The sequence below is a fragment of the Rhipicephalus microplus genome, chromosome X, assembly GCF_043290135.1.
Source record: "Rhipicephalus microplus isolate Deutch F79 chromosome X, USDA_Rmic, whole genome shotgun sequence".
NCBI classification, from domain to species: domain Eukaryota; kingdom Metazoa; phylum Arthropoda; class Arachnida; order Ixodida; family Ixodidae; genus Rhipicephalus; species Rhipicephalus microplus.
The window spans coordinates 408,142,705-408,214,793 of NC_134710.1; the positions used below are offsets into that span (position 1 = coordinate 408,142,705).

At 44.9% G+C, this 72,089-nt stretch overlaps 1 protein-coding gene and 1 long non-coding RNA gene across 4 annotated transcripts; both read right to left on the reverse strand.

The window, feature by feature from the left end:
• Positions 1-10,449: 10,449 nt before the first annotated feature.
• LOC119160968 (uncharacterized) lies at positions 10,450-41,832 on the reverse strand. Of its 3 annotated transcripts, none has more exons than XM_037413258.2 (5): positions 41,737-41,832; positions 41,239-41,300; positions 37,854-38,056; positions 23,975-24,191; positions 10,450-10,787 (listed from the first exon to the last, which is right to left on the reverse strand). In XM_037413258.2, exons 2-5 carry the CDS (start codon positions 41,276-41,278, stop codon positions 10,516-10,518), a joined length of 732 nt encoding a protein of 243 aa, XP_037269155.2. In that variant the 5' UTR covers positions 41,279-41,300; positions 41,737-41,832; the 3' UTR covers positions 10,450-10,515. The 3 variants fall into 3 exon arrangements, with proteins under 3 accessions (XP_037269155.2, XP_037269158.2, XP_037269156.2); XM_037413261.2 differs by having other exon boundaries at positions 41,733-41,823; XM_037413259.2 differs by having other exon boundaries at positions 41,655-41,795.
• Positions 41,833-66,745: 24,913 nt separating this feature from the next.
• On the reverse strand, positions 66,746-71,994 carry LOC142777395 (uncharacterized). Its single transcript, XR_012888071.1, has 2 exons — positions 71,822-71,994; positions 66,746-68,012 (listed from the first exon to the last, which is right to left on the reverse strand). It is a non-coding gene; the product is annotated as an uncharacterized LOC142777395 (long non-coding RNA).
• Positions 71,995-72,089: the final 95 nt, after the last annotated feature.

Sequence of the window (72,089 nt, forward strand, 5' to 3'; positions counted from 1 at the left end):
GTTATTGTGTTTGTCATGTTATTGTGTGTTTGTCGTCTTATTGCATTTGTCATGAAGTGTATGCTAATATTGTGTGCGCATGTTTTAGGTTGTTGATGGCGATTGATGTAACGATTGGGCAGACAATATCATAGTTTAAATTAGTTAAATAAACGTATGTATGTTATTTGGTTTGTACCGACCGTGTCTACTGTGTCCTTTCACTCCAAGAGCGCAGCGTGGCGCTCACTCGCCACATCGAGACACCACATTGTATTCAAGTTGAGCGTGAAATACTACTGCTTTTACCTAAGTTTTTGAGTTGCTTCCGTTTCTGTTGCCATGCTTATGCTTAACTGTGGCGCATACATACTGTCGTTGTTTTTGTTGAGCGGACCTCGTCAGGCGTGAACGCCTTCAGTCCTCTCTTTCCGAAGTAATTTTTTCCACTTGAATAAAAATTACAAATACAAAGTGGCTTAAAAATAATGACATACCAGGTCGTGGGATCGAATCCTTGCTGCGGCGGCTTCATTTTCGATGGAGGCAAAAATGTTGTAGGCCCGTGTGCTCAGATTTGGGTTCACGCTAAATAACACCAGGTGGTCAAAATTTACGGAGTCCTCCGCTACGGCGTCTCTCCTAATCAAATGGTGGTTTTAGGACGTTAAGCCCCACATATCAATCAATCTTGTGCGTCCTGACATTCACCCAAACTGTGAAAAGACATTTTTTTACTTCATCGTTTACCTTGCTCTTCTCGACAAGCAAAATGAGGTACTCGGCAGCATCGACACTCTCACCTTCGACAACGCAACATTTTGACATTTCAATCTAGAAAATGCAATACTTCGAACAGCAATAGTCTGTATATCCTCAAGAGAAACATTTTGCTCTGTATAGGTTATTGAGAACAGTCATCTCTGCCACTGTTAGCTTTCGCAGCACCCTGTGGATTTAAGGTCTTTGCGATATGTACTTAATTAACAACTGTACACTAACTGACTTGTCAAACACTTTCTGTTTAATATTTTACAGCGAAACCTGTTAAGAGATCAAAACTCGAGTCGTGTGTGGCGTCGTAGTTGTCCACCACCACCGATTTCCATAACCACTATTGCGGAATAAGAAAAAATAAAGCTTGTACCAAGGGCACAGTGGGCCTCGAACCTGGATCGAACCTACGTGCCAGTCTAGCATTTTAGCAATGAGCAACGTTGGTGCTTAGGACTAGTTTGCAAACTTGCCTTAGGCAGGCTTGATGTCGGGAAGGAATCGTAGTAAAATTAGTAATGAAGAGTTTTAGGAGAGCAAGAGAACAACGAAGTGTCACACAATGCGATTAGCATAACGAGTGGGTGGTCCAATGCTCCAGCTCATTACAAAAGCTTGTTTTCGATCACCCATTAACTGTGGCACATACCCACTTAAGGCATAATTCCTCATCGTCGTCAGCCACCACATGAACAATTGGCACAAAATACCTTGCAAGTGTTTAGCGGTTGCAACGCTTCTTAGAAGAATAACGAAAAATAGCATAGTGAGTTAATGCTGGTCTACTTGTAAAATCTAGACTTCTTTCGTAGAAAACCGGCTTCAAAGGACTAATACGCCTAGAGTTGAAGAGCAGAGCGTCTCGACGTCCGTTTATTGCGGCGCAGATCCCAGAACCACCTCACGTGCCACGCGCTTCCCTCGTCTTTTTGTTCCTTTCCTCCACCCAATGTCCATTGTTTTCAACACTCCCGGTCCACGAATTGCTGCGTGCGCATTTCTAGGAAACACAAATGTTGATTAGGCCGCGTTGCAATTTTTCCGTCTGCTAGCTTTAGGCGACATGCACGAACAATGCCGTCGTGTCCCGTGATGTTCTTCAGAACGCGTGCGAATTTCCAGCACAACTTGGGCAGAACATCGTCACGCACTATCACTATATTGCCTTCCGCCATACTAGTAATGTCCACCAGTGGCCTATTGTGAGCGCTTCTAAGGAGTGTTAAATATTCCTTAAACCAGCGATTACAGAAATCTTTCTGCAGCTTTTGTCACTGTTTCAAAGTTTTAAGATGCTCCATATGGGAGCTGGGCACCACGTCTGCAGTTTGCAAGTCGGGGAGCGCCGTCAATCGTTTGCCATGTTAGAAATGGGCAGGTGATGATACTTTGCAGAATACAAGTACGTCAGCGGTCTGCTATTTATGATCGCTTTAATTTCTGCTAGAACCGTGCTCATTTGCACATAATCTAGAAGAGATCTTCCTAGAGCTTTTCTTAAGTTGTCTTTCACTGACCTTACTGTACGCTCGCAAAATCCACACCACCATGGAGCATAGTCAGCAGATAATTTCCACGTAATGCTATGAGCAGACAGATAATCACCGGCTTAATTTCACCTAGTAGTGTCATACACAGCGTGAAGTGCATTAGAAGCACGTTTAAAGCACAAAGCATTGTCAGAGTAAATCACTGAAGGGAATCCACGACGTGCAGTGAAACACCGAAAGGCTTCCAAGAAGCTGTCTGCTGTGGAGCGTAAAACAAGCTCTAGATGAACAGCGCGTATTACCGCGCAAGTGAATACCACAATGTATAATTTCTATGTTGGCTCACTTTTCAATTACACTGGTACAACAAAATCTACACCAGTAACGTCAAACGGTCTGGACACATTCCCTCGGTCAGCAGGCAGCGCTTTCAAAGGAGCTGTCACAGTTTCACCCGTAATCGCGCGCACCAGGTACACCACCCGATTACTCTTTTCCCATACTGCTTCGCCTTTGTCACGCGGAAGCGCTCTCGGAGTTCAGCGATGGTTGTTGCAACTCCTGCGTCAGAAGCCCCAGATGTAAGCCGGTGGTGATATGGTCACCGGGAAGCAGAATTGGGTGTTTGATGCCCTCGTGGTACACAACATTCCGAAGCCTTCTTTGGATTCTCCACAATCCATCTTCCACAAGAAAGGGGTGCGAATCCCGAATCATCGACGCCTTGGGTAGATTTCGCCCAGTCTGGAGGGCTGCTAATTCAGAGCCGAATCATTTCTTTTGAATAATGGACAGCCAATATCTCTCAGAGGCGACAGGCTCCTCCGTCGTTAGGAGTCCTTCAGGGGTTGGCCGGTCAAAGCAGGCTGCGAAAAACCTCAGTATCCAAGCCGTGACGCGTAGCACCAGCAACCAGGAACTATACTTTGATGGGTCCGAAACAGCGTTCACCGATGTCGAGGACAAATAGGGCGTAATGATGTCTACTTTGGACTTCGCTTTTAGATCATCTTGAAGAACATTCAGATAAGTGTTCGTGTGCTTAGACCCTTCTTCGCTTTTGACCAACCAAACTCGTCGTCTCCACCAAATCTCCTTGTCAATTAGATTTTTCACCGATGTGCCCCGGGAAACTAGGTCCGCTCGGTTTTCTTTTCCAGAACAATGGTTTAATTTGGAGGAGTCGGAGAAGTCTTGGATTTCTGTGGCTCTGTTTTTTACAAACTGCTGCCGCCTTGAAGTGATGCGTCAGATCCAACCCAAAGCCACTGTTGAATCGGTCCAAAAATAGCATTTAGAAGAAGTGATTTCCATTGCGTCAGTTATGAACATTGCTAGTTGGCCACCCAATAAAGCTCCTAGAAGTTCGAGCCGTGGAAGTAAAGACTGCTTTATGGGAGCAACTCGGTCCCTTGCCATGAGTATCTGACCTGGTGCACCATCATGGTTGTGCCGCAGATAAGCAACAACCCCGTAAGCAGCCTTGCTTGCGTCAGTGCATGCAGCTCACAGTCCAAATCACTGATCGACAAGCAAAGCCTGACCACTGAAAGTCTTGATGTGATGATCTTCTCTGCACCACATATCCCATTCTTGGGCAAGTTGAGTTGGAATTTCACAATCCCAATCAAATTGTATTTGCCAAATGCGCTGAAAAATTATTTTGGCACGTATTAGAAATGGTGCTGCAGGGCCGAAAGAGTCGAACAAGCCAGCGGAAGTCTGTAAAATTAACCGTTTCGTTGGCTTATTTCTTGTAGACATTCAAAAATAGCATCGACGTTCAAGCTTAGCCTATCTAACCTGCTGTTACACAGTGGTCCCAGTATTTTTGCATAGGACGGTTGTTCTACGCAGTATTCTAGGTAAGTGCCATTAGTTGCCCACTTCTGTAACTTCATTCCAGCTTTCGCGAAGATTTCTGTAGCTTGGTCGTATAGCTCACAGGCGTCCGATGCGGTGGGAACACTGGTTACCATATCATCCACGTAAAAGCAACGCATCAACTTCTCAGCTGTCCTGCGATACTTTCCGGATACGCTCAGCAGATGATACTGCAATGTCAAAATCAGTAAGAAAGGGCTTGCCGTAGTGCCCATATGGCTCGCGAGTCATCCGGTATTCACAAACGCGGTTCATGTCCTGCACTTCTGTGGGCGTTCCTTCAAACCACAGGAATCTCATAGCGTCCCTGTCACTCGGCTTGATTCAAATCAGCAGAAATGTTTTCTCGACATCAGCCGCGACGCCGAACTGATGCTGACGAAAACGGAGCAACATCTTTAACATGTCGTTGCTCATGTTCGGGCCTCTTTTCAAGTGGTCAATCAATCAAGTCACACCTGAGGCATGGGACGAGGCATCGAAGACACTTCGCAGTTTCGTTGTGGTGGATGTTTCTTTAATTACTTCCCGAAGGGGCATGTATTATTTAGTGCTGGTCGCATCCTCGATGACAGGAACTGGCTCAGCATGACCATCAGTAGGGTACTGCCTGACTGCTGCATCGTAGTGAAGCAGTACTTCTTTGCTCTGAGACAACTGGTGAAGTAAGCAGCGAAGTCGCTTGATTGCTACCGCACGATTATCGTGCAGGTCTAATTGCCTGTCTTTCCAAGGCCCACAGACTTCGTACCTTTCGTCTCGCAGCTCAATAGTTTCATTGAAAGATTTTAGCACGTGCTTATCGTGGGAGGATGGTTCATCCACATATGTGATTCCAAAGCTTTCGAGCTGCCTGAAATTTTGTAGTTCTGAGCCTATGCGTTCCTGCATCAGGGCGTCGCTCATGCAAAAACTTGTCCGTAATACACAAACGTTTGCGTTTGTGAGTGGAAGAATAGTTGCATCATTTATGGGTCCTTGTACGGTCCAGCCCAGTGCAGTCTGAATGGAAGGAAGACTTTTGCGATCTTTATGCCAAGTGACTTTGCTCCCAAGAATCTTTCCCAATTGGTCTGAGCCGAATAATAAGCTAATGCCGTCTTCCTGGGTGATACGTGAAAAGCAAAGTGCATCAGCTAATTGTTGATGACGATTTCGCAACTCTTTGATGAATTCGTGGTCTTCGGGTACTTCAGCAACCACTTCACAGATGTGCTCGATTTCTATTGCTTCCATGACATGCTCAATATTATCGTATTGACATTGTAGAGTTACTTTGACTAGTCTCCGACGTGCACAGCGACCATGTTTGTTTCCACACACGTTGACGGTAATGTCAATTTTTCCTAACAGCTACAGGTTCGATTTCCTTTATTAATGAAAGTGTGCTGGCTACCATTATCCATGATGCCTCTTATATAGCAGCTGCCCTTTGCGCCTTTAATCCTTCCCCTGAAGGTTTGCAATAGTACTGCATCAAGGCTCCTAATGCTGTCTCATACAGCGTGCATGGAGGTACTGCTCGTAGCGTGTTGTGGTGGCGGCATTATTCCAACAGCTGTACTAGCCTGTCTAGAGCACACCGAAGAATCGGATCTTCCATGACAATGTGAGCAGCTCACTTTTCGTCGACAGTCTCTTGCTCGATGTCCTTTTGTGGTACATCTAAAGCAGCAGTCAGTCGTCGACAAAGGACGCGTTTTCCCCGAGTCAGGAAGCGATGCATCGCAGTCGAACGTTGGGTGTGATTTCTGGCAAAAAAGCACGCCTCCTTTGTAACAGCACTGTTGAGAACTGCCGCTGATGCCATAGGCTGATTCTTGCGGCTGCCGGAGGTCTGCAGTTCATTGCTGTGCGACATCAGTCGTTGGTACGTGGTCTGCTCCCGGCACTCGACCTCGATGCGGAGGTACTTGAGCAATTGTCGAAGTTCTTCTTCCGAGCTCGACGGGTCGTTCGCACATCACGCTTCAAGTCACCGTCGTCGGTGATATTCCATCATCATTATGTCTTGTGGAATCGCTTTCATTAGTACCTCGCACAACATGGCAGTGTAGCAGGATTCCGAGACGCCGCGGCCTTTGAGCCCTCTTATGTTGACTCCAACGAAGTCGGAAAGGCTTCTTAGTGCAGTAGCATTCGCCGACGTAGTTACGGAACGTGGAGTGTGAAGATTTTCGAGATGCCTCTGCTCAATCATGCGCACGTCTCCAAACCACTTCTTAAACATAGAAACAGCGTCCTCATAACGGTTGTCGGTTGTGAGTATGCTTACAATAACCTTTGCTGTAGGGCCGCCGAGAAGAGATCGGAGGTAATGAAACCGATCGAAGTTATTGAGACGCGGGTTCTAGTGTACGGTGTGTCGCAACCGGTACCAAACTGGTAGCCATTATGTGGGGGACCCATCGAATCTTATTAGGTCTAGCTTAGGAAGCCTTGCGTCTGTGCCGGCGGAAATATCTGACGAGGCTGCTTGACGCGGCAGAGAAGAGCCGGTTGGCAACTCACCGTTGTACCTGACTGACCCTGATGTTCGGACAGCCAGCTCCTGGATGCGATGTTTAAGAAGGCCAGCGCTCCCTGCAGTCCGGTCCTTGTACTCTAGCACGGAGTCCATGTTCGCCAGCACCTCGTCATCTGTCATGTGGGCGTGCAGTGCTTCGTTAGCCTTGGCAAGCTCATCGGTGCTCTTATCCAGGCGCTGAAGAATGCTGCGAAGCCCCACCAAGTCAATTTTATCGGAGGCTAGAAGCTCATCAACGGCATTGATGATCTTGGTGCTGTGTCGCCGTCTAGCTTCTCTCGTGTTTCGCAGGCGTTCCATGGTCCTCCTTGAAACCGGGTCGGGTTACAGCACCAATGTAAAATCCGAAGACTTCTTTCGTAGAAAACCGGCTTCAAAGGACAAATACACAAGAAGATGAAGAGCAGAGTGTCTCGACGTCCGTTTATTGCGGTGCAATGATGATGATGATGATGATCCTTGACACTCTGGCGCACACAAATGCCAGAGCCACCTCACGTGCCACGCACATCTCTCGTCTTTCTCTTTCTCTCCTACAGCCTATGTCACTGTTTTTAACAGCACTACGCAGAAATTATTATTATTATGGCTGTAGTGGGTACCCAGCAATAGTGCTTGCAGCAGTTCCAAATTAGTGTTCTAAAAAGACTCTGAAAGGTTGCTCTTCAGCTTTTGCGGTGACCGTGCTGTACCTTCACCGCAGGCCTGGCGTTCTTTTGTAGGTTTAGTACAATCTAAAGTAAAAATTCGTCTCTTTGCGATGCATTTTGGTTATTTTATGAACATGACGTCACTTCCACGTGTTAGAGGAGCCAGTTTTGTGTTGAATCGTCTCGTGCACCATGCGGCACAAGAGACGCTGCCTTTCATCAACGCCAGCCAGATGCGCCCGATTCAACATAGAAAAATAGACAAGGTGATTGTCTGAGGCAAGACAAAGCATAAATGGCCGCTTGGCCGGCAGAAGACTCATCTTTCAACGACTTTACACGGCATTTTTAACAGTGACGCTGTTCTTGCTTCTTGAAGAACATCATGATCCGACAACAATTATCATGAACTCGCATGCACCCTCAGCGTCCTCTTCGTCTTCGGCTTCGTTTCCGGAACATGTGCGTCGGTTAGTCCATCGGACAGCCAGGGGGAAGCACAAGGCGAAGAAGATTTGTCAGAGGTAGGAGAAGGGCAAATAGAGAACGCTAGCTACGTGATGAAAATGTGGCGAAAAAAAAATTAACGATGAAGAGGCGGTATTACAACTTGTCTATACATGATGAAAAGGTTAGCGTCTCAACCCTCCAGCTATCCAGCCACGCTGACAGACCATCGGTGGCATAGTGTATTGTCGCAAAAAGATGCTATAAAAAAATCAGAATGACGCTCAGAGATCTGAAAGAGAGAAGAAGGCCAGAGATAAAGCATATCATATAAAAATGAGAAAAACAGAAAGAGAAAGACGGAAAGCTAGAGAAAGACAAAAAGAGTTAGAAAAAGGGAGACGGAAACATAGAGAGAGCGAGAGAACAAAATATAAGAAGAAAGAGATGAAGAGAAGAAAATGAAGGAAATAGAAACACACAGAACCTGAAAAAAAAGAGACAGGAGAAAAAAGAAAATCAAAAAGAAACAACAAAGCTAGCTAAGCTGTTATGAAGAACCATGCAGAAAAAAAGAATTAGGTCGCCTAGCGAGTGGTGAGGGGCCCGTGCTTCGCTCTATGAAGCTCCTCGAGACTTAGGGCAAACTTCCCGCATTTTTCTTTTGTTTCGACTTAGGACGCCAGCAATGATATAGGTAAAGTCTTCCAAAAAGGTTGCGCAATATTGCGTAAGGACTGATTTATGCAAAATGAATTGGTTGCATGAAGTGTCGCACTCGTTAAAACCACGTGACTGCTGCAACTGCTGTGAAGGCGAGTGCATCGATACGGCAACTGTGCTATATTCTCCCTCATTTGAAAAACACTCAACAGCCCCTTCACAACTTTTTTTCCCAATAGTCGTTGAATATTTGCCTCTTAGAAGTTTCTTGCTGCGACTTTCGGAAGAGACACGAAGTTGCCTCGTGATATAAAAGTGCGACCCGCCACAGTGCTCAAGTGGCTAAGACACTTGGCTGCTGACTCGCAGGTCACGGAATCTGATCCCAGCCGCGGTACCCGCGTTTTTGATGGAGGCGAAAATGTTCAGATGGGGGTGCTTAGAAATAGATGCATGGTAATGAACTCCAGTTGGTTGAAATTTCCGGAGCCCTCCACTACAGCGCCTTTCATGATTATATGCCTGGTGGTTTTGGGATATCAAACCCCGACAATATATATAATTATTATATGGATGTGTGATGGTTGCAATAACAATGACATACGTTGTTCTCGTTGGCTTGCTTCAGTGTATTTTCGAGTACTTTATTCGTGGATTTTCCAAATGAACATTGTAGTCTTGTTTGTTTGTTACAAGTGGGCATTTGTTTGCGTATGGTGGGCACTATGAGCGTTTACACTGGCGTATTTATCGATTTTGCCACTTACGCCTGCATACTCTCCTACAAACTCCCCTGCTTAACTTGGGGTAGGCCTAATTTAGTATGCAATGGTAAGAAACTTTGATGTTGATGACTGTCTGACCAAGACATGAATAATGTACAACGTTCATTCTTTTCTTCTAGACACACGTGGCACACACCGGTGCATCCACGTGGTATGTGGGTATGCGCCACAGTTGTTTTACAGTTCGTATATACCAAGAACCATGAGAACGTTGAAGAAAAGAACTGTAAACTTAAGAGTTTGTTATATTTGTTTGACAAACCACAAATGACAACTAACACACAATGATGCCAAAAAAATAGAGAGCATTTTATTAGTAGTCATTTTAATGTAAGTGTGAAGAAAGAAAAGTGGGCGAAAAGTTAACTTGCCACCGGCACGACCCAAACCTGCGACCTTCGAATAATACGTTCGACGCTCTACCACTGATCTACGGTGGCAGTCATTTTGTCGTTTACTTTTATAGGGTATAATAAGCATACGTCAGCAAAACGTCTGAAGCTCATTTAGGCTCACTTATGAAATATATTTAGCGCTCAGGGTGCACGTGGACTCAGGCTCACAAGAAGACGTTTCACTCGAAAGATAATTTTGTTCCAAAATCTTTCTGAGCCGAACTCAGACTCAAAGACACGAACGTTTTTTTTTTAACCGGACTTACTCAGAGCCGAAATCACCAAAATATTACTGACGAGGACTCACTGAGACTTGAACTCACGTCGTGACCTGAGTCTGAGGGAGTCTGAGTGAGTCGACTGTTAAGTGCGTTTGCCGACCTACTATAGACTGTAAATATGTTCATTAAACGTGGGAGCGTCAGCACCACTTGTTCCCATTGCGGTGAGTGTGGAGCATTGTTTTTGCTTGTAGGTGTCACCTAGCACGTGATCCCATTGCGAGCTGGCAGCTGACCAGTACAAGTTTATTTTTCGTATCTTTTTTTCGACATATACAATACAATTACTAATAACATACCCTATACTTTTCTAGGTATCAGTTTCTGTTCGTTTTAATTAAGAACAGACATTGGTAATTTAAATGCCTTGTTTCTTTCAAACTCCTTTTGAATTAGGCAATATTCCTAAGTTAAGTATTCATTTCACGTGAACCAGCCGAAATTTCACTCGAGACGCTGCTTTCACTTTATACGATGCAGCCATCATTTATGTAGGGCCACACTCTCATATAAAGTACTGCTCAATCGAAGAGCATTGACAAGAAAACAGCCTTTCAGGGGTCCTGAATCGGGCTTTGTTTACAGAAGTGTGGTTTATTTTGGCTCATGTTCTACCAAGACATGTGTTTTTTTAGATGTTTTAGCCGCGAAAGATGTTTTTCTTCAGGGCTCCAACCTTCGTCATTCTTTTCGGTATTTCCGAGCGATAAGTCGCCTTCAAGGTGTTGACAATGATGGGCAATATATCAGTGTACATTTTCACATTAAAATCTGTCCAGACTTTTTCCGCCAAAGTTGGGTTTTTCGCAAAGTTCTGAAACTTTGGGTTTGATTTGAAGTCACTGAACTTTGGAGACGCAGTCGTATTGAGCTCGAATGCTGTGATGTAAACCTCGTAGTAGCTAAGCGGACCTGCAAAACAAAAACAACACCAAATTTCAGTCTCAATGTAATACCACGTTGCACGAATATGCTACATCTATTTTTAAAAAAAAGTCTAGTCGATACTGCCACATGCCACGTTCTTTTCCTCAAGTTTTGTTACCACCGCATTACAATATGTACGTTCAGTGCAAACCGTGCCTACGATGTTAGAGAAGCTTCGAGGCTTTAGTAGATCGTTTTGTTAAGATTACGCACACTCCGGCAACGTCACAGATTATTCGGTAACCTACGTCGCCGCTAGCGATGCCAAGTCACGACTACGTGACATCTGGTGGAGGTGCTGCTTCTTTCATGAACCAGACGCCCCCGTCAAGCCATGAACCAAGCCCAAGCGGCAAAGAAGACGCCAACGCCGAACAGCGAGCGAGTCGCAGGCAGAGGAGACTGCAGCCAGAGTACGGGCCCCTTCTCGAAAACACCAGGCAGCCCGGGATCACGCCTACGACAGTAGCAACAATGACAAATCCCACACAGCCTACACCAATCGTTGTCCGACAGCTCGAGGAGCCACCAATAGCCAATCGACGACCCGGAAAACTGGCTCAAAGCATTCGATCGAGTCGCTCCTTTCAACATCTGGACCGGCGAAGATAAGCTTCGTCCTGTTTACTTCGCTTCACAAGACGCAGCTCGTACATGGTTCGAGAACCAGGAGCAAACCATGCGAACCTGAGAAACATTCCGCATCAGGATCCTGGCTACATTCACGAGCGTCGTTCGAAAAGAGAGGGCCGAAGCGCTGCTCGAAACCCGTTCACAGCTTCAAAACAGAACGTCACCCTCTTCGCCCAAGAGATGACCAAGCTGCTTTGCCACGCTGACCCCGAAATGCCTGAACATAAGAAAGTTCGTTTCCTAATGCGAGGAGCAAAACAGGAGTAAACGAAGTGGTTCGCTGGTCTGATGCGGAACCAACCAAGCACCATCCAAGAACTCATCTCTGAAGCAACGATGATTGAAAACACGCTGGAGATGCGCACCCGACCATATAATCGCCGCTCGACGCCAGAGTACGCAGAAGTTCAACCACTCTACTCCGACGACCACCGCGACATCATCTGAGCGGTCGTGCGGGAAGAACTGTGCAAGTTATACCCTTCCACGCAGCCTCAAGTGGATTCGATTGCTGATATTGAGCGAGAAGTAGTTCGGCAATTGCTTCGAATTCCCCAAGCCTCGCGGCCCAAGCCGGAAGCTATGAGCTTCGCCGCTGCAGCGCGCCGCAACGCTCCTCCCCGCCCACGTCCGGACGCAACCCCACCACACTTCCGCCGTCAGACACCACCGCCACCGCTATCATCGACGTCCTATCGGCCTCCCATAGGCCAGCGCTACCCGCCAAGAAAAACAAACGTTTGGCGCACCCCTAACAATCCCCAGATCTTCTATCACTGCCGGGAGGCCAGCCACACCTACCCCCGTTGACAGTATGGACAGATGGGTCTACGGGGTTGCGACGTCAACGCGACGTGTCCACATCAGAGTGAACGCCCACACGATATCGTCGACTACATTGCAGGAGCAGAGCGGGCACCCCGGCGCCCTTATCGTTCGCCATCACCTGGCCGGTACGCCTCACCATGTCGAAGAAATGCTTGCCCTGGTCGGGGCAGATCTCCAAGCCCTTACTAGGAAAACTGAGGGCAGCAACCGATGGTGGTGTGGTTGCTGTACGACGATCTACCGCAGATCCGCCGCCGCCGCTGACGAAGACGCAAAGACGTCTCAAGAACCCACCGCAACCTCAACGTAGTGCTGTCGTCGAAACTTCGTGGCCAAAAAAAGACCTGATTACGCAACGTCAAAACAGTGGTGCAAACCGTCGTATTCGTGATAGGACGCCTCGACCCGACCGCAACGCCAGGCGACAAACTAGCGACCTTGGCATTCTAATCGACAGCCACAGCGTCACAGCTCTCATCGACACCGGAGCCGACTATTCCGTCATTAGTGGGACATTCGCCACGAAGTTAAAGAAAGTTAGGAAAACTTGGGAAGGCCCCGAAATCCGTACAGTGGGAGGCCACCTAGTTACGCAAGCAAAAACCTGCACAGCCAGAGTCACCATTACGTATAAGGTCTATTATGCAAGCTTCGTCGTACTGCAGCATTGCTCGAGAGATATTATCCTTGGTATGGACTTTTTAAGCCTCAATAGTGCCGATATCGACCTGAAAACAATGTCCACAACACTATCCACAGAAAAAGCACTGCCACCACACACGTCGTCAGGAAGACACACCCTGAACGTACTGGAAGACCAAGTCATTATTCCTCCTCGCTCCAGTGTCAGCATTTCCATCGGCACTCAAGAATCTACAGACATGCAAGGCGTTGGGGAAGGCTACCAATACCTCTTGAGCAACCGCGAAATTTTCGCCGCAAGGGGAATAGCCGAGCTGCGATGAGGAACGCAAGAGTGATGCTCAGGAACTTCAGCAACGAGTACAAGCACGTGAGCAAGGCATGGCAGTTACCTACATCGAAGAGATACTGGAAGCCAGCAAGGCTTTTGCCCACACCGATTCCGCCAAATCTACTCCAACAACTGAAACCCTTGAACCAGCATTCGACCTTAATCCTAGCCTTCCGACGCATAAACAAGAGCAGCTCAAAAACCTGCTCCTGAAATACAAGAACTGCTTTTTGTCGTAATCAAGAATTCGACAGACTCCTGTCGTGAAACATTGGATCGTAATAGAAGAAAATACCAGGTGACTCCGTCAGAGTACGTAGGGAGTTTTGACGCGAAAACACGAGGCCATAAAGAAACAAGTCGATGAAATGCTTTGCGACTACGTTATCCAGCCTTCAAAGAGTCCATGGGCGTCACCGGTGGTGTTAATGAAGAAAAAGAATTGAACACTACGTTTCTGTGTTGACTATCGCCGACTCAACAAGATAACGAAGAAGGGCGTATACCCTCTCCTCTGACTACACAACATCCTTGTTCGACTCCACAACACCAAATACTTTTCATCGATGGACCTCAAAACAGGCTATATGCAGATCGAAGTAGATGGTAGAGACCAAGAAAAGATTGCATTTATAACCGCAGACGACCTTTTGGAGTTCAAGGTCATGATCTTCAGTCTTTGCTCAGCACCTGCGACTTTTCAAGGTGCTATGGACACAGTGCTAGCAGGATTGAAGTGGCAGACTTGTCTACTTGGATGAAGTCGTCGTGTTTTCCTCAAGCTTCAACGAGCATATTCGGCACCTTGAAGCTGTACTTCAAGCCATGAAGACTTCCGGACTCACCCTGAAGCCAAAAAAGTGCCGCTTCGCGTACGAGGAACTTTAGTTTTTAGACCACGTGATAGGCAAGTCTGGAGTTGCACCTGACCCGCAAAAGACAGCTGACATCGCTGCATTTCCACCGCCCACCGAGAAGAAGGCCATGCGTGGATTTTTCGGCCTGTGTGCCTATTACAGGCGCTTCGGCAGAAACTTTGCCAGCATCGCCGAGCCACTCACTAGCCTTACGAGAACTGACGTGGAGTTCAAGTGAAAAACCGTACAGGAGGAAGCATTTGGGGAACTAAAACACTTGCAGATGCCTTCTATACTCGTGCATTTCGAAGAAAACACCGAAACAGAAGTGCACACTGAAGCAAGCAGCGTAGGACTCGGTGACGCCCTTGTGCAGCGAACTGACGGACTCGAAAAGGTTATCAGTTACTCTAGCCCGTCACTATCTAAGGAAGGAAGAAGATATTTTGCTTATAATGTAAATGCAAGGTTCAAAGCGGTAGCTTCGTCGGTACAGAAGCAGCAAGAGTTGGCAGGGTATACGGGCAGTGTCGCAGCAGCAACCAGGCAGCCTTAGCTCGCGCCTCGCGCCCACGTGTCGATGTCGCTGCAGTAGTGGGCCTTCCTCTTTACTACATTTCGTCCCCCATTGGAAAAGGAGCCATCCTGGCGACTCATGGAGAACAGAGTACGAGCGGATCGTAATAATGTTTCAACCACTGTACGTGAACGCTTTCACGACCCTGAAAGCGCTGGTCTGTAGCTGGCGTAACGGGTACAACGATGTAGTTAACAGGTGAAGTCTGCGAGACAACGTGGTAGGGTCCCTGGTATTTTGAAACAAGCTTCGAGGAAAGGCCTGTAGGGACAGTGGGAGCCCAAAGCCACACAAGAGTGTCCAGAACAAAGTTAGGGTACGGCTAGTTATCATCTCGTCGAGATTTTTGTCTCCAATGGCCAATGGTTGTAAATGACTGGGAGAGCTTACGGCATTCCTCGGCACGGCGGGCAGCTTCAGAGATAGGCGTAGACTCGGAGGAATTGGAGTGGTACGGTAGAATGGTATCCAGTGTGGCGGAAGGGTCTCGGCCATATAACAAGAAAAATGGCGAAAAGCCCGTAGTTGCCTGTAGAGCAGTGTTACATGCGTACGTCACAATAGGCAGAATGAGGTCCCTATCAGAGTGGTTGGAGGCAAAATACTTAAATATCATGTCCTCTAGTGTACAGTTGAATCTTTTTGTCAATCCATTCGTTTGCAGATGGTAGGCGGTGGTAGTCCGGTAAATGATACGGCATTCGGCAAGCAGTGTGTTGACGACGTCAGAGAGAAATACACGTCCTCTGTCACTGGGAAGTTCACGCGGTGCACCGTGATGGAGAATGAAGTTCCGTGGGAGAAACGATGACACGTCTCGTGCTGTGGCAGCAGGCAAAGAGGCTGTTTCTTTGTCGACAGCGCCAACGATCCAACGGTTTCCGGAAGCCAAGACGGGAAGAGGCCCATAAAGATTGATTCCAACGTGGTCGAAAGGCCTGGCTGGGCAAGGGATTGGCTGGATCGGACCAGAGGTGTGATCAGGGAGAGCTTTGCGTCGTTGGCACTGTGAGCATGACTGAATGTATTTGCGCACAAAGGTCTACATGCCTCGCCAATAAAACCGGGAGGAAATCCAAGCGTATGTTTTGAAGACGCCCGCATGTGCGCACTGTGGGTCAGCGTGGAAAGCTGAACATATTGCAGCACGAAGATGGCGAGGTATGACGAGTAACCACTTTCGCCCGTCGGACTTGTAATTCCTGCGATAAATAAGGCCATCGTGGACTTCAAAGTGAGCCGCTTGATGGCGCAACGTTCGAGAAGATGGAGAAGTCAATGCGTCTGAAAGGAATCGCAGAAGAGCACTGATTTGGTCATCCTTACGTTGCTCAGACGCCATGTCGAAGTTTTTTGGGAACGCAACCATTTTTTCCACGGCAGATAGACATGCTGAGCTCTCGGAAGACACAGGTGAACGTGATAGGGCGTCGGCATCAGTGTGACATTGGCCAGACCTGTGGACAACACGCATGTTGAACTCTTGCAACCGCAAAGCCCAGCGAGCTGAATGGCCGGAGGGGTCTTTCAATGTGGATAACCAACAAAGCGCATGGTGATCGGTAACTACGTCGAAGTGGTGACCATATAGGTACGGTATAGATTTACCTAGAGCCCATAAAATTACCAGACACTCCTTCTCTGTCACAGAATAGTTATTCTCTGCTTTGGCAAGGGTACGGCATGCGTATGCGACTACGTACTCCTGGAATCCTGATTAGCACTGCGCGAGCACGGCGCCGAGTCCAACACCGCTGGCATCAGTGTGAACCTCAGTCAGAGCAGTCGGGTCAAAGTGACCCAAGATTAGCGGCGAGGTTAACAGGTGGCGCAACTTTTCGAAAGCATCGTCACAGGGGGGTGACCAAGCGTAACTTTTCGAGTCACTGCGTAGAAGTTCAGTATAGTGGGCGTGGATCATCGCAAAATTCCGAACAAAGCGGCGGAAATACGAGCAGAGGCCAAGAAAGCTGCGCAGATCCTTCCGAGACGCAGGTTTGGGAAACTTTGTAACTGCCGAAAGCTTGGCGGGGTCAGGAAGAATACCCTCTTTAGATACAACTTGGCCGAGGATGGTGAGCTGACTTGCGCCGAAGCGGCATTTCTTCAGGTTGAGCTGAAGGTCGGCGTCAGTTAGGCACTGCAGTACTTCATCTAGCCTGCAGAGATGCGTTGGAAAATCTGGTGAAAATATAACCACGTCATCGAAGTAGCACAGGCATGTTTTTCACTTCAGGCCACGCGAAAAATTGTCCATCATCCGCTTGAATGTGGCGGGCGCGTTGCAAAGACCGAAAGGCCTGACACAGAATTCGTAAAGGCCATCAGGTGTGACAAAGGTCGTCTCAGACTGATCTTCAGGTGCCAGAGGGACTTGCCAGTAGCCACTCCGTAAGTCAATAAACGAGAACTCCGCACCTTGGAGGCAGTCAAGGGCATCGTCGAGTCACGGTAAGAGGTGAACGTCCTTTCGAGTTATTTTGTTAGGACGACGTTAGTCAACACAGAAGCGAATTTAGCCGCCCTTCGTCTTAACGAGAACGATTGGAGATGCCCAGGGGCTATTCAAAGACTGGATGACGCCACGCTTGAGCATGCCAGCTACTTGGTCATCGATAACCTGGCGCGCGGCTGCGGACACGTGATAGGGTCTTTCACGCAAGGGCGCACTGGTGCCCGTGTCGATGCGGTGACACACGGCTGACGAGCAGCGTATGGGAGTACGCTGACAGTCAAAGGAAGAACGGAACTTGTCCAGCAGTCGTAGAAGTTGAGCACGTTGCGAAATGGCTCACTTCAGACCACGCAAAAGATTGTCCATCATCCGCTCGAATGTTTTGGGCGCGTTGCAAAGACCAAAAGGCGTGACACAGAATTTGTAAAGGCCATCAGGTGTGACAAAGGTAGTCTTAGGCTGATTCTCAGGTGCCAGAAGGACTTGCCAGTAGCCACTCCGTAAGTCAATAAACGAGAACTCCGCACATTAGAGGCAGTCAAGGGCATCGTCGAGTCACGGTAAGAGGTGAACGTCCTTTCGAGTTATTTTGTTAGGACGACGTTAGTCAACACAGAAGCGAATTTACCCGTCCTTTTTCTTAACGAGAACAATTTGAGATGCCCAGGGGCTATTCGAAGGCTGGATGACGCCACGCTTGAGCCTGTCAGCTACTTGGTCATCGATAACCTGGCACTCGGCTGCGGACACACGATAGGGTCTTTGACGCAATGGCACATTGGTGCCCGTGTCAATGCGGTGACACACAGCTGACGAGCAGCCGATGGGAGTACGCTGACAGTCAAAGGAAGAACGGAACTTGTCCAGCAGTCGTAGAAGTTTTTAGCACGTTTCTAAATGGCTAACGTGTTGGCGATGCATCTACTCAGTACGTCAGGCCTAGTAGTCTGCGGCAAAAGAGGCACAGGTAACTCCGGCGACTTCGTGTTCAGCGGAAGGACCAGTCGGCATGTCGATAATTGCAGGATTGAGACTGTAAACACGCCCGACGCACTCACCCCGAAGTACTGTTACAGGAAATCACAAGAGGTTCGAGATGAGTAGTCTGCTGACGCCGTCATGAAGTTCTAAAAGGGCATAAGGTAGCGGCGAACACTTGCGACGAACGAAAAGGGCAGATGGCATGAAAAGGGCACTCGAATCGGCGAGCGAGTTGCAAGACATCATGGTAAGGGAAAAGAGTGCGGCGGTAGGATGACGTCTTCAGCAACAAATAGTTTGTCCTGGTTTCAAGAGCATCATATAACGAAGCATCGCGAAACACTTCAAATTCCACCTCAGCGCGAGAGCAGTCGATGACGGCTTATTAGCGGAGGGAAAGTCCCAACACAAAATGAGGTCATGTGAGCAGGAATCCAACACTAGCAATTCGACAACATAGATGAGGCCATCAATCACGATGCGAGCAGTACAGGCAGCTGCCGGCGTGTCGAGCTCTGCGCTTGCTGTACGAAGTGATATACCTGCTCGTGGCGTCATAACTTTTTGAGCAAGTGGCTGAGTGCAGCGACGCCGTCCACATATACATCCAGAGCATTCGTTGGTGAAGTGAGAGGCTTTAGTCTTATAGCGGGCGACGCAGTCTTGCCTCTAGAACTGCGGCAACTAGTTTTCCCGCTCCGGTGATGAAGGACGACGATGCATCGGCGATGGCGAGAGGCGTCGAGACGATGGCGAGCGGTGGTTAGCAGGAGGGTGGTGGTCGGCACACGATGACATCTGGTCTGGGGGCTGACAGCCTGTAAATGAAGGACGTGGTGGCACATAAGGGGCAGGTTCGAAGCTCTGGTGGTAGTTCTGGTGGTAGACAGAGACGCGCCGACGGCAGTATCGCGCTATGTGGCCAGGTAGCCCGCAAGCAAAGCATATTGGGCAATTGTCGAGTGTACGCCATCGTCCCCTACTCTGCATGGACCTTGGCTGAGTGAACCGAGGAGTGGGTTGCCGCGGCACGGTTGATGCTAGTGACGTAAAAGTTTGTAGAGGTGGTCGAGCGGCCACTCCAGCATAGCTTAGAGGTGCATTTATCTCGGCACAGGCAACACGGCTCGGCAACGGTGAAGTGTCATGGGCAGATGGCAGAGCCGCACAAACTTGCTCCTGGATGACCTGCGAATGTTTGCCTGCATAGGTGACGGTGGTTAGCCAGCTGCTGATAGCAGCGATAGCTCACGAGCGACCTAAGCGCGAACAAACTCCTTGATCTGAGATAGCAGTGACTGAAGGTCATAGGTGGTAGTCAGGCTTGAGAGGGTGTCTTCCGGGACGTTAGGGCGTCGCGTGAGAAGACGCTGTCGTCGGAGCTCATCGAAACTCTGACACAACTCGATGAGCTCAGCGACAGTCACAGGGTTCTTCGAGAGCAGCATTTGAAAGGCGTCGTCGGAAATGCCTTTCGTGATATGTCGTACGTTGTCAGTCTCCGCCATCGTCGGGTCGACACGCCGGCAGAGGTCGAGGATATCCTCGATATAGCTGGTGAATGTCTTACCACTTTGTTGGGACTGGCTTCGCAGGCGTTGTTCTGTGCGAAGTTTGCGCACACCAGGGCGTCCAAAAACATCTTCAATGCAGGTTTTGTAGGTCGTCCAAGTGGGGATATCCGCCTAAAGGTTTCTGTACCACACCTTGGCAACATCCGTTAAATAAAACATCACGGTACCAAGCTTCGTGAGATCTTCCCATTTGTTAGTAGCGCTGGCGCGTTCATAAGATTCCAGTCAATCCTCAACGTCTTTCTCGTCGGTGCCGCTGAAGATTTCAGGTTCACGCAAGATCTGGGCACCGAGACAGCCCATGCGTGGAGAAGCCGGTGTGTGTGTGAAGAGAGCGTAGTCAGGCATGACGGACGGCCGCCTTCGGCTACGAAGTTCCGCGACTGGGGAAAACCGCAGCAATCTCCACCAAAAATACACTGAAAATTCAAGGTCAAATGCGGTAGCAGCGTCGGTAGAGAAGCAGCAAGAGTTGGCCGGGTATACGGGCATCGTCGCAGCAGCAACCAGGCAGCCTTAGCTCGTGCCTCGCGCCCACGTGTCAATGTCGCTGCAGTAGTGGGCATTCCTCTTCACTACACACCACAGAAAAAGAGTGCCTTGCCATCATCTGGGCGGCTTCAATGTTTCGTCCTTACCTTTACGGCAGACCCTTCAAAGTTGTGAGTGATCACCACGCCTTGTGTTGGCTAGCTAAGTTAAAGAACCTTTTAGGTCGCCTTGCCCGATAGAGCATGACACTTCAGGAATACGACGTTACCGTCATTTACAAGTCCGGCAGAAAACACTCCAACGCCGACTGCCTGTCGCGAGTTGCCATTGACCCACCACCGCCCGACAACCTGAATATTGACTGCTTTCTAGAAGCGATAACTGCCGACGACTTCGCTGAACGCAAGCGGGCTGATCCTGTAATTAGGAGCCTAATCGAATACCTCTAGGGCAGGACCTCCATTGTTCTGAAAGTATTCAAACAGGCACTTACGTCGTTTTCGCTGCGAAACGGCCTTCTCCAAAAAAAACGTCTTGCTGCTTCGAGCCAGGTACCCTCTTGTGGTGCCTTCACACCAGAACTCCTCTGGTGTGAAGGCACCACACCAGAGGAGTTCTGCCTTCACCAGAACTCCTCTAGGTCCTGCACGATGATCCCACGGCAGGACACCTTGGTTTTTTTTCCGCACGCTCGCGAGGATACATAAACGGTACTACTGGCCGCGCCTTACCGCTGATGTCGCTCGTTACGTGAGGACATGCCAGGACTGTCAGTGACGCAAGACACATCCGACAAAGCCAGCAGGCTTTCTTCAGCCGATCTAACCACCTCGCAGACCGTTCCAACAAATTGGGATGGAGCTACTAGGGTCGTTCCTGGCGTCAAAGTCGGGAAACAAATGAATCGTCGAAATTACTGACTACGTCACCCGTTACGCCGAAACAAAGGCCCTATCCAAAGGTAGCGCTGAAGAGGTAGCCAAGTTTTTCGTTGAGAACATCATCCTTCGTCATGGCACCCTGACGTTGTCATCACCAATAGAGGTACGGCCTTTACTGCTGACTTGACTCGAGCGATTTTGAGACATAGCCAGACCAGCCACCACCGCGCTACCGCCTACCACCCACAGACAAACGAAATCCTTCCGTACGTGACCTTCGCGTACAATACGGCCGTCCAAGAAATGACGCACATAACACCATACAAGTTGGTCTATGGAAGGAGCCCGGCAACGACGCTCGATGCTATGCTTCCAAACGTCGCTGGCGAAAAGAACCTCGACGTCACCGCCTACCTTCAGCACGTGGAAGAAGCTCGTCAACTCGCGCGCTTGCGCATCAAGAATCAGCAGGCGACTGACAGCCGCCGTTATAATCTTCGACGAAGCTTCGTTGAGTACCAGCCCGGGGACCACACCTGCATGGGTATGATCGCCGATACGCCGACGTGGGCTCCGTGGCAAACTTTTGCGATGGTACATCTGACCGTACAGAGTTGTTCGACGTCTCGGCCCACTCGACTACGAGTTTCTTCCCGATGGCATTACGAACTTTCAATGGCGCCGTGCTCGACCTGAAGTCGTCCATGTCGTGCGGCTTAAGCCATTCCATGCGCGAACCTGTGGACTGTATTTTGTTGTTGTTGCAGTACTTACTGTTTACTGTCTTTATTATTTGTAACTTCGTCTTGTTACAGCATCGGGACCATGTCTTTTTCAGAGGGGGGCCACGCCACGCTCCTTTCTTCAAGTTGTGTTATCACCCCGTTGCACTACGTTCAGCGCAAACCATGCCTACGATGTTCGAGAAGCATCGAACCTTTAGTAGATCATTTTGTTAAGACTACGCCCACTCCGGGAACGTCTCAAAATATTCAGGAGCCTAGATCACCACTAGCGAAAATGCTAGAACATACGATGTGAAGGTCATGAATGCCGACACGCTTCGCCGCGTGTTAGTTGATCGTCGGCCGACGCTCTACCCGCCGCTATCAGTGCCAGTGCTTCGCTGTAATCTTACTTTTCATCGGTTGGCCACAAGTTTGGCCCGAATAAGCAGTTTCATCTTCGATCTGTAATCGACTCCTTTCGGCCACGTTGCGACTCCGTGACAATACTTTCATAGCGTTTGCATTACTTTTATAGGAGCGATATCAACCTTTATCGTCTTTTCTCTTTTTGGCTTGTCACAGTTCTTGTGACAAGCCCGTAGTCAGGATTTTTGGTAGAATAAGATGCAGTGGCCTAGGATGAGCAATTTTGCTGAAGCGCGAGGAACAGTAACGACACACGGCACACAGCTGGTGCTCCGACAGCCTGGAAGCTCCTGAAGTGACGTGTCACTAGTGGGCTGGCAATTGACTCGCGTGAGATCGATCGATTGCTAGCCATTCTTTCGTCTGTCCGTCCATTTGTGGTCGTCTGACCCGTCAATCCACCCGTCATTCGTCCGTCTGGGTACCCATTCATTGTTATCAATCTGTGGTGCGTTCACTCATCCATTCGTCTATGGCTCACTCGTTGGTCTGTCCGTCAGTGGTTAATTCATTTATCTCTCCATCCACGGTTCGCCCATCTATCACTTCATACGTGGTCGTCTGATTATGGTTCGTTCGTCCGTCCGACCATCCATGGTGCTTCTGTCCGTCTGTGGTCGTCCGTTCGTGTTTCGTTCATTCGTTCGTCCATGAGGTGATACGTCCCTGGTTAGTTCATCTGTTTATCCGTCCATCCGTGGTCGTTCATTCATGGCCTGTTCGTCTACCCTTTTGTCCAGGGTTCGTTCATTCGTCCTTCCATTCATCGTCGTCCGTCTGTGGTTCGTTAGTTCATCCATTCATCCGTGGTTTGTTCGTTCCACCGCCCACCCGAGGTCGCTCGTTTATAATTCATTTGTCCATCTGACCATCCGGCTAAGCACCCACGCGTAGCCTTCTCCCTATGGCTATTGGTCTAACTTGTGAAATCCTGTCTACTAAAATAATAGGCTCTTTTTGAATGCCAAGTAGTTGAAGGCACCACCTTGCCATTGTCTCACGTCTCGTGTTGACGTCACACAGGGACCGCGTACGATACACGTAAACCGTGCATGCTGCACGTTTGGAACGCGAGTGGTTGCTTTGATCCCGTAAATGCAAACGTCATTGAAGTTTTCATTTGTCCCTACGATTTGGCAAAATGCTAGTGTCGGAAGTTAGACGCACTGCTCTTACAGCAGCAGACGAACTACAAGCTGTACGAACTGTAAAAAAAGAGATCACAGAACAGAAGATAGATAATCGTCAAAGAAACCAGTTACTACTAAAGAAAATACAGTGGAAAGTCACACTTAATCACGAAAAGTACAATAAACATCCGAAAAAAGCAAAAGAAAACAACACAAACATATGGGAAACAAAGGCTTATCTTCCTAGTGTGTGGAGCCTTCACTTGGGCTGGAACGCGCTTTGACTTTTTTCTTTCTTTTCATAATGTTTCTTCCAGGTTCGCCCTTTTTTTCTGCGTTGCAGGTATGCGCTTTTACTTCACTCGGTTTCTTACTTTGTCGTGCGGACAAATATGTATTAACTATCCCGGGTCAAGGTAAAGCAACAGTTAGTACACGAAATTTTCTTTGCCGTAAGCTCTAATTGCAGATGCTGCACTAATCAAAGTGGGAAGAATAAGAATTTTCAGTCACTCTAACTCACGCCCAACATCGTCAGATCTGTCATTCCTTCATGTGGGCTGCAAAGCGAAAGCAAGCCAGAGGAGCACATGCACACATTTTCAGAAGCCACATAAAGTGACGAAGAGCTACATACACCTATCAGACTTGCACATTCTGTCTCCCGTGTACACGGACAGTAAAGGAGGGTTGACTCCAGAGTGTTTGACGATGAAAGTCTTGATGGTGAAGTTCTGCACAACGCTTGCACCATAAGACAGCGCTCCATCATACGTGGCCATCATGCCCTCCAGGTCGAAGTCACATTTCATTCGCAGATTGTTCAAGTACCGGTCCACGCGCACGTTGCAGAACTGCACCACAGGCACAAAAAAGACGAGTTTTTCTAACAACGATTTTTTATTGTGCACACGTGCATTGCGTGAATTAGTGTGTGAATATATAGTCCTAGAGACCAACTCGATTGTGCTTATTTATTTATTTAGTTAGTTATATTTTGTAATAAATATTGCAGTCTAACTTGAACCATGTTAGATTGGTACATAAACGTGAAAAAAAAACGTGTAAAGCAGTAAAGCAGTAAAGCAGTAAAGAACCACAAACGATGCAAGGCAGTGATATAAAGGTTTGAGGACACTTAGGATCAGAGGTTTTTCCAAGAATACCAAAGATTTTTGGGTGAAAGCTTCGTTAGACCGGTTATTCCAAATGTTCATTGCACACGGAAAGAAAGCATATATAATGAAATTTACTCTTCGCAATAAAGGCATAAATTTGTTTGAATTTTAAATTCTAGTAGCGTATCCTGTGGATGAAATCAAGATAAATGTAACGCATTCGTTTTGTAATAACCATGTAGCAACTTATAACGTTACGTGTATATTGAACAAATTTCAAGTATGGCGTAGCTTTGATGGGAACGCAAACTAAATTTTATGGTTACATCGAACAAAAGTAACTAGAGCACTCGATATATCGAACATCAGGCATGCACTGCGAAACACCTTAAAGGGACACTGAAACACTTATTGAATAAAAGGATTATGGTGTCATGATACGTAATTTTATGTGGCGAACTAGAAAATAGTCCAAAAATTGCATCAACCAACGCAAGTAGCTTTATTTTGCCGAAAACAAGCAGCAGGCGCCACAGCTTTCATTGCAAGTCTCGCCGCCGCTCTGATTGGTCGAAGCTTCATGACGTCACTGTCAAGAAGGTGAAAACAGCTGACTGCGCTCGCGGACACTCAATGCCGTGTTCATCTGTTGAAGCGCTGCACCGTGCTCCCTACCGGGCCGCCGAAATTAGGCGCATTTTCTTTTTCTAGCCACCACCACCACCACCACTATCTGTCAAAGGAATCAGGCAGTTGCTGTAAGTATGGCGAGCTGCGAAATTCGGACCAGCGAGTCCCCACCAGCCACCTTCACCCGCGTCGGAAACATAGACTAGCCCCGTAATATATATATATATATATATATATATATATATATATATATATATATATATATATATATATATATATATATATATATATATATATATATATATAATGACATCTAACTGACACTAATGTCAAGGAAACTATAGGGTATGATATTAGACCAAGTTGTAATGTAAATATGAAGAAAAGTGAGAGAAAAGATAACTTGCCGTGGGCAGGATCCTGCCCACGGCAAGTTAAATGTAATAGCGTGAAATTATGAAGGTAAAGACTTGTTAATAGATGAAAACCAATATGCTACGTGACTGGTCGGTGTATTCGAACGCGGCACGGCATATGATCAACCTTATTTTTTATATTGTTTTGTTGTGCTCCACCTCTTCCAATTTTAGGTACAACTCGAGATGCTTTCCTCATTGGTGGAAATTACCACCAAAGAGGTTGATAAGAACACATTCCTTGCAAGCCACTGGAAATAAAAATGAGCGGAACTTTTCAGTTAGCGGTTCAAAAAGGCTATTCTGTGGTTGTGCTCTAGTGTACTTCGATTAGCTCTAACTGTCCATTCGGCACGATCTATGACATACAGCAGTCGATACACTTTGGGACGATCTGGAAAGGGCGCGCACTTTGTAAACCGAAGCGTATTAGGGGTTCGCGTGATTACGCACGGAACTACAAACAAATCAAGCGTTTCGACCTTCACTGTTCAGAAACCGATATTGGCCGTGATAATATGGCAAGCAGTCGGGATAAAATGACCCTAGCAATTTTAAATTACACCTGAATTGTGCAAACTCTCATGATTCTGGAGCAAACCTTGGCTAAATTCATCCCTGCGACTATTACCAGCCGTTTCATTTGGCGCACAAATATCATCCAAAGGTAGAGCAAGCCACTGACATGTATTTTGTGCGACGGATCGACCACTTGACCTGGGAATAATTGCGTTGCGAAGGCGAAACCCCCCTCACATGCTCTGATTGAAGCAGACGACAAACGCGAGAAGACGATGGCTTGGCTGACAAGCGCAGATTGTGATTGGTTGTGAAGCAATATTCTCAACATCAGTTCACTCCATGACGTCGCCAAAACACATCTTTCATGTGGCTTGCCTGTCGAGTTGGTCATATCATCCACCTAGCATATAAGACAAAGTTTCGTCACGCCGTGAAAATTGCGCAAGTACTTTCTAAGCAGAGTTATTCAATCATATGAGTTGCAAAACTTCTTACCGAAACCTGGACACGCCATTGGCCGACCTAGCGGGAGTGAGCCGATCGTCGCGCCATCTGGCAGAACCAATACAAAACACTGCATCGCCACTTGTGCATGCGCTTTTCTTGAGGCAGCTGAACGCCGCACGCAACACTCTCAATGTCGCCTCAATAAATGGCCTTAGCATGCATGGCACCCGTCGCCGCTGTCAGCTGTTTTCGCTCTGCAAAGGCGTAATCAAAGCTGGGTCAAAGCGTCAAGGTTTATTTCATCGAAGGTGGTGCTTGCAATTTCGTGCTTCCATGGTTTTAACACTGCGACTTGATTATTTCTATTACTCCTGGTTTGCTCGTTTGAAAATGTGCGCTTGAAATCAATTGCTCACGGGAAGTTTGACGAATCTTTTAACTGTTCCACTCTGCGGTTCACTACGTGTCTCACTAACACGACTGTAGAGATGGCCGCACAAAGAAGACACAGATACTGTAGAGTGAAAGCCAAAGCGCAACAGTACCGATCAGTACTTACCGCGAATTGGCGGTTTTGTCTTGCACGGAGCGGTCGAATTCCACTAATCGCGAAATCAATGAGACACCGGCTGGGATACCATATGAGCCCGATGACAAAAAAGTGAGAACTTGAACATTGCCATTTACTTGCCACTAGCACTGCAAGCGTTCTTTTCCCTTCAGGTGCTATTTTTGTGGAGTCTTTCCAACGGCACCGGCGTTTGCTGCTCGGGCAACGTCGTCTGCTGCCGTCGACAGACTCACAGGTTGGATCCACCCAGATCAACGCTGCATCTCGCTTGCATCTCGCTTGCATCATGCCTTACCGCTCACTATTTTGCCGAAATGAAAACATCGTGGGCTCGCCACATGAATTTGATCAACTACCGACTTCGCTGCACCGTTCATTACGCTGTGCTAGCTGTGTACCACATGAACATGCCGCTTATAGCCACGTTACTTCTAGCGCAATGCGGAAAACATGAAAAAGGACACAACATCAAGAGAACAAGCAGCTCCTGTGTCCTTTATCACGTCTCCACCACTGCGACAAAGTAACATGTTCAGCACCCTTAGGCACCAACTCACTAAGAACGCGGAGGAAGCTTCCTCCATACCTAAGAACAAATTCTGGGCGCTTCCATGCTGTTTGGCAGAATGCGGCGGCGCTCACAATCTTGCTAAACGCAAAAACAGAAAATATTGCGTTTTTTAGTTATTTTTGTTGTAAAGAGATGGCGCTACAGTCTACTCACTTCCACCATTTTAGCCAATGTTGTGTTCGGATTTTGATACATGGAACCTATGGGGAGTTTTGCCACTCGTATGATTGAATAACTCTGCTTTCTAAGAGCTCTCTTACGTGCTCTGCAGTTGTAGAAAATAACATGGCGTCGTAAAGAGCACACCAGTTGGGGCGAACTTAAACAAACGCCTCTCGTTTGAGTTCCTTCAGCGTTCGACTGGATGTGTTGCGATTACTGTTGTTTTTTCGATGCAGTTAGACGGTGTGAAAACCAGCGGTAGTGTATCGGTATACGGTGACGTGTAGCGAAGCCTGTGCCTCGGTGTGTATATCAAGCGAGATCTGCGCCTGTGCATCAACGACAACTAATACATGGAAAGGCTTCAATGCTTGTTTGTGCGCTGGCAGCAGTTCGATTGATATGTAGGGTTTAACGTCCCAAAACCACCATATGATTATGAGAGACGCCGTAGTGGAGGGCTCCGGAAATTTTGACAACCTTGAATTCTTTACCGTGCACCCAAATCTGGGCACACGGGCCTACAACATTTCCGCCTCTATCGGAAATGCAGCCGCCGCAGCCGGGATCCGAACCCGCGACCTGCGGGTCTGGTAGCAGTTCGTTCACTTCTTTTTCCAGTGTCTCCGTTGGGTGCTGTGCGACATTTCAGGTTTACAGCGTTCTGACACGTTAATTGAGAGACCCCCAATTCACGCGGAAACGTATGAACTGCGTGCTGTGTTCGGTTCTTGCTTCGCCACTGGTTAGCCTGTACTCTTCTATTTTCTTGTGAGCAGTCTAGTGTTCGAGAGAGAAAAGATGTTCTTTGTGAACAGTGGTACTGTGTCGACGTTTCCAAGACTTGTGAAGAAGCGGTGCTCGTGTGACCGAAAATTGAAAAACAGCGTTAATAACGGTTTCGCCCTGCGAAGTTGAGGCAGTGGTGCTTGGGGTTTTTGTTTGTTAACTCGTCACTTATCCTTTTTGTAATAACCTGAGTCAGAGCGCCGTTATGTGACGAACCGTAGCTGCGACATGCTACATTCTGTTGTAGATCGTGTTGCAGAATGCCAAGACTGTTCTTCAGTGAAAACTTCTATGTGCCAGGTGAGTGAGTTCTATGTGCCAGCGAGAGTCTGCGAACGTCAACCTTCACTCCGGCCCTCAGAAAGAGCAAATATTTCACAGATGGTTTGCTTTAGATAAAGGTATATGCTAGTACCAGCTAACTACAGGTTTCAGAGTTCGCCTGGTCATCGTTTTGTACGGCACTAGAGCCTTGACAACAGCGGCTTATGGCAAGTTCTCACACTATATCAATGAACGTGCACGCCTAACCAGCCTTTCATTGGTATTTTATCGGCAGCCTCCAGTCTGCAGATGTTCTGTGCCTGTTGGCCCCAGAGCACACTTGATCTCTGATGACACTGGCGGCAACTCAATGCTGCCATCGGTGAGTTCACCTTGCGGAAGTAAATTTGTTGCTATTCACGTAGTACTATAACATGTGCAAGTTTTTCAGCCCAGCAGATGTAATGTTTCCCTTTGTTAAGTTTGTTATATAAATACATATATTATGTAGTGGGGGCAAATACATTACAAGTTTTTGTGATTTTTTACAAGTGAGCTCTTGTTTTATTATTGGGATGGGCCTGTCAACTTACCACGTTTGATAGTGTGAAAGTTAATGTGAATTTATTTTCCCAGGAGCCAAGTTGCACTTGAGGAATTCATGTTACTTTTAAAAAGTAGTTCTACAGACGATTACCACTGTCGTAGTGCTATACTTCACTAGGGCATATATAGTGCGGTATTTAAATCTTACACGGGGCTTCTGTTTGTTTAAAAGTGATTCTAGCAAATTTGATCGCTTTGACAAAGTTATAGCTTCGTCAAATAAGTATTAGAAGTGAGTGCATTCAATAATTGTTTTTAAATATATCATTTTGGCCCTTCACAGATCGCACAGTTTGTTAGGATCCTAAGACGAATTGGTTGCACGCACTGGCACATCAAGCCTCCTCATCACTTAGAGAATCTGTACGAAAATAGGAAGGACACGTGCTCCCTAAATGTGCAAGTTTATGTCCCTGCCTGGACTGTTATCATTCAGCGGACCTGGAAGTGGCCTGGAAGCATGCATGGCAGCCACATCTGTAAAAACTGTGATCAGCCTGGGAGCTTCGAGGGCAAAAAACTGCCTAAAGGCTGGTTGCAAGGTTAGTTTTTCAGAAATACATGCGATTAAGTAAACTCCACTTACTGTGCACAAATTAAAAACCCAAGCATTGTTGTTTGTATTATTGTTCTCACACATGATGCTTATTGAGCAATAATAGAAAATTGTGAGATAATTGAGAATGTTGAAAGTGGAAAACTTGCAGCTTATGAATGAAACTCCCCTCATCTGAGGCTGAAAAGCTCGTGCTTTTGAACGGGCACAAGTACTTCGACTCCTTATTGAGCTTTCGAGCTTGTGACTCACACTGTGAATCAAGTGCTCTGGAAGGAAATAGCAAGTGGGTGAAAATCGCCTGGCTGTTCACAACTCGCAAGAAGATATACCTATTGTACAAGCCTCAGATGACATAGGGCCGGTAACTGCATCTTTTACTTGTATCTTTTTCTCTCTCACTGCAGTGGCATTTTGTGTTTCGCCGAACGTGTTCACCACAATTGCATAGTGATATATCTTTTCTACAAATTGTACCTGACCTAAGTATGAATTGTTGATTTCTAAAGGGGACGCTCGGTGTTCCTACAAGCCATGGCTCCTGATCTCCCTGTCTGTGGCTAGCCTACTTGAGCAGCAGTGCGGTGCAGCCAGCACCCATGCGAGCCAACTCATGGAGCACTCCTTTGGTGTTCTATGCAGGACACAGAATATTCATCCGGCAAGACAATGACATAAATAATAATAGTGAGTGTTATTGGCACCTGTAGGAGCCAGTTTTGTTTGTTGTGTACGATTATTTCTCCTGATAAAGTGCATTTTTATGGGTTTTTTTGTTTGGAATAATAGATGTAAGCAACAAGCACACTCCTAATTCACAAGTGCTTTGTTCCTTCTAGACTACCCTTTTGCTCCTATACGATGTAAGGTAAGCTGGTTATGTTAGATAGCTTTACAGTTATGAACATTAGCTGTTGTCTTCTCAGGCAGTCCAACTTGTGTTCTCTAGTGAACTTATTTGTGATCGGCTTCTCGAGCCTAGTGTAAAGTCAAAATAGAATATACTTTATTGGCTTATTATGCCTGGCAGAAGTTTTATGCATTCATATATAACATTGTAGTTTCGCACTCGCACCGTAATAAATTTTATTTTCAGTCTTCACTGTTTCTGTTTGTGTTGAGACTTCCTTTCTTTCTATTATTTCTGCATACTTGTCATGGGCTTCTCAAAATACTACATCTGTAAATATGAGCACATATTTAACAGCTGTACACTTTTGCATGTAGCATGGTTTCAACGATGATCTGTATTTTTTCAAGTTCCAGCAGTAACAAGGGATCAGTTGCTTCACGATCATTTACACTGTATCACGTACAGAGCACAGAAGACCAACAAGTAGAAAGGAACTGCCAGCGACTGTGTTCTCCTGCTCAAATTTCACGACAGCAGAAAGAGCACATTGTGATGTCTGGAACAGATTGAATTTTATACGTAGTAACATTCTGTGGAGCTGAAGTTTAACTTCTTAGCAGTGCATTATTCAACAGTTACTTTGCGCTTGAGCATTCCAAATTAATTCAAATTTGCATGGAAGATACCAAACTATGACACCAAATTAACGGCTGCTGTAGTGCTAGTGGGCAAATATATTTGAGCTGAAGTTTTTGAAATGCATGTTAATCAAAGTTCCTGCTTGTCTCTGCATTTCGCTGCCATAAATCACAGCATCCATGTTCGGCAATGATAACTGTGTTTTCATTCTTTTTAGTACAGGAAGTAAAGTCATTGTTGCAGTAGTTTTGTACTTAGTTGATATAATCCTTCCATATACACTCATTTGTATAGCACCAATAATGTCATGTGTGTATAAGCTCTGGGAAGTACTTCTATATGGATCATTTTATTTGGAAGCCTCGCCGTGGTGGTCTAGTGGCTAGGGTACTCGGCTGCTGACCCGCAGGTCGCGGGTTTGAATCCCGGCTGCGGTGGCTGCATTTCTGATGGAGGCGGAAATGTTGTAGGCCCGTGCGCTCAGATTTGGGTGCACGTTAAAGAACCCCAGGTGGTCGTAATTTCCGGAGCCCTCCACTACGGCGTCTCTCATAATCATATGGTGGTTTTGGGACGTTAAACCGTACATATCAATCAATCAATCATTTTATTTGGAAGGACGAGGATCATCACTACTCCTTGTATATCTAGCACTAGGTTTCACTACTTGCGTAATGCTATCCCACTGCCTGTCTGTCCTTCAACTGTCTGCTTCACTGTTTCTACTGTGTAAGTGTAACATTTTTAATGTATTCTTTGCTCGGTTATGTTTTTTTCTTAATGTAATTGCGTACTATGCAAGTGACTTATCATCAATACAGCTTTCCTCATATTTTATTGAAAAGTATTTATTTTAATTTATATGTAGCTATAGCATGCACTTATCTTCTCCTAGGTGCCTGTACCATAGTTAAGCCCTATAAAGGTACTGGAATACTCTAATATTGAAGCAGGCATCTGAAAACAATTTTGTTAGTGCTAATAAAAATGCGTTTATAACCATTATTACTACTCTTAGATGAGCTGTTAAAACTCTATGAAGATGTATTTACATTTTCAATTGTGTGGAGGCAAACGTTCTTATGTTCTTTTATTGTGCTCCCTGTTTTATGTGAATGACACATAATTACTTTGTAGTGGCACAGTATCAGTTGTAATTTTACACATATGTGCTGAGCAACATTGCGGTTGAGGCCAGCAGCAAGACATGCATGCAGAGCACTGGAGCATCACTACTTAGTGCACAGTCTTTGCCCACCAATGAACTGAATTTTTTTCAAGCAGACTGCAGACAGCTGTATGGGAACTGTGCTGATCTGCAATGTTTCAAGCTCTTTTGAAGAATGTTTTTGGGAAACGAAATGGGGTCTATAGCTGTCAATATAGACACTGTTTGCACCAAGGAGCTTTGTAGCTTAGAATCGTATTATTCATGTATTGTCTAGAATTTCTTTGCGCTGTACCGACTTTTTAGTTCAAGGGTCCCAACATGCTTTGTTACTGTGTTGTGAATGAGCCGAGCTATGTAAACAGAGTAATATTGCAGACATGTACCAAATTGTGATGCACATCCCTTTTCCTTAGCATCACATTGTCAGGAGCTTTGTTCTTGTGTTTTTTTAATAAAAACTGCTTGTCACTTGGCAGGAGCAGAAACTAGGCATCAAGCTTTTTCAAGGTGATTCGAGAAACACTGAGTTCAGCCATAACAGTGCTGGGGGACTTCTCTCGTAACTTATTTTCTGTGAGGCTGATATATTCCAAACAGGTGTTTTAGAATTGTTCCTTTATAGCCATTTATCCTAATATTTGCACCTTAGTGTATGTATGTATGTATGTATGTATGTATGTATGTATGTATGTATGTATGTATGTATGTATGTATGTATGTATGTATGTATGTATGTATGTATGTATGTATGTATGTATGTATGTATGTATGTATGTATGTATGCATCTTTTAAATTAGAAGCCGTTTATCTATGATGAGTAAGTTTTGTAATGATTTGGCTGAATTTCTTTCTAGTTCTTTTTCTTCTGAGGCATTATACTTATCAATTAGTTTTTACTGCACAAAATTAATGTTATCTCACACAAAATATGTGCATTAGAATAGGTTGTTTCATTTGTCAACGTACATTCATGAGCAAGAAATTGAGTAAAATGAAACCAACCAGCAAAAATTAGTTCAGAGCGTAGCTCCACTATATGCCATATCTTGTGCACATGCGTTGATCGAATATGTCGATTTCAACATATCAATTTTAATGAGCATAAAGAAGCTATTACCCGTAGTTGTATATGTGTGTGGCATTTATGCATATCGCAATACGTGTTGGCAATTACTAAATCAAGCTGAATACACAGATTTTGTCCATGCACTTTTCATCTGTACTGGAACTGTTGCTAATAAAAAATAAACTTTGGTTTAAAAATTTATTGTTTTAACTAATAGCAAAGTATCCCTCTATGTCGCAAATAAATTTGCAATTGCTCTGTTCAACTCTGGACAATCGGGGACCTTCTCTGCAGAACTCGATTAGCTGCTATAGTTCTTTGTAACCATTGACATCAGCATTACACTAAAGCGCAAAATGTGACCTGTAGCGAGAAAGAAGACACAAAATAATCACTTTGTTTGTGTCTTCACTACTTGTCCGTGCTCTTGTGTAATGTTGCATGTAATGATTATCACCAAATTAGCCCAAAAACGTGTCCTGACAAAGGCAGTCAACTTTGCCGCAAGTAATTAGCTCGTTTCATGTTTAGAGGTCCTTCAAAACATCGTGGCCATTGACCGCTGGTCGAATATCCAAACACGTCAAAAGTAATATACCGGGTATGATATTGGTAATTCGGCACTGAACACTCTTGCGATAGCAGAGGATGGAGGGGCAAAATATGAACCCTGAATTCTGCAATTCATGAGGAAGCACGGCACAGCGTTTTGGGTCAGAAAGGGAGCGAAAGAAGAGAGTGCGAAAGCCACCTTCTCAAGAAATGAATACCCGCCGGCACGCATATTCTCAGGCTGGGCAACCTCTTAAAAAAATGTTCTCGGTGACACTGCAAACCGAACCCAGTACCTCCTAGATTGTAGTTGAACGCTGTAACTGCTTGTCCACTGCTGCAGTGCTTGAGATGAGAGCTTGCCACTGCAGCATTTACGCTATTGCTAATATATCGTCCACCCTTCGACTGACTCCAAATTCAAAACGTCCGGTGAAACTTGGTCAGAAATAAAAAAAAATAATCAGATTGCGCTCACCCAAGGTTACTAGAAGGTAGAAACCACCAAGTGTGGCTGTATAACTGTCCGCTATTTATGTTGTACATTACTGTCATGGTATTATAATAGCCGGCTCTAACGTACCCTACCTTCCCATATTTTGCTAAATATAAATAAAAAATAAAAATATATAGGCGTATCACAACGCTATTCAGCTATTCTGAATTCTCTTTGAATAGTGTCACTTTCACTAAATGAATACACAGTTTGTTTCTATTATCGTTGTTAAAGGAAGATTTTGCTCACTGAATCACAACTCTCCCAATTAGCATTGATTCCCACATCTAAAGACAGCCAGACTTCATCTCGCTTTCTATGTGGCTGTCGCTCCCATAAAACACATACTCCACTTTTTTATGCTCTCCAAGCACGCCCCCGCGGGTTTCACGCTTGTAGGCTGCTGCTCCAGGACGTGCTAGCACGCTAGAGTCTCCCTTTAATTACCTCTTCTCCCTTTATGCCGGATCAACAATAAAGTTGTTTCACTCACCTATGCTCTCCACGCATCCAACGCTTCTTTCCAAAACTTTACCTGACGTCTGCTGGGCTAGAAAATTGTCTTTATTACCTGTCACTTAGGTTTCAGGCTTTCGCCGAGACGAAACTAGTCTCTCTCTCTCTCTCTCTTTTTCGCAAGTGTGGTAACGTCTCTTGACTTCAGTACTCGTATACACGTACCTTGCTTTGTTTGCTCACTCAAACAGCGCTGGACGAAATAACTGCACCATGTTTTCTGAAACGCATTAGCAGTGAAACGCCTCCAGACGACTCTCCCTCATTTTACGTAGGCACATATCTAAGCGTAAACGTATGCACATCCTCCCATTCCGGCTTTATCAAAATGCTGTTGTGCATGGAACCTCACACTCTCGTTTGATTACTACTGTTCTATATTTCTGCAGAATTCGTCCGCAGGCACGAAAGTCGCCCTTGTGTCTTGTAATAAGATTATTGTGAGAAAGGCAACCTTTTACGTCTAGCTACAAAACACCCTTACGTTCACCACTATACCATGCTGGATAACACCGGATTAATGGATTAATTGAGTAGCAACGCAGCTTCATTAAAATGTAAGGTAAATGGTCGCGTTAAACAAAGGAAGATATTTGTGGCACATTTTCAAACAATGCATGCATCGACTCTTGTGCTTTTTGCGTAATTTCATTGATGTGGTGCACCTGGAGTGTAGTTCACTTGTACTTGGCGAGATAGTCCATGAATTATTGCTTAAGGCAATCAAGCAATTTCTTTCTTAGCTATGGTCATTGTTGAAACGCGAGCGTTTGGCTTTGCACAGCACACCCAGGCGTCTATTACAAGGAGGGATCATGTAAGCGCTGTGGTAGGCGCCCGCTGAACTGAAACTGAGATGCAGCAAATCATTGGCTATCATCGTAGAGTCTCGATGCTAGACGCTTTGCTTGCTATCTTGCTATCATCAGCACACACTTCTACCTTTCTTGCTCTTTCATCTGCTATCACGTGAACTCCTCGCCCTCTTAAGTGCCGCATAAGTTAATTCGTAGCCGTGCTATCGTAATTCTTCGAGGTAAGAGAATTCTCGACTTTAGAAATGCGCAGCCAAGAGAAAGCTTTGTGAATACAGCCCCTGATGCTCAAGTCTTGTGTATCTTGAAGGTGACTTCACCACATGACTCATGCGCTTGATGATGCCGCGCCGAGATTGGCGTCGTCGGGCCGAGTTCGAGAAATGGCGCGAGAGATCTTTTAGTACAGCCATGTGATCGTGTTTTTACTCGCGAACAAGAGGAACTTATTTCTTCTTTGGCTTGCGATCGACGTGTCTAGCTGGAAAGGAACCGCTGAGAGACTGTCACGTGGAACTGTCTCCTCATGTAGTGCGTACAGTACTGCAATAATTGGGGGACCAAAAATGATACTTTCAACCGATTTGTTTGGTGAAAAGGCCAGCTGTTTTCATTCGACATAGATTATTACGCTTGTGTAGGCCCGTGTCCTCAGATTTGCGCGCACGGGTCTACAACACATGCTGTAGCTGATAGCTACAACATGGGTGTCTCTTAAAAAAAGAAAGGTTGCTACCTAAACGCTCGATGCACCATGGCAGCGCCGATTGGTTTTCGCGCGTAATCGTACAACTGAAAGACCCCAGGTGATGAAAATTTCCGGAGCCCTCCATTATGGCGTCACTCATAATCATTTGGTGGTTTTGGGACGTTAAACCCCACATATAAATCAATCATCAATCAATCAGATTATTACGCTTGTGTCACTGACAGCATCAAATACATAGACCAAGAAACCAAATGCCCCCACCAGATAATGGACGTGACGACGTGCTGATACATAGATCTTTTTTTTTCGTTTTAGCACTTTTTTATTTTCGAAAAGATTGCAGCAAAACGGGGATGCATTTGAACCACTCGCATCGCGAAGTCAGGTGGCAGCCATATCTACGTATTTATCACGTTGTAGAGATGCTGGATGGCTCGGTCAATGAAAACTCGTCCTGTCCGTTCTATGCAAATATTTTCGCAGCTGATAGGTATTTCATACACAAGTTCTGGTGCACAATAAGTAACTCTGTTTTCAGCATCAATAATTTACTGCCCCTTGCTGTCAAAGGATCTAGGTTCAACATCAGAAGGAACTGATTCATTATGTTCATGATAGCTTTCTTTTTCAGTTTGTGAATTTGTAAGATAAAGTGCGTTGTTTTCAGCATTTTTAGTTTCAGCCCTTTCTTTTCTTATGCATAGTCTTTGTTTTTTACGGAGTGGTCTCTGGAATGAGTACGATGACATTATTGGGATAACCAACAGCGTTCAGCTGTTCTATCCGACGTCCGGTAAGACATTTGGCTTTGGCTTTGTGTTCGCATAATTTGCGAAGCGTCAACTTCATTACGTTTTGGCAATGCCTCAATTGGTCAAAGTAGACTGACCGCTGTCAAAAAGAAGGACAGTCTCAGAGCTTCTAAGCTGATAGCTAGAACATGTGTGTCCCTTAAAAAAAGAAAGGTTGCTACCTAAACGCTCGATGCACCATGGCAGCGTCGATTGGTTTTCGCGCGTAATCGTACAACTCAAAGAATCACCGACCTCTTCATGAAACTTTGGCGTCAACCTCTTGTGCAGGTTTCTAAAGAAGCCATTGGTCATGTTGAATCGGTAAAGGGTTGGTGCGCTGTCCTCCCGGATGGTAAAATATGAATCTTCCAGTGGAAGGTCATTTGGTGTTATGTTAGCGAACAGGTCATTCAGCAGCTTGTTTTGGTCGGCCGGGTTGTTTGCCCACGCAGAGCCTGGAGGAAGAAAAAAATAAGGCAGAAGGTGAATTGCGGGAAGCTGCTCATAGCACTGCTGCAAAGTATTTCGATTTTTATGTGTATAGCAGTGTTCAAATAATGAGGACATTTCGCCTTAAATATACCAACAGTACTAGAACAATCATAATAGGCCGAATTACAGTTTCATTAGCTATAACAAACTCTTTTCTGCCTCCTTGGCGTTACCTGGGATGTACTACAGGACGTCAAACAGGTAAAAAAGAGTGTTCGTCATTCGCCGTAATGGCGGAAGGTGGGGCTGACTGAAGTTTCCATGTTCAAATGCACATACATACATTTTGAAGTGGATAGAGGGATGACCACCCCCTTAGCTCAGGGGTAGAGCATTGAGTGTGTTAACCGAAGGTCGCAGGTTTGGATCCTGCCGGTGGCCGGTTATCTTTTCAACCACTTTACTTTCTTCAAATTTACATTACAATTACTTTTGATAACAACCCCTATACTTGTCCTGGAATTATTGTCTGTAAGTTTTCATTGACATAGCTTTCAGTGTGGAAGTATAGCGCGTGCTTTCGTGTGATCTTGACAAAAAGATATTTGCGAAGAATTAAGCTGGACTGTTCATCTGAAGCTAGTTTTGGATATTTCAAGCTTAGCTGGTGCTATGGTAACTGTATAAATTTTCATCTAGGGCTTCAAGAAAAGACAGGTTCAACGTTTACTCATCCGTCTGAGATGTTCAGTCAGGATATCTTCGGCAACAACTCTATTTCTTGTAGACAAATTGCGTGAACACGCACTAAACTTACTTAACCAACATTTGTTTCTTCCCGAGCTCACTATCTCGAAACTGAAAAATTAATTAAAGATTCCAATAATTCCATTAACAAGAGTTGTACTCGTTTTGTCTTTGTTGTTTCGCACATTTGCCTGTTTACGTTTTACCGTCTCTCCATAACGCAGAAATTACGTGATTTGATAAGAGAAGAAAAGAACAGGCTATGAAAATATGTCTGCAAGTATAAATATCGTAGTTGGTGAGCAAACATTAGGATATAGAGTAGCGAAGCACGTCGCACAGTGGACCACTCTGGACTAATTTTGCTCACCTATAGGTTACGTCTATAACGTGGTAATAGACCTGAGTGGGCGGCGGTTTTCTGCATATCAACTTCGCCAAAATGTGGTCACTCTGGTGAAGGGGGGGGGGGTTCGTGCTATTTTTATTGCAATTGGTGGTACACTCGCGAGGAACAAGCGAAACCTTGCAAAATGCTGGTACCACCAGCCTTTTCTTTTTCTGCTCTTTTTACATACTTTCATCAACAAAATGTTTTGCACTGGGCTTCACAAAGAGGTCTATGTAAAAGCCACGCATTTCTAACTAGGAGGTTTTTTGGAGCTCTCGCGAGACAGCACTATTTTGTCATTAACTAGCCGTCCGAGTGTCACGGCAAAGATTCTCTTCCTTTCCGGAAATTTCTTGAAGTGATCGCGCGATCTCATATGTATAGCAGCGGCATTGTTACGCTAAATATTGGCAACAACCTTGGCTATTCTCATTATTTCATCACTGTTTACTCCAGTGTCGAGATAACACCAGTGAAGAAAAATTCAGAGCAGAAGCTCATGGTTGAGTGTGACTACTGACGGTCATTACTAATTTAGCGAATGCTCATTCATCTCCAGGCGTATTTTTCGTTAGAAACTAGACTAAAAGATGTCTTGCTTAGTCGAGTCGAAAACACGCTGTTCGTAAGTGTGATTCAAAAAGGAACAAGTCAAAAATACTTAAAAATGTCGACAACACTCAGATGAAATATATATTGCTGTAAAACTACGACAAATGCCCTCAAAGGAATAAAGGCAAAAAACATGAGAGTTTATGCAGTGCAGCAAACGGTATCACTCGGGGAGTCACACTTCAGTGAAAGTACGAGAATCTTTCGCTCTCTGTGAAAATTACCATAAATGCGAACAATCAGCTTATTTTTTCTAGATATTCCATTCCTGTTTTAAATATTACATCTGAAAACATCACTTTCTATAATTTAGAACTTTTTACTCCTCAAAAATTATGCACTTTATTTTATTTTCTGTAGTGCCACAATTCGATTCGCGTACGATTGAGTCGCAAACAAAGCCGCGATTTGCACACCTTTATGCAGGCGAAGCTCGTATTGACTGACCTGCGTAGCAGGTGGTGTTCCGAAAAACCCTTTCCATCCACAGCTGGCGTGCATCACAAATAAATAATAAATAAATAAAACAATTTTCCCCCCTGGTACTCGGGTTTGAACCTGATTCTCCACCGTCTGAAAGCGAGTGCCTTCAACACCAGACGACGCACGTATGCGTGTTCCATAATAACTGAACTAAAGCATATAACTGCGTTTTACCGTCAACGCAAGAAAGACGGGAAGAAGGAAGCAGCACACTTGCTGTGGGTGCTTTATGATAATATTTCGTGCGTGTTCGCTGACTAAAAGTAATCTGCTGGACAGTACGTTAGGTCTATATCAGGAATTACACGTTTAGAAAAAAATCTGACCTCAAGAAAATTGAATTACTTAACCATTATCACATGATAGCTTTTAGCAGGGTCGTTTTACAGACTGACAAAAGCTGGAGAGAACGTCAAAGACACCACGCCGATGCCACCAACCCCTCTCAAAAAATAATAGATTATTTTGGGAAGGGTCGCTGTCTAGAAAAGAATAAAAAAGCAGAAAAATTTGGTCAAGCGTCGCTTGCTCCGATTCCCCGATTGGGGGAGGGCTCCTAGAATGTTTTCAACTCTTGTACTTCGGAGATCAGAAGGCGAGCTGGCGCCACGTAACACGATCACTACGGGACGCCATGCTACGTGGCTTCCTTGGCCTAATTGCCGGCCTTGATTAGTGTAGAATATACATTTTGTTAGGATGAGGGCCAAATAATGGATTGAAGAGACAAAAACTTGGGACGTATACTTTTCTTCATTCCTCCTAAAAAAAGTTTATATGCACCAGCAAGCCAAAGTTGAACATTAATGAAGTACGTTTGTGTTTGGAATAATTTCTCGAGTTCACATTAATTCTGTTAGTACTTTCTACACGCGTTATTCGCACTCATACATACCGCCTTGTTTTTTCGCTTCCGTAGTTACGAAATAACTACTTCTACGTTGCGCTGTTCTTACATTCAGTCATACATACCTGCTGCGGCGATGCTCGCCACTACGACCCACACCTTCATGCTTCACAACGTAGATGGAACGCTGTTGGAATAAGAACATAAAGAAGAGATTATAATGGACGGAACCAGGGTGTTTCGTCATCAGAAATATTAAGTTGAATATGCATTAAACTTATTAACTTCTGTGATCTTCCAACCATAGTAACCTTATTAATTTGTTAGTTTAGTTGTTTCAGCTATTTGGTATGCTATCACAATTAGTATGTCCATCGCAGTGTTGTAGAAACTGCTCGTGAGTGTGCCTCATGTGATCTACTTCTGAACCACACCTAAACCAAATCTACTCCTATAAATGGCTGACCACTGAATGAATCGAACCCAAAATATGATGTGTTACCTCCTAGTCAATCGTACTAGCAATGAGCGAATCACACACCATTAAATCGTCAAGTTTCAAGTGGTATACGCAATCACTGATGGCACGAGATCCACCCAAAAACTTGAAGCACCTTACTTGCCTCCAGATCCCCCAGAGCTTCAGTGAAACAAAACTATCGAGCCAGGAGCTGCCCACCAAATGATAATGTGGCTTCGGGGGTCCGCGTATTGCAGCGGTCCCCTTATCAATCTTCCTTCGCCTCCTTCAAATCATATAGCAGATACCATGTTTGTCCGTTTCATCTTGTACTTAATTATCAGATAAGCGATTACAGAATACTTCATGCACTTCCGTATATCTCTTAATGGTCGCATAGAACGTTTTCCTGTCACGAAAACTTGAATCACTGGCCATGTGCCAATCGTCATATTCATCATCAAAACATACTCAGCATGTCGCACAAGTGCACAGTCATAGTGAGATAGAGAGTTAATCGCAATAACGTCGCCACTCGTTTTTTTAAATGAATGCTCTGCACGTTTTTATCACTCTAAAAACAATGAAAATCGTTTGACTCGTTTTGTTTTCGACGCATCGTGTGTATTCTTTAGCGCCTTTGTCATGTGACCATTGTTAAACAAAAGACTTTGAACAAAAGAAGGCAAATCAATCCAGACAGATTGTTTTGTTAAACCATCCCGATAATGAACGCAACAGATAATCATGCCGAGGAAAGCAGAGGGCACATCATTTGAAGTTTTCAACGGAAGCGAAGCAATAGCAAACGCAGTCCAGAATGGCAGCGAGCTAGATAAAGGGATGAAATGAGAAAGATCGCAGGCATAAAATTAAATCAGCTCGCACAAGATAGGGCAAATTTGAGGTCATTTGTAGAAGCATGCGTCTATCAGTGGTGTTAATTAGGCTGACAAAGGTATTAATGAACCAAGGCCGGATTTTTAGCCATTAAATGTCCATTTTAGGCGCCAACAGGCAGGCAGAACGACGTTTTGGTCCTCTAACGTAGGAAATATTGGCATAATTGCTGTTTCACAAATGTCAGTAATTTAAAAGGAAGACTTAAGTGATCTGTATCTACGGCTGGAAAACAAAAAAACGTTATTTTTTATGATGACACAAAGGCCTTAGTAGTTCGTATCATCCCAAACACTTAAAAATGATCAACGAACACACTGCTCACACTCATGTTCAGTGGGCACTGTTGCTTACCCGAGCGTCGCATAAAGTTAGACAGGCATAAAAATGAATAGTTCAAAGTGGGGAATACTGATCAAAGTGGGGAATACTGAAAGTGGGGAATACTGAATACTTCAAAGTCGGGAATACTGAAGCACTACATTATGTTTGACTGGCGCACTCAAATTAAGACACTGCAAAAACAGAGATCAAATGAATGCATAAAAGATAACCATATATCAGGAAATCGACGTGTTCTTACTTCAGGGCAGCTAGGGGCAACTCTGCCAATTTTCTCATATACACTGACGTTATTCTAACTGCACAGGCAAGGCAGCTTGCCCCGCCGTGGTGGTCTAGTGGCTAAGGTACTCGGCTGCTGACTCACAGGTCGCGGGTTCAAATCCCGGCTGCGGCGGCTGCATTTCCGATGGAGGCGGAAATGCTGTAGGCCCGTGTGCTCAGATTTGGGTGCGCGTTAAAGAACCCCAGGTGGTCGAAATTTCCGGAGCCCTCCACTACAGCGTCTCTCATAATCATATAGTGGTTTTGGAACGTTAAACCCCACATATCAATCAATCAATCAATCAATCAATCAATCAGGCAAGGCGGCTTAACACTGCCAGTTACACTTCTGCCCATTTTAAGTGCGCATGTTTGAAGAAACCGGTCTGTAGAGCACGCAGAACGTAGTCTAATAATCACTTCAAGAGTTGTGGAAAGAATACCAAACTACCAGGTCTCCAGGTTCAAAGTTTTATCGCCTCTCACTGAGGATCAGCTCGTACGATTCACGCTGCTCGAAGTCATCCCATGTTATTGGAAGTAGTTGTAATCGGTAACATTCGATGGCTTAACTGACGCTGGCCTCCTGTAGTGCTCACGAGCAAGGTATCTCTAAAATTCGTTCATGGACAGAAAATCCCCAATTATTTTGAAATACCTATCGTAAATTCATTCGTGCCTTTTTGGCTACTAGTTTTTCAGAAACGGTGGCTATTCTTCAATGTTTGTTTCTCCCGAACGTTCAAGTTTCCTGATAGAACTCACGAGGAACGTAAAGTTTTCTCACAAGTATGAGTGAGGCTTCCTTGGAGGCAATCCTCAGAGTCAGAGACATTTCTGACTGGCGCCCTACCTTAACCAGAAAAGCCAACCTTGATGTCTGAAAAGTAGCAACTGCGATGCTCGACAGGTTCTAGCCGTGTGACGATAAACTTTGGAGGAATGAGTACGTACGGCAATTTCTCCTTGACCGAGCGCACGCGAGTGAATGCCTTCAGGGCTACAGCCTTAATATTTCTTTTCTGGAGTTTACTGAACCAGAGTAGTTCATTGACCATGATACAGTTCCGAACAGTTAATGTTGCTCTGTAACATGAATAAGAGGTATCAAACTACACTTGAAATAAAAAATTGAGGTTCAATAATTTAAATATAGGGGTAAATTTTGATGTAGGTATTTCTGTGGGCATTTACGTTCATTTAGGCACAATGGCCGAAAATAGGCATTTATAGGCACTACGAAACATTATAGAAGCCTTTCTTGGATAGATATGTGGGGTTTGTACCAAAACCACCATATGATTATGAGAGATGCCGTAGTGGAGGGCTCCGGAAATTTCGACCACCTGGGGTTCTTTAACGTGCACCCAAATATGAACACACGGGCCTACAAAGTTTCCGCCTCCATCGGAAATGCAGCCACCACAGCCGGGATTCGAACCCGCGACCTTCGGGCCAGCAGCCGAGTACCTTAGCCACATAGACCACCGCGGCGGGGGCATAGAAGCTTTTCTTAATCTCTCAACTGTGCTCATGTTTGAAAGTGGCGTGATAGGCGTCAAAACTTTCGAATATAGTGTTTTACGTAAATAAGCCACATCATACACGCTGATAAAAAGTAAGTTAGTAAAAGGTTACTAACTTCAACATTTAATATATCCAAGCATAGGTCGGCAACCTCACTCACGAGTCCACTCACCCAGACTCACTCAGACTAGGACTTAGCCGTGAGTCTGAGTGACTCCTAGTGAGTAATATTCTGGCGAGTTTGCGTTTGAGAGCGATTGAGAAAAAATTTATTTATTCGGAGTCCAGGCGAGTCCGGTTGGGGAAAACTTAGATAATTGTGAGTCCGAGTGAGCCCCTAGGGCGAGCTATACGTATTTTAGGAGTCAGCTTGAATGAGTTCCACATCTCCTCAGCTTCAGCATTTCTATCAGCCTTAGGCCAGATCATGTTTATGCTATTTATGCCCGCTCACACATCAATGTAGCATACCTTACGCATGAGTTACGGGGATGGGAAGGCAGTGCCTAGACCTTCCTCCCATTATTTTCCGAAGAGTGGCCTTGTTAGAAACATCTTGTGTGAGTTACCACTTTCAATAAAAATGTTCATAGTGGATTGCAACACCTAATAACTCACATTTAAATACACTAGACAAAAAACACCAAGTACATTATTGTATACGTGATATATCGGTGTTAAAACCATAAACATTTGGGATTAAATGGCCAAAAGCACGCTAAGAACTCGTAAATTCACTCATTCAGTCCAACTGTGATCGAGCAGTGAGTTAGAGTCTGAGTAAGTAGAAAGGACGTATATTTCGGCCAGTTTGATTCCGAGTGAGTCCGGCTGGGGGAAAACATAGATGGGTGGGAGTTCTAGTGAGCCCTAAGGGCGAGGTATGTTTCACGACTGAGAAATGAGCTCTAAATAACTTCCTGCCGACCTAAGTCTCATCACAACTTTCTACGTTTTGCGACCACTTTACTACTGTAAAAATATATGCAATGGTACTTACGTCTACAGGTCATTGCACGTTATTTTTTATTTACGGCAGTCTTATAGAATACTCAGGCAAACTAACTTGCTTGATTATTGGTGAATAGCAGTATTGTGCTCTCTGATGGCGCGCGTATTACAAGTAGAGGAGCCTTATATTCTCTCTCTCTCTTTCTCTCTCTGTGCACATCCCCATTTATGGTTGTGCATCTGTGTAAATTGATGCATAGATTGCTATTTGAATATGTCATTGTGGTGTGTATTTGTCATGGCAATCCTATTAAGAAAGAACGATTCCTGGTTTGAGCAAAAGAAAAATTCATTTATACAATCACGTCTTCCACATGCAGGTTATGCTGCTTTGGTACGGTAAACCGCGGAAACCGAGAAATCGTACGGTCTCACTTTTTTTATCAGACCTTTTGTTTTTTAATAATTTGGCTTTGTGTGACTTTGCTAATGGCACATATAAACCGAACAAATCGAAACATGCTGCTGGGTAATGATATTGCACTAGTGTTGATAACCGAAGAACTCATAAGTCAACTCATTCAGTCAAACTGTGATAAAGCAGTGAACTCGAGTCTGAGTAAGTCGAAGCGACAAATATTTTGGCCAGTTTGAATCCGAGTGAGGCAGTGACTGTCATAGTTATTACGTTACTAACTTTGTATACCTACTTCCCTGTAGCTGGTAACTTTAGGTATAGTAATTTTCCTGGCAGTAAGGTTGCTAACTGGACGGTTACCACCTGCAGTAAAAAAAAACGTAAGCTTATGTTTCACTCACTGTTCATCTCTGTCATAACCGTTTGGTCTACAGGCTTATTCAAAGACCGTAATCACTGTCTTTGATCACTGAAACTATCAAAGCTTTCAGGTTTCACAACCTGAGTAGGACGGCTCTCTTTCGGGCTCAAAGCAGATAAAAGGGTCTGAATGATTTATTCTTGTTAGAAAACTTGTTTCTACCGAGCTTGAATTACCTGAAGAACAACGAAGAGTTCTGCATGGGAAGATAGCTCCGGTGCCACTTTCTCTAGCTTCGATGTCACAAGGTGGTTGAAAAGGGAGACTTGAAGATTTATCTTCACGGACACTCTGGTTCAAGAGCTTGTCGGCGGACATAGACGCCTTCTCGATAACTGCAGCGATCAGTTAACCTGTCGTAACGTCGACGGAAATATTGACTGGTGCATATCCCGGGTGAGCATACCTCGAGAAGACCAGGTTGTCTGAGGCGGACTGGACGAAGAAGGCAACCCACATCACGGATCGTCACAGCTGACTGCGCTAGAATCACTTAATTTCTGAGCCGAAAAGAGTTCATCTTGTTTTTGTTCTTGTTCACCTTCTTCTGTGGCTCACACTCACTGTGGGGATTTGCCAAGAATGAAGTGGTCAAGAATCATCTGAAATTTAAGAATACGTGAGATTATAGCAAAAAAAAAACATTATAACTTTTACAAGAAACTCGGTGCTGACTCAAATGCAAAATTAAGACTACTTGTTTGTTATTAATAGCTAATAAATTAAATCAACAGCCAATTTTCCAAAAAAGTAAATAAAAATTGGAGGATTCTTACGCTTTGCTTTCGGTACTGACTAAAATATGCAATTCAGAATACTTCTTTTTTAATATCGAATAATAAATTAAATCAACACTTATTTTCCAAAAACGTGAATAAAAATTGGAGGATTCTTAAGCTTCACTTTTAAATTTGAACGCTATAGCGATATCCTGTTCACAGTGCGTACTTAAAACACAAGATGACCCTTGTGATCCATTAAAATTTATATCTGTGTCGCTAAACATGCCGCTTGTCTATCCGTGAGTGCTATTGATCCTTTTCGAAAAAGGGCACCCCTAGCCCTTTCGGCCCTGGCGGTGTCAATCGGCACCGCACAAATTTTCCCCTAGCATCTTGGAAACGTAACCAATACAGCTCATTCTTGGAGACAGAGTTCTTCAATGATCCCCACTGCAATTGACACCAATAGTGCGGCACGTTTGTGGAGGTAGCAGCCACAAACAAGAAGAAGCGTGACCGACGTCTTCCGTGAAGCCGAAGCGCGTAAATTGAGGCGGGTAAGCGCCATTTTCGGGACGACGTACCGAAGCTGTTTAAGTGAGTATTACGCTGAAAAGTTAGACGTTGGTTTCCATTGTGTGTGCATAATTAATTGGTAGAAAAAATAAGCCACTTTTTTCATTTTCCAATCACTGGGCTCTAATTACCTCATTTGATGCCACGTTAATTAATCCGAAAATGCTTATACTAGTGGCTCAATTTTTTGCTTGTAGTCTTCTGAGGTCCTAACTACGAGAAAAACGCGCGCAAAAAGTGTATCTGGCCAAAATGAAAAATTCAGGGCTGAAAGGGCTAGTGCCGCAAACGCGAACTACAGTCTGCCGCCATTGTGAGGACACCACAGCAGACGAAGCACGCTGTGTGTCCCAGCGACGCTGAAGCGCGTTTCTTGCGGCGCACACAGACACCTATTGCGTTCCTGCAGGACGTGAACCGAGTCGGGAGGGCATGCCGATGAGAGTTTCTTGCATGCCAGATCCATGCATTGCCAGTCATAACAAGCCAAACTGCTCGTCCAACCCATTAAAGGGTACAAAATGTTGCTCATTAGGCAGTGGACTCTATTGCGAAAACCAGCGCCACTGGGTACCAGCGTCCAGCGCCATGCCTGATTATGGGCCCAGTATGGCGCTGGTACCAGCGCCTCCCAGCCCAGGTGTTGGGACGCTGGAGCGGCAGCGTCCACTGGCAGTACTCTGCCCAAAATGGCTCCCTAGGGTTAAAACGGGGGCGCCCATTCGACATAAATGAATGAATATATAAGTAAAATAACGCACAATCTTAATAAATTAAGAAAATTAAAATTAACAGAAATAAACCACCGCTTGACGGGATTTGAACTTGCTACCTCCTGAACTCTAACCGTGTATGCTACCCACTACGCCATGCCAGAACGTGCTCGTAGGGGTGGTAAAACGGCTGTTCATCCGGAGAACGCGCTGTTCAACTTCATGTTTACAAGTCGCACAGTCAAGACTGAGATGATATTCCTTTCCAATTAACAATTGTGTCTTGATTCGAACAGTGACAAACAGCTTCCGGGCACCGAATGACGTGCAGATATTATTAGCAAGAGCGCTAAGTTTTTACAACGTCTGCATCTTAACTCTGAAAAATCTCAAATTGACTGGAGGAGGAGCCACAGATTGTCCGCTGTTGCTGCCGATAGTCTTTTATCCTTTGATAGTCGTTTGTAACAGTTGCTACTGGTCAACAAGTGCAGATGATTTACATGTCTTGTTTGGTAGATATCCACGCACACGAGTGAATATTGAGTATTTTCTTTCGCGCAAGCGACGATGTAGCAGTACACATCTGGCGTGCCAGATTACATATTTGCAGTTATATCCATACTTGCAACTAAGTAACCGCCGAAGAAATGAATAATGCAATCCGCTGAAAAACTATGCCAGTATGTTAGTTCACTAACACGTACCAATCTGCCAACTCAAAATTGCGTGTTCTTACGTACTAGTCAGAGAAGTACCGCCTCCTGCGCTCAGAAGGAAGGTTTCGGTGACAGCCTACGTTGCTGAAAGCACGACACATCGATCGTCACCGCTCCTTGTGCGGGTACCACACATGCGAATAAATGTTGATTTAGGCTCAGGGATGTCTAAACTGTGCTCTACAGTCATTCTTACACTTTATAATTGTGCCTACTTGAAGTAAAAAGCACTGGCAGCAGGTGCACCAACGCGGGCGGCACGATAGGCCTCGCTGGGACAACACTGGGTAAGGATGCTTTCGAAGCAGCTGAGTTGTGATGCTTGAAGTTTCTGCGTTTGAGCTTCGCAATATTTCTAACTGTTACCTAAATTGTACCTGAAGTAAGTGGAAGGTTTAATGAATGCCAGATATGCATTTACGGAGTGGCGATGGCGAGCGAGAGCCGTTCTTCTGGCATCCGCTGGCAGTAAACAGCGGGCGTGCCAGTGTAGAGATATATACAGTTATATCAATAGCGACAAATAAAAAACACTCATAGAAATACCAATGCAATCCGCTGAAAACCTATGCCAGGGAGTGAGTTCACGACGGCGTACTAAATTACCAACTGAAAATTGCGTGTTGTTACATATCAGGTGGAGAAGTACCGGCTAAGTGCGGCTGGCAGCTTTCGGTGACAGCCTGCATAGCTGAAAGCGCGACGTTCGATCGTCAGCGCTCCTTGTGCGAACATCGACACAAGACAGAATAGTTGATTTAGGTTCATGGATGTCTAAACTATACTTTACAGTTATTCTCACACTTTAAAGTTGTGTGTACACGAAGCAAGAAGCGCCGGTAACATATATACCAACGCGGCTGGCATGACAGGTTTAAAGCTCGCTGGGCCGGGCACTAGGTAAGACCGCTTACGTATGCTCGGTATCTGTTAAACAAATTACGTATGCTCGGTTTCTGTTAGGGTAGCATCTCTCCCTGCCATCGAATCAAGCGTTTTATATTCAACGACAGCGAAACAAACCATGGCACACGCTACAATAACATGCATGGTGCAGCTACGCTGGTAGAAATAGTGAGTGCTCCAGTATTCACTAGCGCTTGCCAGTGAAACTTCCAGCGCTTCCAGCGCTTCGCAGTGCGCACCAGCATCCCAGCATCACAGCGAATGAGCCAGTGCGCCTACCAGTGCTACACAGCTTTTTCCCAGTGCGCCCAGCGAAGGGCCAGTGATTACAAGCGTGTACCAGCGTCTCCGGCGTGTACCGGTGCCAAAAAACGTACTGGCATCACGCTGTTTTTGCAATAGGGGAAGCAGCTCAAAAAACTTATCGGGGAGTACTAGGAGCTCGTTCTAGCTAGAAAGCGGTGTGATTGCAACGGATGATATGGAGAACTAGCCACCAACACAAACATCACAGCACTCACGCATTTGACGGCTCGCTTTCCATGCCCTCATAATGGCGCTAGCTATCCCTCGCTTCTTTGCGAAGCGAAACTGACAAAAAGCTCACCGTCAGGTGGCGTATTTGTGGAAAGGGTCTATAAAAGAGCAGCTAACGCATGCGCCAAACGCTCCCATCATACTGTAAGCTTCCATGATAGTTGTTCTGCTCTTGTCATTGCTGTGCGCCAAAATAACAGTATCCGTGAATTTTGGGTTAAGTTTACATTTAGAGCAGTGCATGCTGAACAAAATTCCCGTCGAAGTTTGGCGCGTACTCTCACTGGACTAGTTACTGAAGAAGAGCGCAAGCACTTCATGCGTTTGAGACTGTGTTGCCAGTATCAAGGGATATATTATGCATCTCAAATATCCTGATCTTATCCGGTCTCTAATTAGTTATTGTGGAGAGAAAAAACTCCAGTCAGTTTTTTTTTTCAGATAAGGAAAGAAATTTCAAGTTTACAGTACCGTAATTTATCAAAATAAGCATTAACTGCCATGAAAAGGAACTTTAGGGTGGTAACACTTAAACCATCGGTATTTAAGCAACAAACTGTTGGCATTTACGTTTAAAAGTGTTCTTTTCAGTAAAAACTCATAACAAGATTCTTTTTCAGAAAATTGCTTCGGAAAAATGCGCTTTGCAAGTCTCTGTGTCTAAATATTTGTAGAACTGCTTAACATCTTTGAGTTTTTCAAGCGCTTTCGTTGTGCGTGTTTCCCAGTCACTAATTCCATTCCTTTCAAAAGAGAACCGCGGTGAGTGTAAAGCTTTAGGTATGGATATTGAAGACCTTTTCTTTTTGCCACATGACAACTCGATAAAATGTGTTAATGACTGTATTAACTAAGTAGGGCACGAGACGGCTTTTACTGATAAACTTGGCATTTATACAAAAGCTGTTTTAGCAATCTTTTACGTGTATTTATTGTGCACGCTGGTAGGTGGAAAGTAAGGCGTTTATGTACTGAAATCGGGGATATGTATTGGTTTTAAGGTAGCTCCTGTTATGATTATTTCTTTGGCAAGATTGACAGACGTTTGGAAGGTGAAGTGCCAGCCGCTGTTAGGGTGAACCAAGGAGGTTCTATAGAACCTCTGAATTGGCAGTCCCGGCCGCCGCCAACGGGAGCAAGTGAAGCCGCCGGCAGCCATATTGCTAGAGGAAAAACAGGGCGGAACCAGGGCGCCATAGAACGCAATACAATACACGCGTTGCGCGCGTCGGTTTCCAGTTTCACGATAAAAAATGAGATGGAAACCACTTTTAAGTTACACCAATTAATAAATGCCTCTTCTTGTTTATGAAACGAATTATTTCATGCACCCATTTTCAGCTGCACGCTTTCAGATCATTTTGTTGTCGAGGGATGCTTCGCATATTGAGCTTGCTGGCACACTATTGCGGTACAAAAGGGTTGTAGTATATATTGGGTATTTTAAAAAATGTGCCTGCAGATGCTCATGATCAAGGGGAACGCGACATTTGCTTGCCTCTCTTATATATGTGCTCGTGTGTGTGTCGGCAGATTATCAGAGAATATTTATGAAGAACTTGTAAAAATTAAAGCTAAAGTTAGAAAATAAGCGTAGTTAAGTAAACTGGGAGTCACCAGTAATTTTTCTAGAGTTACGAAATTCTAACCTTCTAACCAATACACAGGCGGAACGAAAACCGAAGCACCAATGTCACGCGCAACCGACAAAACTCTAGGACAAGACGTGTATACCCCAAATTCGCCCATCGGCTCGGGCGAAGCGCGCTGATGAGGCATGGTGACACGGCGAGGCACAAAGGAGTGGAAGCTTCGGAGAGGTTGGACCTGGCTCCCGAAGATTGTCAAAGGAGCATGTGTCTTATGAGAGCGAAGCGTCCGGGGCGGAGGACATCAGCGGCCACTTGAAGCCCGCTGCTCAAATTCGTGGACCGCGTCCCAGAGCGTTGACACACGGGCCTGGCCACCCAATCGCCCCGAATGACGAATACCGTTGTTGATTATGATGATGGCGTATATTTATGGCTCCCTACATCTCTGGCAATTAACCAAGAAACAAAAAATTTATTGATAAAAGTGATCACATGACAATTTTATGTATATTGAATTGTAAAAAGGTAAGAAATTATTGACACTAATTTAGACATCTGTGGTGAAAGCTGCCTCGTATAAATTTTAAAAAGTTTCAACAGACGAAGGATATCCCGGTGAAAACGAGAAAGTCTTCAAGGACAGAATTTTAAAAACAATAAAAACCAAAGTATTCTATTAGGCCCACTTGTAGAAGATTTTTCCTAAGAAAATTAACACATTATATGATAAAAAATGGCAGCATATTCACGGGGTGAATGATGAAGAGTGGGGCGAAGCATCCGTCTGTCCATGCGTGCGTCTGTGTGGCCACCCGTGCGTCCGCACGTCCATCTGTGCGTCCGTCCCTGCGTTCATCCATGCATCCACCCCTGCGTCCGTCCATGCGTCCATCCATCCGTGCAGCCATTCGTGCGTCCGTCCATGCATCTATCTGTGTGTCCGTTCGTCCATCTAGTCAACACTCCAAGTACCACTATCTCGCATCTTTTCATCATATATTCCGCATATAGAAGCACCTCCATCCAGCGGACATTTCAAGGACTAAACGAGAGGTGGCACACGCACACTTTCTTACGGCTTCCGCTTCTTGTCTACTTCCGACCTTTAACCACCTCGAGTTCATGGTTTATACTTGCTCATCGTATTCATGGCACTGCGGCCCAACGCTCGCTAAACCTTTCTAAAACCAAGAAGGTTACCCCCCGCGAGTGTAATGTAGCAAACCTTTCTTGTCAGATAGTGCTCAATGTACATGCTAATGGCTGCTAATGGGGAATAAGAGACAGGAGAATTAGGCTTTTAGTTAACACGCACGCTGCGAATTTTTCATTGTTCAACAACGCACAGGAGAAATCTCCCACCGGCCCCACCTTGCAGGTCAAAACGTAAAACTGGTTACGCACTACAACGAGGGATGAACGGGTGCCGATTTAAAGAGCTTCGCCCCTAAAAATAATGCTTGATTGTTTGGTCATTCTTAAAAAAGGTTGCTTTATTTTCTTTTTTTATGTACGCACGCGACTCTTTTCTTCTCTCATCGGTACTCACCCGCGCTAACGCATTGTCACCTAGCCCAGTTGTCTGCTTGTTTGTTTGTGACCTGTCGACTCATACACATGCCCACTCTGGGGATTGGGCAAGAAAAAATGTAGCAGCCTCTTTATAATAACTACGCACTGTCCGGCAAAGGTCGTCATCGTTTACTTATTTATTTATTTTTTTCTGACATTTCACACACTCAAAACGGTTCTTCTGCACAAACACCACGGGGATACATTTTATATATGATCTTAACTATATCAAACGATCAAATAATGTGAGAATAACTAATGAAAACTAGTTGAATGAGCTCATTGGAACGGCAGACAGCTTTCTTGTGTGTGCCTTCTCGATGAAACATACCATCTGCACAGTGAGAAGACACATTCCCACTACAGAAAAGTGCGCTTTTACTCATCAGTTGGCTTGGTCAAGTGGACGACGGCAAACAAGTCAATCGTTGTGGATTGCGGATTTACACTGACGCCATGCGGGTCTACGACTAAAAGCTGACATAGTCTACCCAGGTGAACCAAAACCTCACCAAGCACCAGAGACTGCCGCCATAAAAGACACTTGTCACTCTTTTTTTTCTCACAGCGTTGCTGCAAAGCCACACTTCTGTGTTATGCTTTTGTTTTTTTTACTGTACATGACGTACACGCATATTCAGCACAAAACAGTTCACACCCTGGCATGGACACAGCGCTCCACACCCCCAAATGAAAATATTTTTTGTAAATTCCGGCCACGTACTCCGTAGGGCAGGCAGCCGGTGGACAGTAAACACCAACATAATGTCACCAAGGAAGAGGGAACGCAGTCCGGGAAAGCATACTTAGTTGGAGTTCCGATATTAAGAAGTTCGCACGAATAGAATGGAACGAGCCCGCACAGGATAAGGTAAACTGAAGATCATTGGGAGAGGCCTGCATCCTGCAGCGGACATGAAAGGCTCACAATGATGATGATGACGACGGAGACAGCATGCCGTAGAGCAACAACCCTGAGTGTATTTTGGGCAAATACACTCACTCCCAGTGATACTGGTCTGCTGTTCTACATGGATAAAAATATGGTAATTAGCAGTTTTAAACTGTATGAGTTATTCCCATGGGTGGGATAAAAACTAAACACAAGACTTTTTGCTTTGTGAAGCTCGACAAAAAGTCGAATTGAATAAGATCTCCTGTCTAAGCGACGATGTTAGTATATCTACAGTGTCAATTCTGCAGGGAAGTCACAGGATATGCTCATACAGCCAATAAGCTCCAGATGATGGAATCTCCTGAAACATGACATGAATGCATGAAGAAGAAAAAAAAAGGTTCTTTACTATAAGGGTCGAACTGTTGTTGCAATGGCAGTTTGTTCTCAGTTATACATACGATTCTAACAACAAGTATGATCTTAATTAAGAACGTTTTTTACGAGTAACAGAATTGTTTATGCACGCGGATGTTATACCCCAATGCTTGCAAACAGATTTCGTAATGAGAGGACGTCATTGGAATTGCCCCCATCACCACTTCTGGCCTTAGAAAATTTATAATTACTGAACTGTCTTTGCAGCGTGCGTTGCAGCGCTCTCTTACTGCAGAAACTAGCCGGACCAATTCATATGAGTGGTGGTGGCTTTTAGTTCAAACGTAAACAGGGCACACGCAAGTACATTCATTAACAGCTGAAATATGATCAAGTTAGAGTAGGCAAAGTGTGTTCCTTCGTTTTCCGCCATCGTCTTTTTGCACGCTCACTTTGACTAAGTAAAATTAGGCATCCACCTATCAAGTGGTCTCATATAGCGCTCACTTGTGAAACCTATTTTTATTTGCAATTTCGCGTTTGTTTTTTCTGCGCGTGTTCACGTGTATTGCTTGCTTGTTTCTTCCGGTTTTTCTGTATTTAAAATGTATTCAAAGAGAAGTGTACAAAGTGGCAACCAATTGTTAAATTGACGGCATAATCACCATCACAGTGATCACAATCGTCGTCGTTCGTTTCAGAACGCGCTCTCTGCACTCAGAAGCGGTGCCCCGTGCCTTGCTCGTGCCACCACCCATACCGATATTCTCGAAACGCATCCATTCGTGGTCAACTCGGCACGTTTCGAGGTTCTCTCCGAACAAAGGTGGAAGTCGAGCGCTAAGCCAGCATGTTTTGCGACACGTCATCTGGCGTTGGGTTCCTCTGGCAGAGTCAGAGTGATACGCCTCCGGTCCACCAGGTTCGGAAGCCCAAGGCCACCATTGCCCTTGCGGTTAGTCTCATGCTGCTCCTGCTTGTACTAGCATGCGTCAGAGCGGCGCTGTGTCTGCGACGCAGTGGTCATCTGGATGCCTATAGTCTGCACCCAGCCATGGCCCGGCTGTTTTCTTCTAACTTCAGCGTCGATGAAGTGAACGGACACGCCGAGGCCGATGGAGGCTACCGAGTGATCTTCTACTAATCGCGTCAGTTGACGCTTTTGGTGTTCGGCAGGCGGGACAACTCCACCCCCAGGCGACCGGTAGATACCATGAAGGAACTGGACAAGCTCTAAGGAGACGCTGTGCACGGCCGAGGAGGTGGGACGTCGCTGCACTCGGATGAAAGGAATGCCCGTGCCTTACAAGCGTTTCTTACAAATAAGAAAAAACAGCAACTAGTATCAACGACAGTGTGAGGCTCCCACCCGGGTCCGCTGGGTGCCAGCCCAGTATTCTACCTCTGAGCTACGCCCGTGCTTGTGACATTTTGGCAAATTTTCCTTAAAGGCAGGCTTGATGTCGGGAAAGCAATCGTGTTGGTACGACTTATAAAGCGTTTTAAAAGAGCAAAATAACAACCAGCCATCGCACAATACGAATAGCATAACGAGCGGGTTGTCCGACGCTCCAAACAATTACAAAAGCTTGTTCTTGTTCTACAGTTAACGGTGGCGCATACCTATATACTTCAGAAATAATTCTTCATTGTCGTCAGCCACTGCATGAACAATCGGTGCGAAACTTTTTGCAAGTGTTTAGCGTATATAACGCTTCTCAGAAGAATCAGGAAGGCTAGCATAACGAATACTGCTCTACTACCCAGAAATTAATAATAATAATGCCGTAGTCGGTATCTAGCGAGTGAGTTTGAAGCAGTTACCCAAAGAGTGTTTAGAAAAGGCTCTGAAAGGCCGCTCTTCTAGCTCTCGCTGTGACTGAGTTGCGCCTTCCGCGCAGGCAAGTTGTTTTTTGTGAGAAACAGCAAGTGCAGTTGCCAAGTGTCTGTTACACTAGAATTCACTATTTTTCGAAGTACCCACTGCGCGTCTGCATGGCAATACACGCATCTATGTAAAATTCGTTGAGGCTGTGGTTGATAATGATAATCGTGTAGAATTATGAATCATCAGCATCAGCAGCGGCAGCTTGAGTACACCCACTGCACAGGAAATCCCTCTCCTATGATTCGCCAGTCTACCCGGTCTTGGGCTGTCTGCTGCCACGTTATTACTGCGGATGTCTCATCGGCCCACCTAACTTGCTTTCTCCCCTTCACGCGTTTGCCTTCTCTGGGATTCCTGTCAGTTACCTATAATGACCAGTGGTTTTCCTGCCAACGTGTTACGTGCCCGGCTCATGTCCATTTCTTCTTCTTGATTTCAACTGTGATATCCTTAAACCCCGTTTGTTCCCTAATCCACTCTGCTCTCTTCTTGTCTGTTTAGGTGAAACCTTCGTTTTACTTCCTATTGGTTGCAGCATAGTCCTCAATTTAAGCTGAACCCTCTTTGTGTGTCTCCAGGTTTCTGCTCCCTAGGTAAGTAACGGTAAGATGAAGCTGTTATATATCTTGCTCTTGAGAGTTAGTGGCAGATTACCATTCATATTTTCAGAATGCTTGCCGAATGCGTTCCTCCCCGTCCTTATTCTTCTGGTTAGTTCATTCTCATGATTCAACTTCGTGGTTATTACCTGTCCTAAGTAGACATATTCCTTAGCAACTTCCAGCGTCTCCCCATTTATCGCAAGTGCTCCTTTCTTCCGAGACTGTTGCACATTACTTCGGTTTTGTGCATATTAATTTTCAGACCTTCTCTTGTGATTTCCATGTCCAATTCAGTAATCATGAGCTGTAATTCATCCCCTGAGTGACTCATCAAGGCAATGTTATCAGCGAATTGCAGGTTACTAAGATACTCTTCATTCTCTCATCCCCAACTCTTCCCAATCTAGGGTCCTTATTATAGCTAATCCTTCTTAGATAAGTAGGCAGATTTTAAACTCTTTTTTTTCTCTCTTACAGTGTATTTCTTAGAAGTTCGGTTTACGTGTACAGGCGTTAAGTATTTTGACAGCTTTTAAACTCTTTTCGTATTTCGCATGGTGTGATGCCAGGTGCCATCCTACATTCCTGTCACAAAGTACACCTGTTCATGTGACTCCTCACCCAATATGGCGTCTGTGTAGGGCCTTTTTCCGACGCAGTTTCAAGCAATGGAGTGCTCCTGCGGTAGAACGCTTGCCGGCCACACAAACTGTCTGGATTCGATTACGGGTTGACCTTCACCTTTCATTCTCTTCATTTGCCGGGATTTGGCCCTCACGAACAGCGCCGCCGAAACCGGACGAGATTGGATTTTCTGTCAAATTTGGTAAATAATGTTATGAAGGGTTCATTAACGCTATGCAGCACTGTGTATTCTATTCATCTGTCCTTGTCTGCTGCTCTGTTTTTACATTCTTAACGCTATCGCGTTAAATGACCATTGCGCATCTATACAGCCTATTTCTACAATGTGGGCGGCTATGCGCTCTTGCGTTTGTTGTTGATGAATTGGTAGAACAATGAATCAAAGAATACAATATGGCTTCTGGCAACCACAGCACCGAATAGTAATGCTTTTTGTGAGAGAGTGACAGACACGGCAGTAATTATAGGCTATTGTTTTAAATGTGCACTAGAATGAAGCAGTATATCATTTTAGATCAACTGTCTGTAATCCTGGGCTACAAGTGGCCTTTCCGCCTATGAGAATGATATACCGCCACGATCATATTCAGCGAATTTAGGCTCATAACATAATATTTGTCAAACTGTCGGTATTTCGTCATCATGAATCATCAATAGAAAAAAGAAGCTAAATCTGATTTTAATAATTGCCGCACAAATGGCTGGGCATGAATGCTAGCGTGATGCCACGAATTTCCAAACCTTCTTTGTTTTGTCATTGGACCACATAGGCTCGACGAAACTTGCAGATAACATAATACGCCAATTGTGTGGCTCATTCGGGGAATAATTGATTTTATTGTTATACTTATTAAGAAACAAAGGAGCCCCAAGTAGATGCCAACAAATCTATGACGTCACAGCTAATTGCTTTAAGAACTAAAGGTGGCGTGGTTACCTGCTGTTCATTTTTCCGCACTCCCACACATCTCAAACATCTCACCACAGACAAATTAGCCGCTTGATAGGCATGTTTTCTTGCTTGTTGGCTTTCCGAATGGATTGATTGATATGTGGAGCTTAACGTCCCAAAACCACCATATGATTATGAGACACGCCGTAGTGGAGGGCTCCGGAAATTTCGACCACCTGGGTTTTTTAACGTGCACCCAAATCTGAGCACACGAACCTACATCATTTCCACCTCCATCGGAAATTCAGCCGCCGCAGCCGGGATTCGATCCTGCGACCTGCGGGTCAGCAGCCGAGTACCTTAGCCACTAGACCACCACGGCGGGGTGGTATTCCGAATGAATAATAACTACTACGAGAAAAATGTTTAGGAGCCCTGCTCCTTACGCTTGCAGGATGTTCGTTGACACTGTCGTCATCGCAGCTTCCCGCCGGACCGAAACACAGGTGTTACATTACCGCACATAGAGCGTTGAAAGCGTTGTAGTTGTTCTAAATGTAGGAGCCCGTCGTTGTATGAAAAAGCAAGATTTTTTGCATGCCAGCCTATAGAAGGCACTAGAATCATAATTGAGACGGGAACAATCGTTCGAGGCAGCTGCATCAGTGGACCGTTCATAACCATCTCAGAAAGAGAATTGGGGTATTCGAGTTTTTCGGCACGTGATATTCAAGAGTCATCACTTGGTTTCTTGCAGACTAGTTTTTTTCGGCTTGTGTTATAAAATATGTATGTGTTATCTTTTTCTGCAGCCTGTATGTATGTGCGTCTTAGTAATAATAAATAAGTTGAAAGCCTGCGCTCGTCTTCGTCCTTTCTGAGTGTGTTGACCAAAATGTTTGTGCTCGGCAGTTAAATAAAGATTTTGGTATAGTAGCTTTCCGCCACTGCTGGTGGCGGTCGCAGCTATCACACACGGAAAGAAAAAAAAAACTGCAGCATTCCAGCGGGGGTCTAGCCCAGGCACTCTGCGTACCAGTTGAGTATTCTATAGAGCCACACCGGTGTTTGAAACTCCTCTGCAAAAGCGACGAATCACTTGTGTAGCTGAAGAGTCGAATTACACCAAGATTCACACAATCTCTTTTTCGTAACGACTGGATGTTTTAAAGCTTCTAACTCATTACAAAGGGCTCAGCCACATTGCATTGTCACCATCATCAGCCTCAGCATCAGCAAAGTGCACAACTGCGTAGGTGCACATAATGCTTTACCGATGCGCAGTGGGTGCATCGCTACATCGCAAAGTGATCATGAATAATAGAGAAGTGGGTTGTAGCGTAGCGCTAGTGGTGCCCATAGCCAGCTAGGGAAAAAGATGACGGACGCCGGTGGCTCGTGCCGCGCGGAGCCTAAAATGTTCGTTTGCTGGCTGGCTGGACGCCATGGTCACTGCTCTACTTTGGCATCTCGCTCCCCCTACGTTTCGTCATTTTCATTAAACCAGCGACGACGGCACGTCCACGTCGGACGCCGTCACGTCGCCTACAAAGTATTTAGTCTTTGTACTTAAACTATGTGCACTAAGATAACTTACGACGGGCATGAATGCTGCTCGATCCTCTAGCTTACGTGGTGACTCTGCGGCATATCCACGCAGGCCTGGCATTTCTTCATGCATTCCACACCCAAAATGTATTCATTTATTCAATTATGTACTATTCTTCTAAGCACTTATTTCTCTAATGAACTGCTTACGTGATCTAATCCCAGAAGTGGTGGCCACCCTTTCTACGGTTGCGAAAATGCTTGAGGTCCGTGCTCTTAGATTCTCAGGTGCACGCTAAAGAAACTCAAGTGCTCGAAATTTCCACATTCTCTCCTACGGTGACTCTCATAATCATATTGTGGTTTTGGGATGCAAAACCTCCAAATTCAAAATTAATATAATAATAATAAAAATAATATTAATAATAGTTATTATTATTATTATTATTATTATTATTATTATTATTATTATTATTATTATTATTATTATTATTATTATTATTATTATTATTATTATTATTATTATTATTATTATTATTATTATTATTATTATTATTATTTAGGATATCACTTTTTTGTTTACATCGCGTTTCGCCCTCCTCTGTTTTTTATGTTGCACAGCACTTACATATGCCTTTATAATCGACAGCGTAGGCAATGCCCTAGTGGGTATGAGCCAGCTTCTCTTAGGCGGCAAAGAAACCCAATGGATGGTCCTGAAAATGCGAAAAGGCCAACGTGGCCCAAATCGCAGCATTGCCACCATTGCGTCCGCCTTCTTGTCGCTGCGTTCATCGTCAGTTTTGTGGTTCTGCTCTGGGTGCTCGCCTTCCACGTGAGAGGCTCGGCACGCTCTGGCGTCGCCAATACTGAAGCGAACTGGTCGGGACGCCGGTGCTCCTCACATCGCTGCAAAGAGACGGCGCGGCTGCTCAAGTCTTTCCGCTCTAACCACACGAGCCCGTGTGTAGACTTTTACGAGCACGTGTGCGCTGGCGTGCAGGACACGCCAGAGACGAGCGCCGGTAGCGCAAGCCAGGTCTTCATGCGGCAGCTGGCCATTACGGCAACGACGAACATCGTGAGACACGCGCTAGCCCAAAGACCTCCTCGGCTGCAGCAGAGTGCCAGTGAGAAGGCTTCGGCGTTTCTGCGAATGTGCAAGGACCGTGCGTTGCACCACGAGGAAAACTTGGCAGCCCTCAAGTCTTACATCGAGGAGTCGGGACTTTTTCACGAGGACGCCGATTTCAATCCGTTGGTCAAGATTGCCGAGCATCTTTTCGTACTAGGCCTGCCCGTTTTCTACCAGGTGGCAGTCGACGACGCCTTCGTGTGGAAAAGCAGCCGCCCTTTCACCATGGAGATCTCCACTGCAACAGTACTGTGGCTGCAAACGAAGAGGACTTTTTCCAGTCAAGTTGGTTACACGAACCACGTTATGAGGATGCTACTAGGGGCTGGCGTTCGAACAGGCAGATCTGAGGCACTATCTGTTGCTATCGCTGGCCTAGAAGACGTCGTTCATGCTGCGCATAGTCAGTACCTTGTGCAGAAAAAAGGCAATTCCAGAATTTTTATTGTGAGGCTCTTAGAACAAGCGAGTCTGTTCAGCAACGACACACAGACAATGCAAGAGTGGAGTGAATTTGTCGGGAAAAATGTTACAATGGGGCACACTTCCCCAGTTTACGTCTTCATAGAGGAAGCTACAACAAATTTTTTCAACACAATTTTGAACAAACTGAGTGATGCCGAATTGCGGACACTGATAGCTTGGGAGGTGGTTCGCGACATCGTCATAGCTTCTGGCGCAGTGCCTTTCACGGGTCTTTACACGCAGTGGTATTGCATTCAGAACACCCTGCGCATTTACGGACACGGGCTAACAGCTCCCTACTACCAGTCATTTGTAACAAGCAAAAAGCTCCAAAAAATTGGCAACATGTACGCTAACATTAAATACTACATGATGAAAATCACGAACACGTCTTGGTGGCTTCAAGAACCCTCGCGTAACGTGACCACTGAATATATCAGGCGCTTAAAAACACGAATAATTTTCCCCCACACGCTGGAATCGAAGAATGACCTCGACGAGCACTACTCCAGTTGGCCAGATGTGAGGTTCCCTTTCCTTGCTACTTACCTGATAGCTTCCAGGGCACATGCGAAAGCTTCACTCGCGTTCGCGACGTCCTTGTACACTCGTCTTTCCCCTAGCGACCCTCGAAAGTTTGTTGCTATGGCTGTTTACAACCGCAAGACGAATGCTTTGTTCCTTTCGGGAAGCTCGACCTTTACGTCTGCTTTGGACTCGGAAGGACCCGTGGAGGTGAGCTACGGCTTTCTTGGACGCATCTTGGCACAAGGATTCATGCGCGTCTTCGCAAGCTTCACGGATGGGAAACATTGGACTTCCCGGCACAATGATGTGAGTGTCGCGGTCCGTATTCATTTTAGCTGTATTAAAACGCAAGCCTTATTATGTCTGTCACTGCGCGGCAGTCGCGTAGCCAGGAATTTTTTAGGGGAGGAGGGGCACCACCTCAATTTCGGAAGGGGCACCCCCTTAAAATGGTCATTTTTTGCTCTCTATGCCACAGCAAAAACATTTCGGGGGTCGGAGGGGAGCATGTGCACTGTGGGCCACTCCCTGGCTATGCCTCTGCTGCGCGGTGATATTATACAAAACACGGGAGGTGAGTGAAGTTGTACCAAAACCTACGTTATCAAACGAGCGGGTGTAGCCAGTGAACGGCTTCTGGCGTCAATATGTGAGGTCGACGTGAACCACATCATAAGCGCGCGCAGGGTTTCCCAGCTGGGTGGCCGAAGGTTCGTCGCAGCGCCCCCTTCCTATCATGTCAATGTATGTGGCTGACTTTGCACCCCACCTTACCACCTTGTCTAATATGCCAATGTATAGGGCTGGCTTTACGCCTCCACTCCCCTCCTTGCCAATCATCCATGCGCGCTTCAATGAGTCACACGTAATCACTCAAACCTTTGCTTGGTCATAGATGGGCCATTCCCAAAAATAGTCCACCACAGGAACTGCAGAAAGCTTCAGGGGAGGGAAGAATAATTATGAATTGTAGAGTGTGAGAAAGCCAAGTTGATGTGATGCACGTCTCCAGTGTCACAGAAAATCTGACATGCTGCCTAACTTTTTTTTTCTTATTAGTATTTCGTGTTATTTCACTTCACGTGCATTACCATCACCGCCAAAGCACTCATTCGTGAACTGCTTGTGTGCTGAGCACGCTGAAGCCACAGTTATTTTCCATATCCGAAGTGCTTCTTTTCTGTTAGCAGCTTCCAATACCTACTAATGTTTTCGTTATGGTTTCCCGGTATAGGCAGTTTGACCATTGCAGCCAAGGACACCCAAGAGCAGCACTGACCTTTACAAATAACATGAATGCGTTCGTGTAAATAAAGGTAGATGTTTCGGGGTGTGCACACTTTCTCGAAGGAAACAAATGCAGTCAGAGATGTGCCTGTTGTGCACTCGCTTTATGTTTCTATATCAGGACTTAAGCTTTGATTCAGGCTTTTACGCCTTAATGCCTGACGTGTGCGCCTGGATGGGCGCACCACATTCGACAACATGGCTGCATGCGATGCTGGCCAACACTTCCAATGCCTTATTTTGTACAGACATACACAGTGCGCGTAAATGTCGACGGGAGGATGACAGCTAGCGGCCGCGATATAATTGGCAAGGTAAGGCACCCCGTAATATGTGACATGTGTATTGAGGTGCCAACACCCAGGGCGTAGTGTTATATATTTGTTGATTCATTCTTTTCGTTCATTCTTTGTTCGTGCGCTATATTTTAATTTTATGTACTAGGGGACCGCGTAAGGTTTCTGGCTATGTTGTGCAAACGTATTGAGCAAGTATAGTAGGTCCTTATAATTGTTAGTAGACTAATTCAAAACTTGATATATAGAGGTTCTAAACACGTCAGAAAATTTCCACAGAAACGGTCTTTTGACGTGTACAAACGCAATCAGCCGGTATAGTAGGTTTTTATCATGATTAATAGATTGAATAAAAAGATGATATAAAAAGGTTTTAAACAGATACAAAAAATGAAACAGAAACGGTCTTTTGGCGTTGAGTGAGCATGTAGGCTGCACCATTATCAGTTTATTCAAGTCATCAATAAAGTGACGCAATTCGTGTCAACGCTGCTACGAGCAAGTGGTTGTCACTTCCGTACGGAATCACCGAAAGTTTTTGTTTTCAACTAGTCCTATCCTTTTTTGTTCACATTTCCAGCCTGATGTTTGGCGTAATAAATCTGGTGTCCATGCGAGTTCGTTCACGTTACTTCTGTGACGGATGCCAATATTGTTATGAACATCACGTCAGGGAATTCTTATGAATCCCGGCACAAGACATTGTCGAGGTAAAATTGTTTTAGATATGGCTTCTGTTTTGTTGGTCCCCACAACAAATATGTTCAATTGTTATGTTTGATAGTCCGTTCTCTCTTTTCTGTCTACTGAGTTTGTTTTTTAGCACTGTTGAAATGTTGTATTTTTTATGACTTATCAGGCTTCATAATGAGTAGCTCCTCGTGTCATCTCACTTTTTTCACTCGATATTTTTGTCCCGAAAATTTCTGACGTGTGCTTCTTTCAGCAGACATTCAGTATGGAGAGTGTTTGGGGGCATCTGCTGATAACTGCACGGGGCACAGTTTCCACTAAAAATGAAACTTTCAAGCAAAGGAAAAAGCAAAATATTACTTCAGTATGACGGCATACTTTCCTGTGTGATTCCACGGGAGATCGACACGGGTACGGAAGTTGTTATTTTAGATTTGTTTGAGTATTTTATATTTTGTGCACATACCACATAACAGCCCGAAAATAAGCTTTGTTTTTTTTAATAACTGCATATTCTGGATGAAAAAATACTGACTTATCCTGTACGCAGGGACCAATTTCGTCCCCAGTCATTCTCGAAAGTTGACGACATTATAAAAGCACAAATCTCAGTGTTACAGAGAGGATCTTTTTTTAAAGAAATGTAGCGTAATGAAGAGTGAAGCAGCATTGTCTGAAGCTTGTGGGCTGAAGCGGACTGTTTCAGAAAATTTTTCTTCAAAAGGCACCATTTTTAAAAGATGCGATATTTGAGATTTTTTTTTCCTTCTAAGGCCAATCGTAGTTTATAACTTAGTGACCTATTACAACATAACGTTTACAATATTGCCTGCCAATAACACAGCAATTGCTCAAATAGGTATTTTTACAAATCGCACAAAAACATCTTCCCAGATCACAGAAAAATGATGTTAAGAAACATGCTGCATTATTTTACTTGCAGATAGAATGTTGTAAGTACGAGTTCCCAGCGTTACCTTACCAATTACATCACAACCGCTGTCATCCTTCCGTCGACATTTCTGGGTATTGTGTATGTCTATACAAAGTAAGTCATTGCGAGCGTCGGCCACCATTGTAATCAGCTATGCCACTGAATTCGGTGCTTCCATCTAGGCGTACGCGTCAGGCATTAGGGCATCAAGGCGTGAAAATCTTGGATCAAAGTTGAGGTCCTCAGATAAAAGCTTAAAGCGACTGCACAATGGGCACATCTCTTACTGGATTTGTGTCCTTCAAAAAAGCGTGCACTACACGAAATATCTACGTTTATTTACACTTACCCTTTATGTTATTTCTAAAGGTCAGTGTTCATCTCGGGTGTCCTTGGCTTCAATGGTCAAACTGCCTATACTGGAATACCATAACGAAAACAGTATTATGTATTGGAAGCTGCAAAGAGAATAGAAGCACTTCGTATATGAACAATAACAGTAGTTCAAGCGTGTTCTTCACAAAAGCAGTTCACGAATGAGTTATTTGGCGGCCACAGTAATGTACGTCACAAATAAGAGAAGTGACTTGAAATCCTAACGTGAAAAAAAAACGGTTAAGCAGCATGTCGGATTTTCTGTGACACTTGAGACGTTCATTAGATATCCCTGGCGTTCTCACACTATAAAATTCATAATTCATCTCCACTCCCCTGAAGGTTTCTGCAGCTCATATGGTGTTGGAGTATTTCCGGAATCGACCCATCTATAACCAAGGGAAGATTTCGGTGATTAGGTGTGGCTATCGCCAGAATTGAAAGTTTAGAAGCCATCTATAAAATATTTATTTGAGGTACAGCAACGGTAGTGGCAGGCACTGTTATATGTATTTTGTTGTAATATGTCACCAAGTTGGGAAATGCTTGCTGGTTTACTTTAGGAGAAAAAAAAATCTCCAACATAGCAACTTTTAAAAAAATTTTCCTGTTCAGGCAGTTCTTCAAAAACAGTTTGCTCGAGCCCACGGGCTTCAAACAATGCTGCTTCACTCTTCATTACGTGTACATTTATTTTTAAAAATCCTCTTCGTAACATTAATATTGTTTTTATATCGCTCGTAACTTTCGAGAATTACATAGGACAAAATTGATCTTTCCGTAAAGAATAAGTTCAATCTTTTTCTCTTCATAAGTTATCCAGTCAATAAAAAAGAAAGTTCACTTTCGGGCTACAGGGTGGTGTGCGCACAAACTAGAAAATAATAAATGAAATTTAAAATATCAGCTTTTGGACTGGTGTTGATCTCTGTAGAATCACCCTCCCACCAAAGTTATTCAGAGAAGGTTCTTCCGTACTGCCTCCTTTCCCGTAACTGAGTTCACAGACAAACTTGTTATCGTCAGCCCATACTGGTGAACAGCAGCTAAGGTGGGGTAACAACAAATTCAACTTTGCTATCGTACCATTTGTTTGTTCAGTGGTTGTGTACACGGAGCACTAATAATTATCGTGTCCAGAGTGGCCACATAGGATTGCCCTAAGCTATCGGTATGTGTATCGCCTTTGCACATGATTGACAGTGCTCACGTGCGGACGTTTCAGTGATGTGACAGAGATTTTCATAACATCTCACATCCAGCTCTGGATGAACGACACGCGGCGATACTTCCAAGAACTGACTCTTTGCCTGGCAGAGCAGGCGAATGAGTTGGAAGAAAGCAGCGCTGAGTACAACCACAAGCTACGTCACTTGCGGTCGGCTGCGTGGACGAAAGCGCACGGCGAAGCCTCTCAAGTCCTTCTGCCCGTTGTTCTCGAAGTGCTGGGCCTGGTGCCTCTTTACGAGGCCTACGTCGATACCATAAAATATGATCCCCCTTTCCAGCCCGTAGTTCTCTCAGGACTCGAAGACCTGTCCGAAGAGCAGCTTTTCTTTTTCGCTTGGTGCTACTCGCTGTGCAGCGGAGAGCGAACGACGAAGAGCCTCACCCTTGACTCTCTCCGATGTAACTTGGCCGTAGCGAACCAGGTGCCGTTTATCAACACTTTCGCCTGCAACCAGGAACTGCCGATGAATCCCGTCAAGAAGTGTCCCCTGTGGTGAAATCAGCACGGCTGTCCCATCACAATGCATTTAGCGGGGTATGTACATCAACACTTTGACAAAGCTGCTCGGAGCCTTGTTGATATAAAAATCAACGTGATGCAACCGACATCAACGCTTATTTCGGTTGTCGGTGTGCTTGTACAGTTCTTGGAAAACTCAAAACAGTGGCCTCCACTTTACACAATTACTATTCAAGTGTATAGTGAATGTGCCCCATTGCCGCAATATTACAATGAGGGCAACGAGTAATCCACTGATTCAGACTCATTTCAAGCAGTGATAATCACGGGCGTCATCACTACGTGCATTCAGTATGTGAAGTCGTACGCGCCCGTGAGAAAATTCGGCAGATCCTACGTAACTTGACAATCGATGCCATGCGAAGCATAAGTGGCAAAGTCGACGGTGGTGTAATTTTTTGTTGAGCGAATAGTCACAAGACGATGCTAAACTTGTACAAAAGCTTTACGCACGGAGATGTATGGTCAACAGTCCGATTGATTTTCATAACCAGTTCTTTACAGTTGCCTAAGGATGCCAAGATGCCTACGGATGCGTAAAGATGCCAAGCACATGCATACGCATGTGCTTTAGAGGATGGTAGACCTGGATCTGATACTTAGATAAACTTCGTGGCACTCACAACTGATGCTAACCCGACGTGGCGCCTGTATCATTCGAGTACATATGTAATGTTTATAAAAGTAGATGGGCTACTTTGCAACCAAATATACGTTACGCTTACATTACGACTGTTAATTTTTTAAGAGAGTCCCGAGGCGTGGTGTGGCTCTGTGGTAGAGAGCTTGACTGACAGGCAGATTGGTTGGGTTCGATTCTTGCGGGGACCAATAATTATGTTTTCGGCAATTGTCAAAGAAAAAGCTGTTAATGTCAATTTTTCTTAACTCTCACGCATTTATATTACCGATACCTGCTCTTGCCGTTACTCAGGAAATATAAACTGTCAAACACCTGTAGCGCATACCACGGCCCGTAGTATACGATTACGTGTCACACGTGCCTGGAGAAAAAGGTATGACACCATACGCGACAGGATTTTCACATCGTTCACGACATGACCACACATTCGTAACCATCAAACATTCTTACTATTCCATACTGATTTTGGTCTACCCCAAGTTAAGGAGGTGATCACGAGATCACCCAGACGCAGACGCCTAGACAGATAGATAGATAGATAGATATATAGATAGATAGATAGATAGATAGATAGATAGAAACAACGAAAGTGTCTGCAATATGCAAATAAATGGGTCACAATTAAAAACCAGCGCCACGAAGGTAGTACAGGTGGTGTACATATCAAACGTCGGCTAACAAGACAAACGTCATATTCTAACATGGTCACCCACGCTGGTGCCGACTTCGTATTGCTTCAATTACCGCACGCACCTGTTTGGTAAATCTTAGCTGGAAATATCAAATGCCGTACACTGTCTTTTTAGATGCCATCAAGGCATTCGGGTTCACCAAACGATCGACAGATTGAATAAATAATCGCTGACGACTTCATTACAACTGCATACAAGGGACATCATTGAAGAGGTAGAGGGGTAATGTCAGACACAGAAGTGACGTCAGTGATGCAAAAATTTACATGAAATAAACATAATTAACAAATTAACTCGTCGTCTGGGTTGCGGTAAAGTAGACGTACAGCGCAGTTGTTCATAGCCACCGTCACAACTGCTGAGAAAGGTTTGCGGTAGTTAGGCGAGGGTTCATATTCGCCTAACCATCGACTAACTGTAACAAACTTAAAAAGTTGTAAAACAATGAGTTAAGAATCTTTGCAAACTTCCGTGGTCACGCAAGCCTTACTATACTCACTGCCCTCCTATTCAATAAACACAATATACTAAAAGCTTCCTGGTCACTCGACTATAAGCTGTCTTTTATATGCATAATAACAAGCTTGAAAAAGACGAAGAACACACCGGCCATGACTGCAGCATACGTAACTTGCATATACCAGTACCACATGCACCCCTAAACTAAGGTATTGCTAAACTATTGCAAACAACACTTTACAACTCCTTGAAACCCATGTTATTTTTGGACCTCATGCAGTGTGCTCAAATGAGACGTGCGTGATTACTTGATGAAGCCATAAATAGATTTCTTTACTCAAAGCTAGCTAATATATCGCGTATTGTGCATTACACGGAATCGGGGTTTTGATGTTCCTTGCGTATCCAGCAATTCTTACTATTTCTTCATGCTGTTTGTTTTCGTTTACAAAGTATACAACTGTGCAAAACCCACAGCAGATGCTGCCCTCGGGTGTTCGATAGCACAGCTTCTTCCCTGGAGGACGCCCAACAAGTGTGTTGGAAATAAAGTGGATTCACATTAGCAGATGTAATATTACGTGGCAGAAGCGCAGAATTTCTCGAGGCGTCACAAAGCGTATGAGTTGCGCAGTGAGTGGGTGGTCTGAAGTTCTTCCCACGAGAAAGCGCCGAGACATAATTAATAATTATCATTATCCGGAGCACAAACAAAATGACCAGATGCACAGGTGTGCGTGTTGCCTAACGGACACGTAGTGGGTACTTTGCCAATTAGCAAAAGGAATAACCATGACGTAGTGGGCAAATGTACTCGCAGTAGGCATTGTAGGACAGTGCATTATAGGGCCTATGTTAGGAGCACAGGCGTTTCTTTCCTTTCTGCATGGTTGAGGTGTCCATCGAGAAGCGATGCCAGGCTAGCGATGGAAGAGGCGATGCGAGCGGAATGTGATTACGGTGTCGCGTTTTGCTCTTGAACGCGAAGCTTAAGTTGCACTAATTTTTCCCCTGTGGGATTCAATGATAATGATTCTGATGGGAAAGATAACGAGTACAGAAAGATTGAGCAAGAAAGAAATAGAAAGAAAGCAACACGTTATTGGCGAAAAAAAAAATCGCAGATCCAACCTACAGTGGAAATCGATGATATGCGAAGCACGAATAAGGAAGGTTTACATGCCACTATACAATCAGCTCAACATTACGAGACAGGCGCAAATTATGCCGTATATGACTTTCATGCCATTATTATCATGTTTGGGCGTGTCATTTACTTTGGTCGTCTATTCGTGTCACATGATAACAAATTTTGTATATGTGGAGATTGTGGAACGGCCGCGAGCACGCTATAAGCGTAGCACGTACACAACTTTTACATGGCACGAGTGTCATAATTATCATGTTTAGAGGTGTCATTTACCTTCGTCGTCCCTTCACGTTACGTAATACAAATTCATTATATGTGAAACTAGCAAAACGACCGCGAGCGCACCATGAGCATGGTTTGATGTCATATTCTTACATGACAAGCATATCACGATTATCATGGTTGCACCAGTCATATACCATCATCATTAATTCACGTCACATACAATTAAGTTTCGTATTTATTTATTCATTTATTTATTTGAGTATACCACAGGTTCCCATTTGGAACTTTATGTGAGGGGGGGGGGGTCACACATCATACAGATCGTGAGTTAGGGAATGCAGGAACAGGTAATTGTACGAAGTGAATACTAGATACAAATTTTTCAATATATTGAACGACTTGTTAGTAAAAAAGGTGAACGCGCCAGATAAACTGCGCAAAAAAAAACAAAAAAAACACTTGATTCGACCATACCAATTAAACAAGGGCTAGCATACTTTGCACAAGCCGAAAGTCAATGCTATGCGAGAAAAAACACAAAGAATAAAAAATGCTATTAAAATTATATGTAGTTCTTTCTTGAACGTTTCAGGGTCCCGTATACTAACCATTTGACGTGGAAGACTGTTCCAGTATTCCATGGCACGAGGTAACGCCGACGAATTGAAAGCATTTGTTCGACCGAACATGCGCTCCCAGCTTCGATGATTTTGAAGGCAGCGGGACATACGATGCGCACGGGTAAGCGGTAGTGTAAATGGGTGTTGACTGCAGATTACCTTATAAAAGAGACTTATAAGTGCGATGGTCCTACGAGACTGCAATGATGGAAGTGATAGCTTCGATTTGGTATCAGACACGCTTGACTCGCGCCTG

What these genes read in the sequence shown, in the direction of transcription:
- LOC119160968 (XM_037413258.2), bottom strand. Translation starts at nt 41,278, where the DNA reads ATGAAGGTGTGGGTCGTAGTGGCGAGCATCGCCGCAGCAG. An exon ending in GGCGAGCATCGCCGCAGCAG is followed by an intron (nt 38,057 to 41,238) that starts GTATGTATGACT and finishes TTCTTCCTCCAG; the next exon opens with GCTCTGCGTGGGCAAACAAC. An exon ending in CGCCAAAGTTTCATGAAGAG is followed by an intron (nt 24,192 to 37,853) that starts GTCGGTGATTCT and finishes CCTGTGGTGCAG; the next exon opens with TTCTGCAACGTGCGCGTGGA.